Source organism: Anabrus simplex, chromosome 4 (genome assembly GCF_040414725.1).
Source record: "Anabrus simplex isolate iqAnaSimp1 chromosome 4, ASM4041472v1, whole genome shotgun sequence".
Taxonomy (NCBI): Eukaryota; Metazoa; Arthropoda; class Insecta; order Orthoptera; family Tettigoniidae; genus Anabrus; species Anabrus simplex.
The window spans coordinates 117,828,903-117,900,991 of record NC_090268.1 but is presented as its reverse complement, the minus strand read 5'-3'; the positions used below and the strand labels follow the sequence as shown (position 1 = coordinate 117,900,991).

The 72,089-nt window shown below is 43.3% G+C and overlaps 1 long non-coding RNA gene across 1 annotated transcript; it reads left to right on the top strand.

Annotated features, from left to right (window-relative positions):
- The first annotated feature begins 41,010 nt into the window (after nucleotides 1-41,010).
- LOC136872479 (uncharacterized) lies at nucleotides 41,011-65,908 on the top strand. The gene is made up of 2 exons (XR_010859922.2): nucleotides 41,011-41,127; nucleotides 65,633-65,908. It is a non-coding gene; the product is annotated as an uncharacterized lncRNA (long non-coding RNA).
- The last annotated feature ends 6,181 nt before the right edge of the window (nucleotides 65,909-72,089 follow it).

The following is a 72,089-nucleotide window of genomic DNA, read 5'->3' as shown; positions in this document are numbered from 1 at the left end:
TTTATGAGGGATAGTGGTCTGTTTTCTCGTGTGTGATTATGTCCTTTGTCCTAGTGTTTTTGTGTCAAGAGCGCTTTTATTCCATTGACTTCATTTTAGTTTGTGTCGCGCATTTTAATTTGTTCTTTTAAAGTCTAATGTGAAGTATGTATATATATCTGTCCTAGCAAGCAATGCCTTATTACTTTGTCTCCTGTATTTTCTCTTATTTTATTACAAAATAAGGCATTGCGAATCAGATCCACTGATTGTTTTAATCTCATACTCATTTTCCATCACCAATTTTTTAAAACTCTAGTCAGTGGATACGTTTTAAAATTTTAACTGTCATGTATCCTGTCGTCCATCTCATTCCATTAAGGGCCGATGACCTTCGATGTTAGGCCCCTTAAAACAACAAGCATCATCATCATCATCATCATGTATGACTATCACTTTACACACGCCAACACATTCACGTGGTTTTAGCCTAGGGTAAAATTATTGCAAGTCTTTATGATGACTTCATATAGTCTACGGGGAATTTACAAATCTTAAACTGCAATATTAATGATCCTCGTTATATTAGATCCAGTTTGTTGTAACCAAGGTTGAGATTTACAAAACACAACTTTATTATTCGCTTCAAATGCAAAATACACTATTTACACAAATAAAACTGAAATTTAACTTGAAGCAAAATGAATTAGGAATCTTGAGAAAGAGTCTATCTTCTGTACACTATATACAAGTTTACAGTATTTACATCCACTTCTATCTCGAAAAGATAGTCCTTGATATGAAAAGTCGATAGTCGAAAACTATCAGAAGTACTGACATAAATGTTTTGGAAAGTCCTTCCTTGCTGAGTTCATAAAAGCAAGTTCAATGTTGGAAGAATTCTTACTTGGCGAAACCAAGGGAGCTTGCATTAATTAGGGAAATATAACGGTATGTAATAGTATGACTGGATATGGGCAGCGGAATAAGAGGAGCGGTGACCAGAGGTGATACCTCGTACTGCCAGAAACTCAGTCCACCTGGTCGAAGCACATTTTCAAGAGGAGTAGCCTCCGTGCTCGACGTAGGGTGTATTCTGGAGCTGGACACCGGGGCAAGTGGGCATCTGGACAGGCTGGGAGTTCCTCTTTACAGTACACACACGATGGTTCAGGCACGCGCACTGAGGGCTGCGCGTCGAGGCTAGAAGAATGACACTTGGCGCGCGTGTAGCTGGCTGGCGGAGCGAGAAGGGAGCGCCGGACATACAACACCCTCCCCTCCTAAATACGCCTGTACGGCGTGAAACGGCGGCGGCGCTGGCGGCGGCTGCGATGCTGGGCCGGAGCTGCTGATGTCTCTGTTGGATTGTCCGGAGCTGGGACCGGGCGGAGTGGCGCTGTCTCGTCCTGAAAGGAACCCATTGTTATTAAATGGTCTAAAGCTCGTTCAGCAATAGATTTATCTGGCTGAGCAATAGAATCAATAGCTGGACATGGGCGGTAGCGCAGACGTATCTGGTCTTGATGGCGGCAGATACGTTTCTCCGTAGTCTGTATTTCGTAGAGACGATGACCCAAAGATCTGCAGATGACTCCAGGTATCCAGAGTGGGTTTGACCTGAATGTCCGGGTGTAGACCTTGTCGTGGACTGAGAACTTCGTTGGTGAGGTCTGAGACTGGGCCGGAAGAGGCTGCAACAGAGAAAGTAAAGTTCTGTGAGGTCGTCCATGGAGCTTCTGTGCAGGAGTGATATTATCAGCGCCGGGCAGAGTTCTGTAGTTGCTTAAGAGTTGGAGCAATGCTTGGTCTTTAGTTAAGCCTGAAGAGACAGCTTTTTTCATACTTCTCTTAAATGTTTGTACAAAGCGTTCAGCTTCACCATTAGATTGAGGGTGAAAAGGCGGTGCTAGGATATGACGAATGCCATTATATGTACAAAATTTCTTAAAAGCAGTAGCTGTAAATTGAGGTCCGTTGTCCGAAATGAGTACTTGAGGTAAGCCTTCTGTAGTAAATATTTTCTGTAGAGCACGAATGGTAGCTTCGGTCGTAGTAGTCGAATGCATATCCACTACATATGGAAAGTGCGATAGGGAATCGATGACTATTAACCACATGGAATTGAGGAAAGGACCTGCGAAATCGATGTGAACTCGTTCCCATGGGGTAGTAGCAGGAGGCCATGAAGCGAGATCAGAAGACGGGGCGTTCTGATTCAGTTGACATTGTTCACAATGACGGATGAGCTTTTCGATGGCGGCATCAATACCGGGCCAGTAGCAGTGTTGACGTGCTAGTTGCTTCGTTCGGGATATACCCCAATGGCTTTGGTGTAATAATTCGAGAACTTGTTTCTGTAGGCTAAGTGGGATAACCACTCGGAAGATGGTGCCTGCTTCTAGGAGTACGACTCCAGCACGAGTCGTGAGACGATGCTGCATACGATGATAAGGTGCAAGGTGGGCGGGAAGATTGCTCTGAAGAGGCCAACCGTTGCGGATGTAAGTACGCACAGTAGCAAGTGTACTGTCCTTATCCGTAGCTTTAGCTATGCAGGTAGCATCAATAGGAAAACTGGAGACAGTATCTTCAAGTTCTATGTCCAACTGAAGACATTCAGATTCTTGAGAATCGAAGGCAGTATCAGGACCAACTGGTAAGCGTGAGAGGGCATCAGCATTACAATGCTGGGATGTGGCTCGATAGACAATCTGATAGGAATAATCAGAAAGGAACATGGACCATCTTTGAAGCTTTCTGAGGGAATTCTCAGGGATCTTATTACCAGGATGGAATAAGTGTACGAGAGGCTTATGATCAGTAATGATCAGGAAATGGTTGCCATAGAGATATTCATTGAAACGGCGAATACCAAAGATGATGGCTAAAGCTTCTTTCTCTATCTGTGAGTATCGACGTTGATGGTCATTAAGTGTTTTCGAAGCGAAAGCGATGGGGCGTTCCCGTCCATGACGATCCTTCTGGGAGAGAACGGCACCGACACCGTAGTCTGAAGCGTCAGTAGCTAGCGTGATGAGCTTGTCGGGCTGAAAATGAGTGAGTTGTATAGCTTGAATTAAGGCGTTGTTGATGGTTTTCCATGCCTGTTGGCATTGCGGAGTCCATTGAAATTTAACACCTTTTTTACGTAGAGCGTTTAATGGAGCTGCCACTGTAGCAAAGCGGGGAATGAACTTATTATAGTAGTTCGCTTTGCCTATGAAGGACTGGAGCTGCTTGAGGTTCTGAGGTGCTGGCATGTTGACGATAGCGGAGACATTCTGTGCACTAGGGCGAATTCCAGTCTTATCAAGTATATGTCCTAGGTAGTGAACTTGAGGCTGAAAGAATGTACATTTAGCGAGATTCGCTCGTAGGCCATTGTCTTTCAATTTCTGGAGAAGGAGGCGTAGATTGTTTAGATGTTCCTGATGATCTTTTCCAGTAACAATAATATCATCCAGGTAGTTAGCACAACCGGGAATGGAGGCAGTGAGTTGAGCTAAATAGCGCTGAAAAATAGCCGCTGAGGATGAAACGCCGAATGGGAGCCGCTGGAGCTGGAGCAGTCCGAGAGGAGTGTTGAGTGTTAGAAATTTCTTAGAGTCTTCGTCTAAAAGTAGCTGGAGATATGCTTCTTTAAGATCAACTCGAGAGAAGAATTGTCCACCAGCGAGACGACGGAATAAGTCTTCTGGACGTGGAATAGGAAAGATATCTGTGTCGAGTTGTGCGTTGACTGTAGATCGAAAATCGCCACAAAGTCGAACATTACCATCAGGTTTCTTGATTACCACTAGTGGAGTAGCCCATTGACTAGAAGTAACGGGTACCACAATTCCAGTTTGTATCCATCTTTCTAATTCTTTCGTGACCGGGTCTTGAAGTGCTAGGGGTACTGGACGTGCTTTGAGGAAGCGAGGCTTAGCTCCGGATTTCAGTTGTATGTGAGCTGTATAGTCTTTTGCTGTTCCGAGCTGAGAGTCGAAGACTTCAGGAAACTGCTTTAGGAGATCGGTAACGTCAGAAGTAGGATGCAATGTAGATACAACGTTAATGTTGTCATGTATCTGGAAACCAAATAAGTTAAACAGATCCATGCCCATAATGTTGGATGCAGTGTAGTTGTTAACTACGAGAAGAGGAATGGCCTTCTGAATTCCTTTATAACTAGCCTGAAGCTGGATTTGACCTTTAATGTCAATTTTCCTTTTGTTAAACGTCACAAGCTGGATATCAGCTGGAGAGCATGAAGGGTAACCTAAGTCATGGTAGGTAGCTAGATTAATAATAGAGACAGGTGATCCAGTGTCTAATTGAAAATCGACAGATCGAGTAGAGAATGAGAGAGGAACGATGATCTTGTGAGAAGTCCTTGTGGGAAGAATAAGATTGATCTGATCAACTTCCATGTCTTGGCGGGGCTGTATATGCTTCGGGCGTGCTGCAGGAGTCTTAGCAGGGCGGAGCGAACTCCGACATACAGTCTTAATGTGTCCAAGTTTATTACATCGTTCACAAGTGGCTTTGAAAAAACGACAGTCACGACGTTCATGATGCCTGAAACAGCCTCGGCAGGAAGGCAGGAGTTTCGAGGTGCTTTTAGAAGTGGGCTTCCTTGTAACATTACGAGAGGGAACCGGGCGAGAATGCTTGGTAGAGAGCGCCTTATCTGGACGGTTCACTGTAGCAGAGGACTTGCGGGCCTGAGTCGAGACTTGAGCAACTTCATGTGGAGAAGCTATGGCTGCGGCAGTCTTGGTAGTAAGCTCATAAACCGTAGCAATACGCTGGACGTCTTCTAAAGAAGGGTTACTCTGCTTGACAGCGTCAAAACGTATCTTGTCCTCAGGAGTATGTAAAATTACCATGTCCCGAATGAGAGAATCAGTGTAGGGTGAACCACAACCGTCCTTGGAGCATATGAACTGGCAGGGTTTAGCTAGACCACGCAATTCAGTTATCCATTCAGTATGTGTCTGATGGGGTTGCTTTCTGGACTGAAAAAATTTATAGCGAGCAGCCACTATGTGAGGAGCTTTGGCATAATGTTCAGTGAGACGGACCAGGAGCTGTGCGAATGGTACCTCAGAAAGGTTTTCTTCTGGACCTAATTTACGTAGTAATTCACACGTAGCATTGCCAACCGCCACGAACCTGCTACGCAGGCGTAGCAGGGGGAGAGGTGATACTCCCACGTGGCGCGTCCCAGGTGGCGGATAGGGGGGTCCTAACCGGCATGCCGGCGGACTTGAGGGAAATAAAATACCTCTCGCGGACCAAACACACACCCCCTGTGGGTGGGGGAGGCAGACGAATAATACACCCACGGTATCCCCTGCCTGTCGTGAGAGGCGACTAAAAGGGGCGACCAAGGGATGTTTAAATTGGAACCATGAAACTGCTTTTGATTCGTGCCATCACGCGGGGAACACCAAGGGTTGCTTTTACTTGTGCGTAGTACCACTACATTAGGTACGAAATTGGTTTGTGATTAGTAGCACACAGGAGCACCGCGCGGTCGGCTTTTGCAGTACCTGTGAATAGTACCACCATATGAGCAGGACCATGGGATGATAGCTACCATGGTTCTGCCTTGCCTATGATTAGTACCCACTATATGAGGAACACCACGGGATAGGGAGAGGTCCCTGTGGTTAGTACTCTTCTGTGATGAACACCATAGGTTTGCGTTGCCTGTAAATGGCGTCGCAAAGTGGGAAAACATAGGTCTGTATTAAATGTCGAATTTCATAAGCTCTGAGTAGTACAATAATGTGTGGAATGCCGCAAGTCTCTGCTACTTTTGATTAGTACCGTAACAGGACAGCAACCATGGTTCTATTTTGATAGCGATCAGTACCGTTATGAGGGGCCGATAACTTCGATTTAGGACCCCCTTTTGACTGCACGCATAATCGATTCAGTGTTATGCTATAGCAGTAGTCCCTTGGTCAGTAATACGATATTGTCACGTCCGTTTATGTGCCTGTGCGACATTGCGGGTCGCAACCACTGATTGTTTTAAATTCATGTCCATCCATTCATTCTTCGTTGTCACATTTTTGAATTCTGGTCAGTGGAGAATTTTAGACTTTTAATATGTCAATTCATTTCGTCTCATTTCGTACCATTAGGGGCCGATGACCTAGATGTTAGGCCCCTTTAAACAACAATCATCATCATCATCATTGCCAACCGAACTAAGAAATAGTGCTCGGCGGCGTTGATCATCTGTGACAGAATGGCAGATGAAATGCTGTTGTAAGCGTGCTAAATAAACTGACCATTCTTCCTTAGCCGGATCAAAAGCAGAGAACGGAGGAATAGCTGATGGCTGTGTAGAGACAGAAATAGCTTGAATAGCCTGAATTAATGCTGCCTGTTGTTGTTACATAAACTGTTGTTGTTGCTGCTGTAAGGCTTGGAATACCGTAGCGAGTTGCTCAGCTGTAGCCATTGCGAGATGCGTGCAATAAAGAGCAAGGAGAGCTGTGTGTCAGAACTGGTTGTAGGCGCGACCTTGACCGGTATATGCTGGGAGTGAGAGAGAGAGCAAGCAAACACGCTGGAGCGTGCCACACAGGTGGAGCGCACGACAGAGAGCTGTGGAATGTCTGTTGAGTGGGCGACACACTGAGCACTGATTGACTTCGTCGCCAATGTCTAAGTGTATGAGGGCACTGAGTTTGCTGTACCTCGTTGTGAAGGAGTGGATGAATTGCAAGTTATTATCCTGTCGCCACAGAGTTGGTTGACTGGGGCCGATGAAGTGGAGTGTTTGTTGCGTACTGTTTTTTTTTTACCTCGTCGCCATAGAGTTGTGTTGTAACCAAGGTTGAGATTTACAAAACACAACTTTATTATTCGCTTCAAATGCAAAATACACTATTTACACAAATAAAACTGAAATTTAACTTGAAGCAAAATGAATTAGGAATCTTGAGAAAGAGTCTATCTTCTGTACACTATATACAAGTTTACAGTATTTACATCCACTTCTATCTCGAAAAGATAGTCCTTGATATGAAAAGTCGATAGTCGAAAACTATCAGAAGTACTGACATAAATGTTTTGGAAAGTCCTTCCTTGCTGAGTTCATAAAGGCAAGTTCAATGTCGGAAGAATTCTTACTTGGCGAAACCAAGGGAGCTTGCATTAATTAGGGAAATATAACGGTATGTAATAGTATGACTGGATATGGGCAGCGGAATAAGAGGAGCGGTGACCAGAGGTGATACCTCGTACTGCCAGAAATTCAGTCCACCTGGTCGAAGCACATTTTCAAGAGGAGTAGCCTCCGTGCTCGACGTAGGGTGTATTCTGGAGCTGGACACCGGGGCAAGTGGGCATCTGGACAGGCTGGGAGTTCCTCTTTATAGTACACACACGATGGTTCAGGCACGCGCACTGAGGGTTGCGCGTCGAGGCTAGAAGAATGACACTTGGCGCGCGTGTAGCTGGCTGGCGGAGCGAGAAGGGAGCGCCGGACATACAACACAGTTACCAGATAACCCATACATGGCATTACGTAAAGAGAACAGGCGTAACCTTGGTAATGAACTCGTGTCAGTCGTATACACACACATCGTATAGTAAGCAAAACAAAACTTGGGAAACTCCACGCTGCGACAGGTGTATATTATATAAGAGATAAGCGTGGCCTGGCTCACTGACCTATATTCCAGCACTATGGAAAATCCACCGGACTCGTAATATATTTACGTAAACTCCTGATGTTGTACGTACCCATTAAAATGCAATCGCCGTCAGATAATTTATAAGCACAAGGTCCTAGTTTCTTATGTATACGATAAGGTCCTTGATATAAAAGGAAAAACTTTTTTGTGACTATCTTCGCTGTTAGATAACATGGGAACTCTCAAAAGAACAAGGTCACTTACCTCAATTTCATCCAGTACCTTACGTTTTTGCTGCTTCTTTCGAAGGTTGCCAGCTTTTACTAGGTTTTCTCTGGCCAATCTAACATAAAATTCAGCATTACGCTGTGGCACCTCAGTAATACCCAATACTCTCACCAATTCATTTTGTGGCTTAGTACCGAAATGAACTTGCAAAGGTGTCAATCTAGTGCTTTCCTCGAACCTGCTACGCAGGCGTAGCAGGGGGAGAGGTGATACTCCCACGTGGCGCGTCCCAGGTGGCGGATAGGGGGGTCCTAACCGGCTTGCCGGCGGACTTGAGGGAAATAAAATACCTCTCGCGGACCAAACACACTACCCCCTGCGGGTGGGGGACGCACATGTAGAATACACCCGCGGTATCCCCTGCCTGTCGTACGAGGCGACTAAAAGGGGCGACCAAGGGCTGACTGAATTAGAACCATGAAACTAATTTTGAATCGTACCATCACGCGGGGAACAACATAGGTTGCCTGTACTTGCGATTAGTACCACTGAATTCGGTAGAAATAGGTTTGTGATTAGTAGCAGTTAAAGCCTGGCCTGGTGGATTCCAGTACCCTTGCGTCGTACCCATGTGTGCAACACCGCGGGTCTGGGCGTAACCTATGAGTTGTACCACTATATGAGCAGCACCATGGGTCTGCGTTGCCTGTGATTAGTATCCACTATGTGAGGAACACCACGGGAATACCGGCGCCCGTGTTTAGTACACCTAGGTGGGGAACCTTCTCGGTTTGCGTTCACTCTGAGTTGGGCCATTGTGTGAGACACACCATAGGTCTGCGTTACTTGTACGTATTGCAATACTTGTGAGTACTACCATCTTATGTGGAACACCGTGAGTCTTCGCTACTTCTGATTAATGCCCCAACATTACACATACCATGGTTCTATTTTACTCGCGACATGTACCATTCTGTGGGGCCTTAGAGATGGATTTTGCACCCCCTTTAGACACTAAGCAGCATTGTGCTTTATAAGTGGTTCCTTGGTCGGTAATAGTGTTATTTTCGTTCTCTGTTGAATCCGATCCACTGGTTTTTGTTTTTGTTTGTTTGTTTTGTGTTTTCTTGGGTTCCTGTCCATCCATTCATTCTTCATGAACTTTTTTTATTTTTATTTTGGTCAGTGGATGCCTTTGTAATTTTTGTTCTTTCATTTCGTACCATTAGGGCCCGATGACCTTCGATGTTAGGCCCCTTAAAACAACAAGCATCATCATCATCATTACTCGCGACATGTACCATTCTGTGGGGCCTTAGACGTGGATTTTGCACCCCCTTTAGACACCAAGCATATTGTGCTTTATAAGTGGTTCCTTGGTCGGTAATAATGTTATTTTCGATCTGTATTGAGTCCGATCCACTGGTTTTTGTTTGTTTGTTTTGTGTTTTGTTGAGTTCCTGTCCATCCATTCATTCTTCATGCCATATTTTATTTTTATTTTGGTCAGTGGATGCCTTTGCAATTTTTGTTCTTTCATTTCGTACCATTAGGGGCCGATGACCTTCGATGTTAGGCCCCTTAAAACAACAAGCATCATCATCATCATCAATCTAGTGCTTTCGTGTTGTACGGCATTGATCCATGTCTCAATAAGGGATGATTTCGCTACCCAAGCGGAATGCCTCTCGTGAACTAGCGACCTAAACATGCGCGCTAGTTCCTTCATCACCCGTTCACACATGTTCCCCTGAGGATTTCTGATGGATGAATGGACCTGAGTAATACCTAATTCACAAATTACGGCTTTCCATTTCTTCAATGTAAATTGTAGTCCACTGTCTGACAGTATTCTCTGAGGAGTACCTAATTCAGGGACATACTTCTCTTGGATTATACGACTACAGGATTTTCCTGTTGCTTTCCTCATAGGGTATAATCTGACCAATGTAGAAAAAACGTCTATCAAAACAAAAATATATTGAAAGGCGTATTGTCCTTTTACAATAGGACCGAAAAGGTCGATACACACCAAGTCACCAGATTTTTCTGCAATTACTACCTGACGAGGTCCCTCTAAATAACGGTTCGGTATCTTACTTCTCTGACATAGATCACAAGTGGCAAGAACCTTTCTGATTTCTCTTCCCATCTTGTCCCAGATAAAATTCTGTTGGATTTCAAACAGAACCTTATTAGCACCATAATGCCCTAATTCCCTGTGGATGAACCAAATTAACTCCACACGTAGCGATTTGGGTATACATATAGCCCATTTGTTTGCGCTACATTTTCTAGCTAGAAATCCGTCTAACAATTTAAAAACGTGTCTACCGCGAGTCACAGTAACCTGCTCACCTCCCTGAAGTACAGACAATGGTTCCCTACATTCTTCGTCCACAGATTGTTCCACCAACAGGTTGCGTAATCTGTTTAGCGCAGGCTTATTGTCCTTACTAAGGCATGCACAAATTAAAATGCCTTCCTGTGTTTTCAGGAAACTTCCTTCATCACACAATTTCTGATCTCTGGACAACAGATCAGCAAGGACATTGTCTTTTCCTTTTCTATGCACAACAGAAAAATCGTACTCCTGTAAGGCCTGTTTCCACCTACTAACCCTATTGGATGATAGCTTACATGTAGGTATAAACGAAAGAGCATGATGATCAGTCCTAGTCTCAAATTTTACACCTAAAACATACATTCTAAATTTACTTAAGGAATACACAATAGCTAAGAATTCAAGCTCCGTAATGGAATACCGTTTCTCCGGTCCACTTAAACCTCTAGACGCTAATGACACAATTCTTAAGTCTCCGTTGTCATCCTCTTGACATAATACTCCAGCCAGACCATAGTGAGATGCGTCAGTGAGTAACACATACTTCTTATTTGCCACGGGGTACTTAAGAACAACCGCTTGCCTGAAACCTTCCTTTAAATCATTAAAAGCTTTGTGGTGACCTGCTGTCCATTTCCACTTACTGCCGGCTTTTAACAAGTCTCTAAACGGCTCAAGTAAGTTTGCAAATCTTAGTACAAAGCGTCTAAAGAAATTGCATACTCCAATATACGACCTTAATTCCTTGATATTTCTAGGTGTACTGGTATTCAATATCTTCTCACTCCTTGTACTTTCAGGCGTAATCCCTATCGCAGATACACGGTGTCCCAAAAATGTTACCTCCTGTCTCCCAAAAACACACCTATCTAACTTCAAAGTAAAACCAGCACGCTCTAACTTAGTAAACACCTTCTCTAAGTGACACAAGTGCTCTTCAAAGGTCCTAGGCGCAATCACTAGATCATCAATATAAACCGTGGCGAAATCACTTGTATCATCACCTAATGCAATATTTAATGCCCTAATTAAGACTGCAGAGCTTGTTTTCGTCCCGTAGGGAACGCGCTGAAACTGATACAAGCTGTACTTATGACTAAAAGCTGTCTGAGGCCTATCCTCTACTCTCAAAGGAATCTGCCAAAAACTACTTCTTAAATCAATAGATGAAAACCATTTTTTACCCTGAAACCCCTGAATTAACTCTTCAATTGTCTGCGATTTTAACTGGTCAGCACAAATACGTCTATTCATATCCCTCCCATCAATGCATAGTCTGACGCTCCCATCACTCTTAGGCACAACGATTAAAGAATTTACATACTGGCTATTAGACACTTCAATAATCCCATCGGCTAACATAGCTTGTATCTTATCGTCAACTGCCTTGGCATATTTGTGTGGGATAGCATACCGTGGCCCGCTGAAAGGACTGTCAACCAGCACTGAAAAAGAATGTTCATAAACATGTGTTTTACCGGGTTTCTTAGAAAAAATCTCAGCGTGTTCACATAACACTGCCAACAATTCGTCCCTCTGGACTTCCTCTAATTTACTGTTACTCGCAGCTTCAAATAAGGCATCCTTCTGATCCTCTTTCAACCACAACTGGCATAAATTAAACCCCTCACAGGGTTTCTCCTTATATCTAGAAACCGCAATAACACTCCACATAGCACAAACATTCGTTTTCCTCTGAATTTCATTTCTCAGTTCGAGTTTGACATACTTATTATCCCACTTCAGATTTACTGTAGCATCATCGTAATCTAACTGAGCCGATTTTAAAGTCAGCCAGTCACATCCCAAGATGAGATCAAATACCAGGTGAGGAATATCCAAACATACCTGTACTGAAATAAAACCCTCTATACAAATCGGCACCGCAACCTGCTTGCATATTTGTTTCGACTTTTTACCAACAGCTGTAATAATGAATGTAGACTTAACAGGCATCTCTTCTATCATAATACCCTGTTTAACTAAAGAGTCATACCATTCTGAACTAATACATGATTTCTGACTTCCTGTATCAATTAACACATTAACATACGCCCCCCAAACTTCTAATTGAACCACAGGATTACCACGAACCTGCTACGCAGGCGTAGCAGGGGGAGAGGTGATACTCCCACGTGGCGCGTCCCAGGTGGCGGATAGGGGGGTCCTAACCGGCTTGCCGGCGGACTTGAGGGAAATAAAATACCTCTCGCGGACCAAACACCCCCCCCTGTGGGTGGGGGAGGCAGACGAATAATACACCCACGGTATCCCCTGCCTGTCGTGAGAGGCGACTAAAAGGGGCGACCAAGGGATGTTTAAATTGGAACCATGAAACTGCTTTTGATTCGTGCCATCACGCGGGGAACACCAAGGGTTGCTTTTACTTGTGCGTAGTACCACTACATTAGGTACGAAATTGGTTTGTGATTAGTAGCACACAGGAGCACCGCGCGGTCGGCTTTTGCAGTACCTGTGAATAGTACCACCATATGAGCAGGACCATGGGATGATAGCTACCATGGTTCTGCCTTGCCTATGATTAGTACCCACTATATGAGGAACACCACGGGATAGGGAGAGGTCCCTGTGGTTAGTACTCTTCTGTGATGAACACCATAGGTTTGCGTTGCCTGTAAATGGCGTCGCAAAGTGGGAAAACATAGGTCTGTATTAAATGTCGAATTTCATAAGCTCTGAGTAGTACAATAATGTGTGGAATGCCGCAAGTCTCTGCTACTTTTGATTAGTACCGTAACAGGACAGCTACCATGGTTCTATTTTGATAGCGATCAGTACCGTTATGAGGGGCCGATAACTTCGATTTAGGACCCCCTTTTGACTGCACGCATAATCGATTCAGTGTTATGCTATAGCAGTAGTCCCTTGGTCAGTAATACGATATTGTCACGTCCGTTTATGTGCCTGTGCGACATTGCGGGTCGCAACCACTGATTGTTTTAAATTCATGTCCATCCATTCATTCGTCGTTGTCACATTTTTGAATTCTGGTCAGTGGAGAATTTTAGACTTTTAATATGTCATTTCATTTCGTCTCATTTCGTACCATTAGGGGCCGATGACCTAGATGTTAGGCCCCTTTAAACAACAATCATCAATCATCACCACAGGATTAATCACTTCACCACCCGAATCTAAATAATTATTATCTGGTTCACACATAAGATCTTCTTTAACATCTAGGTCATATGGCAATAGTTTCATAACACAATTCCTAACTACTTCCTGGTAAGGCTGGAATTCTGACCTATCATTACAGCCTGCATTTAGTTTAAAGGTTGCGATCGTGTACCTACACTTGGCTCGTTAGTAACTTGTCCTCTGACTTGTTGGGCATTTCCCGTTCTATTTTCAGGTGCTCCACCCCTACCGTTATGCCTTGGCTGAAACTGATTACGATTCTCGTAGTTTGGCTGTCTCCTATTGTCCCTTGGTTCACTATGAGGAACAAAATTATGTGAGTTCCCTGTTCTTTGCCCAATGTTTCCTAGTGCATCAAAACTCCCTGATAACTGCTCCATTTCCTGAATAGTTTTAATACTTCGCATACACGCTGCTTCGCGTACCCTGTCTGGAAAATGTCGTAACAGTAATCTGACTACATCTGAATCAGCCGTGATTCCGTCTAAATTCTGGCAAATCATAACATGTGACAAAAAATACTCAGTCCTAGAGACGCCCTTATTACGTTTGAATTTCCCAAATACTACTCTTTCTCTTTCACGGCTTTGAACGTTTTCGTTCCAGTATTTGTCTGTGAACTTCGTCTTAAATTCCTTCAGACTTTTCATGTTACTTTTATAGACTGAAAACCAGGAACGTGTCTCTCCCACAAAAGCATGATCAATAATGTCGATCGCCTCTTCCCAGTCCATAAACCCTTCCTCAATCCGTTTCCCAAACCGTTTTTCTACTATTTTAAGAAATTCTAGTGGGTTAGTTTGTTTCCCATTGAACTTCGGTAATTCGATTTCCTTACTGTAAATCCCTCCATGACTTTGCCTCTCAGTGTTACCTTGCCTTTCTCTTACTTCTCGTCGTATGCGTGCTTCTGCCATCGCTATGCGGTTCTCTACATCTTTATCTCTTCTTTCAATTTCATTCACTACAGTGTTCTGTTTTTCTTTCAATAACTTAATTTCCACTGTATTGCCTTGCACTATAGCAAACTTTTCTCTTTGTTCCCTAGTGTTGTCTTCTATTATACACTTAACCGTATCGATATTGTTTTGTACCTGTTCCTTAAATTCTCTTATTTCTTCCCTTTGGGTCTCTACTTTATTATTAATACTTGTCACCTGTGTCTCTAACTCCTTTCTGGTGTTGTTGATTTCTTTTTCCATTAATCCTAACAACTCACTCCTCTGCTCTACAAATTTTTTTCTACCTCTTGTTTGTTTTGCTTAGTTGTCTCTTTCTGTTCCTCTATCTGCTTGTTAAATCTTTCATTTTGCTTGAATAATTCTTGTAACTGAGCCTCCGTGGCTCAGACGGCAGCGCGTCGGCCTCTCACCGCTGGATACCGTGGTTTAAATCCCGGTCACTCCATGAGAGTTTTGTGCTGGACAAAGCGGAGGCGGGACAGGTTTTTCTCCGGGTACTCCGCTTTTCCCTGTCATCTTTCATTCCAGCAACACTCTCCATTCTCATTTCATTGCATCTATCATTCATTAATAAATCACTTTGGGAGTGGCGACCCCATCGTACTAACAGCCTATATATGCTTCATTCATTACATCCCTGACCCGGTCAATGACTGGAAAACAGGTTTTGGTTTTTCATTTTCAATTCTTGTAACTATTTGCTATGTTCGTCCATCCTTTTATTAGCTTCGACCTTGTGTTCATTCAATGCCTTACTTAATTCTCGTTTAGTTTGTTCTACTTCATTTTTTATTTCTGATTTAGTTTGTTCCAATTCCTTTTTTAATTTTTTATTTCAAATTTATTTTGTTGCATTTCATTTTTTATTTCAAATTTACTCTCCTCTATCTTACTCAACATTAACTGCATCATTTCAAGTAACTGAGTATTATTACCCTCAATGTTAGGACTAACCTCCGCCTCGCCCGCCATCGTACTATCGTCTGAATCTAACGTAACTTCGTCATTCCTACTCTTATTCCCTTCGCTATCTTCGCTCCTAATATCAGTTTCCTCCTCTACACATTTATCTAACTCTTCCTTAGAATTACTTTAAGTACTACCCTTCAACACGTGCCCACTACGCAGCGTCATGTCTTTCTCCTCTTGCTCAGCCATGCTACCCCCACAATCAAACACACAAGAAAAATATACTGTGTATACACAACAGTTACCCCCAAACTACTGAATTTATCCTTCTATACCAGTACTTAATGATTTACGAGCCCCTCAGTTGTGGCGACAATATGTGACGTACCCACTTTGCCCACATATGTTAGACAAAATAATAACGTGGCGGGTCACTTTAATATTAAAATGAATAAATTATATCTCATTGTTTCTCCATAAACAATATCCCATGGGCGCCAGTCTTCAAGCTTAAGGCTTGAAAATAAAAGTTGAAAATTAATAATAATAATAGATAAAAATACGTAATGAGACTCAAAAAACTCCCAGGGGTGGGGTGACGGGACACAAATTCATTAAGTACACTAACTTGGAATTTAAGGATCATTAATAATCATTTCATAAAATACAAATTAAAACAGCTATTTATTAAGATGAAAAACGTGACGTAACGGCGTTTTAACGAAATCTGAACTTGCGGAAGCAAAAGAAAAATTGAATGAAATTAATTTTAAAAATGAACTGTTGCGCGAAGACTTGCAGTAACTTAAGCCTTTAGCTCACCAATTGTAGACTGTTGTCTTGAAGCTGAAGATGGGTGGATCTCTCGAGCTGGCTGCCTCATCTGTTGTTGGATTCCAGTCTTACTTCTTGTCTTTAACACATCCTACTGTACTCCTTACATAAAGTCGTAATGAGTCCTAATTTTAAATGCAAAACCACCATGGGTTATGTTCATGGAGAGTACACTCGTATTCTTCCGTATTACGGAACAGTAGCGTAGCTAAATTCATAATAAAAGCTCTCCTCCCCTAACTTAGTCAAAACCGGTCGCCCGTTGACTACCTCTCGTCATTGAGATAACAAGTCCCAATGAGAGTAACTTTTGAGTAGAATATACTCAGATGCGAAGTGAACTAAGTTAAAATCTTCTCCGACGTGCAGACGTAGAATCGTAGTAAGAGTCTCTTCCAAGAGTGAGAATCAGAATGTCCAATAAGAATGTCAGTGTGAAGACGTAAAACGGATGTATATATAACGAAACCCTCTGTACAAAACATAATTTTTCTATTGTGAGAATGTTCAGTATGAGTGGGAGGATGGATGAAAGTTATGGGGTCCCGAGTGATTGAGACGGTAAATATGTATGAGTGAGCCGGCCTAGCTAAAATATATGTGGGGTTTCTAGAGAGAGAGAATTGAATTGAATTGAATTGAATTTATTGATCATGATTTACATGCCACTGAGACTGAAAAGTCCCTTTATGCAGCGTCTTCTTATAATACAATGCAGAGAGAGAGAGAGAGAGAGAGAGAGACAGACTGTGTGTGTGTGTGTGTGTGTGTGTGTGTGTGTCGAATGACTTGAATGTTGAACAGGTCTTGCGAGTATTACTGTATGTAAATATGTCTATGTAAATATTTTAACTGTATATAAGAACATCGTGTAGAATGTAATTGTATATTTGTATATTATAATTTTAAGTGGTGAAGGAGGCACTTTTGTGTATATGGGGCTATGCCCTTTCTCCATTCACCATCCCTAAATTGTAACTACAATTAGTGGAAAATAAATAATAATAATAATAATAATCTCAATCTGAATGTGAATAAGAATGTCTTCTCCAGCTCTTGTCGGTGGTATATATCGGTTCAAAAGTCTCCTTCCATCAGCCATATCACATGGTCCAGTAAGATTCGAGGTCTCATCCCTTCTCCTCTGTATTGCTGTGAGCCCATCACGTTGCTTCATTACGTTCATTCACATAGGCTGAACTTTCCCGCTGAAATAAAGCGTCCCGAAGCGGAGTTTGAAAAGTCGGTGTTAATAATGTATCAACTGTCTCTTCATGAGGTAGAGAGGGTAAGGTCTCTCGTAACCTAGATGACATACTTTTCCTGGAATTGGGCTGAAATTAGCCTGCTGACTCTGGTCACCTCACAACGGCTATTGGAAAATTTACTGCAAGTTATAAATATGCATGATGTTGAAATACTCTACCCAATAATTTGTTCGTTCAGAATACGTTATAGCCGCGATACAAAGAAATGAAATGATGATTGAAATGGATGATACAAACCCTATATATATACATATTAATTTAAACATGACCTATCAGTGATTAAATATATACAGGAATAGAACCAGCTTTTGGGTGGTTAGGCCGTGTGCATAATGCAGAGTTTCGTCCAGACGTGCCATTTGGACTCATCAGCTGGAATGGCACGCCCCTCCAGGACTCTGCTTAGCAGTGGCAGACCAAACTGTGTGGCCCCGCCGTGTTAGCAAATCAAGTTTGCTAACCTGCTAAAGGGGAAAAGATTTCTCCGTTCAAAAAATCCTCCCCCATTGGAGATACAACATCAAAAAAGGCTTTCACGGCCGCAGATCTGCGGCCGTGAAAGCGTTTTTTGATGTAAATATATACATCTTTTCTATTAAACATAGCGTTCAATAATTAAAAACATGCAGTGATGTCCCAAACATCACACTATTTGGCATAAAAGCTGCCTGTGTAAGCTATTTGAGAGGATGGCAAATCGCCGACTTGCGTCGTGCCTGGAGAAACAAGGACTCGTGTCCAAGTACCAGTGTGGTTTTTCGAGCCGCTCGGTCCACCACTGACCACTTGGTACGGCTGGAGAGCACCATCCAGGATGCGTTTCTCGGCAAACAGCATTTGGTAGCTGTTTTCTTTGACTTAGAGAAGGCTTACGACACCTCATGGCGATATGGTATCCTTTCAGTCCTGCATCAATGGATATTCCGAGGTAACTTGTCGGTTTTTATTGCGAATTTTTTGTCCCTCCGTCTATTCCGTGTCCGAGTAGGGATAACATATTCGCAATACCACTTCAAGAAAATGGAGTCCCACTGGGATCCCTCCTTAGTGTCACTATGTACGCGATTGCTATAAATGGTGTTGTCGCTGCTGCTGGTTCAGCAGTAACTCCGTCGCGACATTTGGACGATTTTGCTCTGCACTATAGCTTGCGTAGTATGGCACTCGCAGAGCGACATTTACAGCAAGCTATTGGGAGGGCTGAGCAGGGTTTTCTGCCGCAAAGACCGCTGTTGTCCACTTTTGTCGTCAACGTATTCTTCACCCCATCCTGAACTTTCTCTAGGAAATGTCGCTCTTCCCGTTGTTGACACTTACCGATTTCTTGGGCTCCTTCTTGACAGTAAATTATCGTGGGAGCCACACGTGCGGGAACTAAAAGTGCAATGCACCAAGTTTCTTAGCAACACTAATTGGGGAGCTGACCGTGCGGTGCTCCTACGATTCTACAGGGCACACATTTTATCCAAGTGGACTACGGCAGTGCAGCATATGGCTCAGTAAGACCAAGCGTTCTTGCGAAGCTGAACAGCATCCACCACAGCGGGGTAGGTTGGCGACGGTAGCTTTTCGTACAAGCCCCATAGCTAGCCTGCTCGCTGAGTCTGTTGTGCCGCCTTTACATCTGAGGCGCCAGCAAATGCTTTTTTCGTATGCTGCTTATTTGTGACAGATGCCATTTCATTCAAGCTAGCCTTGCGTATTCAACAATGGCAATACTTTGCTGTAAGATGCTTGTCCTCGAGCAGCGCGGCCGGTTGGGTTACGCTTGGATAGCACATACAGGTTGTTTCAGGTATCTTCGGTTCCTTGCCTTGTCAGACAACCAAGTGGGGTACCTTCGTGGGTAGTATGGCGACCTGAAATAATCCTGGACCTGCACACTGGCCCGTAGGAAAACACGAACTTTTCGATTTATCGGAGGCTCATCCTGTCCATTGTTGGCCGCTATCCAGGTTCGGTCGTCACCTACACGGAAGGTTCAAGGACAGAAACGAAGGTGGGCTGTGCGTTCGTTGTCGACAATGATAGTTTCCTTTTTGCTCTCACGGAAACCTGTAGTGTGTAGACAGCAGAGCTCTATGCTATTTGTGAAGCTCTGCGGTACGCACTGTCCAATGGACGCCGACAATTTCTTCTGTGTACTGACTCATTGAGTTCGCTCCAGTCTATTGATACTTGTTTCCCTCGGCACCCTCTGGTGCATCGGATCCAGGACCTGCTGGCCAGGTGTTCGGATGCCGGCACCAGAAACACGTTTTAGTGGCTCCCAAGCCACATGGGTGTAGTGGGAAATGAATTAGCAGGTCAGGCTGCCAAGGAGGCAGTTACACTGACCCCGTTGCCTTTCAAGGTTCCAGCAAGTGATATTCGCACTCAGCTGAGATATCTGGTTATGTCCCATTGGGAGATGGAGTCCAGTCCATTCCACTTCTCCATAAGCTGAGAGCGATAAAAGGAACGACGAAGCTATGGAGGACTTCCCTTCGGGCTTCGCGGATGAATGCCGCGCTATTATGTCGTCTTCGGATCGGCCATGGTATCCTGACTCACTCGCATCTATTGAAAGGAGAACCCCCTTCGGTGTGTACCTGCGGCGACCGTCTTACCGTGGTACCCATCCTTACGGAGTGTATGGACCTGGTCGTTGTTCGCCGTAGTCTTAACCTCCGGGTACAATCTCCCTTACCTTGCGAGGTGACGAGCAGTCAGCAGACATCGTCATCCGCGTTAAACTCTTTTCCGTGGATACATTTTAAAATTTTAAATATCATATATCATTTCGTCCATCTAATTTCATTAGGGGCCGATGACCTTCGATGTTAGGCCCCTTAAACCAACAAGCATTATCATCATATTGTCCACACTATGGCTCTGTTACAGTGGAATTGTAACGGTGATGACAAACTTCAGAGGTGGGCATCATACGGTCTTGAGAAATTTCAGACTATACTCGACAGAACGATATTATGCCCCCCGGGTGTCTGGTGGCGTGGGTATTTTTGTCTATTCTGATACTGATAGCGACGAAGTTCCTCTAAGGACCCCACTGGAAGCAATTGCGGTGCGGGTACCTCTGCCTGTCATAGCAACAGTGTAACGTTTACTTTCCACCAGACCAGCCTCTTGACATAAATTATGTCACTGATCTTATAGATCAGCTTCCAGCTCCCTTCATCTTGTTGGGCGATTTTAACGCCCATCACCCCATATGGGTCTCTGAGACGCCTTGCCCCCTCGTACGAGAGCTGGAAAGAATAGTAACAGAGCTGGGTTTATGTATTTTGAACACAGGGGAACTAACTCGCTTCAGTGTACGTTACGGAACATATTCTAGCATAGACGTAAGTCTATGCAGCCGAACGTTGCTTCCGCTGTTTCGGTGGAATACACTGATGATCTCTGTGACAGTGACCATTTTGCCATAATCCTTACTGTGTTGAAACATAAATCCGTAAAGATTCTCCCTCGGTGGATTATTAACATGCTGATTGGCCAAAGTATACATCACTAGCTGTCCTTAAGGACGATATCAGGCGGACCGTCGGCGAGGAAATAACTTACATCACCCAAGTTATTCTTGCTGCTGCTGAGGAGTCCATTCCGTCATTCTCGGGGACTCCTTGTCGAAAACTCGTTCCTTGGTGGAAAGAAGCAATAGCGGCAGCTATCAAAGGACGCCGTCGAGCACATAAACGTTACCGTAGAAGCCTACTGTGACCAATCCCCCTGTGGGTGGTGGCGGTAGTATAACTCCAACGGTATCTCCTGCTTGTCGTAAGGAGCAACTGAGAGGGAGCGTGGGTTGGCGACCACGGGGCCCTCAGCTGAGTCCTGGCATTGCTTCCACTTACTTGTGCCAGGCTCCTCACTTTCATCTATCCTATCCGACCTTTCTTGGTCAACTCTTGTTCTTTTCCGACCCCAACGCTATTAGGTTTGCGAGGGCTAGGGAGTCTTTCGTTTTCACGCCCTTCGTGGCCCTTTCCTTTTTGATCGATATCTTCATTTTTCGAAGTGTCGGATCCCTTCCATTTTCCCCTCTGATTAGTGTTATATAGAGGGTGGTTGCCTAGTTGTACTTCCTCTTAAAACAATAATCACCACCACCACTTAATTGTGCGAGACTCCTCCCTTTCATCCACGAACCTACTACGCTGGCGCCACAAACCTGCTACGCTACGGGTTTTACGTCGCACCGACACAGATAGGTCTTACGGCGACGATGGGATAGGAAAGGCCTAGGAGTTGGAAGGAAGCGGCCGTGGCCTTAATTAAGGTACAGCCCCAGCATTTGCCTGGTGTGAAAATGGGAAAGCACGGAAAACCATCTTCAGGGCTGCCGATAGTGGGATTCGAACCTACTATCTCCCGGATGCAAGCTCACAGCCGCGCGCCTCTACGCGCACGGCCAACTCGCCCGGTAACCTGCTACGCAAGCGTGGCAGGGGGAGAGGTGATACTCCCACGTGGCGCGTCCCAGGTGGCGGATAGGGGATCCTAACCGGCTTGCCGGCGGTCTTGAGGGAAATAAAATACCTCTCGCGGACCAAACACACACCCCCTGTGGGTGGGGGAGGCTGACGAATAATACACCCACGGTATCCCCTGCCTGTCGTGAGAAGCGACGAAAAGGGGCGACCAAGGGATGCTTGGATTAGAACCATGAAACTACTTTTGATTCGTACCATCACGCGCGGAACACCATCGGTCGCTTTTACTTGCGATTAGTACCACTCTGTTAGGTACTCCTTATTTTTGTGATTCGTAGCACTCGAGGGGAGTTCAGTGTGGGTTTCTAGTGCCCGTGAGTCGTGCCCGTGTGTGCAACACCACAGGTCTGGGCGTTGCCTGTGAGTTGTACCCGTGTGAGCGACACCACGCGTCTGGGCGTAGCCTGCGAGTTGTACCACTATATGAGCGACACCGTGGGTCTGCGTTGCCAGTGATTAGTACCCACTATGTGAGGAACACCACGGGAATGCCGGCGCCCGTGCTTAGTACACCTAGGTTAGGAACCTCATCGGTTTGCGTTGGCTATGAGTGGCGCCATTGTGTGAGAAACACCATTGGTCTGCGTTACCTTTACGACGTACAATACTTGTGATTTGTAGCATAATGTTTGGAACATGGTGAGTTTACGCTACCTTTAATTAGTACCGCAACTTGAGAAATACCATGGTTCTCTTTAATAGATATAAGTGCCATTATGCGGGATCGTTGACATAGATATTGGCCCATTTAGACAAGCATCATCGATTCAGGATTGGGCTTTGGAAGCAGTTCCTTGGTCAGTAATATTAATTCTCGGAATGTGAGGCATTGCCCGTCTTATCAACTGATTGTTTTAAATTCATATTCATCAGTTCATTCCTCACCATCACGTTTTGAATTCTGGTCAGTGGATGAATTTTTTATTATTTTTAATTGTCATCGCATTTCGTCTCAGTTTCGTACTACAGGGGTCGATGATCTAGATGTTAGGCCCCTTAAAACTACAAGCATCATCATCATCATCACACAACCACCTGTGGTTGGGCCACGCAGACGAAGAATATACCCACGGTATTCCCTGTTTGTCATAAGAAGTTTCTAAAGGGGGCCACATGGGCTCTCAAATTGGGAGCATGGGTTGGCGACCACGGGACTATTGGCTGAGTGCCAGCATTGCTTCCACTTAATTGTGCCAGACTCCTCACTTTCATCTATCCTGTCCGACCTCCCTTGGCGAACTCCTGTCCTTTTCCGGCCCCGATGGTATTCGAGTATTCGAGACCAGGGAACCTTTCATTTTCATGCCCTTCGTGACCCTTGCATTTTTCGTCCGTTACTTCATTTTTCGAAGTGACGGATCCCTTTTATTTTCCTTTTTTCTCTCTGTCAGTCCCGTGTGGTTGGGGGACGCAGATGAATACACCCACGGTATCCCCTGCGTGTCATAACAGGTGGCCGCCTCTGTGGATCAGTGGTAGAGTGTCGGCCTCCGGATCCCAAGATAGCGGGTAGTCAGATTTTTGAAGGGCGGAAAAAAGTCTATTCGACACTCCATGTCGTACGTTGTCGGCATGTAAAAGATCTCTAGTGGCACATTAGGTGTTTACCCGACAAAATTCATTAAATCTTAGCCACAGTCGCCCAAGAGAGTTTCGGTTTACTCGGTCTGCCATCTAGTGGGCCTAGAGTAAAACGAAACGTCGAAATTGACGAGCAGACAGGCAGATGGCGTCAAATTGAGACGTCTGCACACGGTAGCTGAGGCCATACGATTATATATATGCGTTAGGCCCTCTAAGGAGCACGTAGAATCATTAGTTAGCATTCTTCTTCTTGTTTCTCTTATCCTCCGAAAACTTCTTCATCCTCGCACTGTGAGTCTGTCGTCTTTCTTGAGTCCATGCCTCCTGGAGTTTCAAGTTTCTTGTACATTGTCTGGCTGCAAAGCTGTGCAAGTTAATTTTGTGTCTAAATGTAGCCCGTGTAGTTGTCAGTGGGTCAACGCCAACTTCTGCGAGATCGTTTTGGGTGTCAGCAAGCCACCGTACTTTATTTTGTCGGGTTCCGCTGATAATGAGGAAGATTTTCTTGGTCAGTCGCGAGTCGTCCATTCGTGCTAGATGTCCGTAGAATTGCATACGTCATTTCCGAGCGATTGAAGTGAATCTTTCGGTCAGCGAGTAGAGTTCTTCCGAGCTTTTTCGCATCCATATTCCATCTTGGAACTTTGGTCCAAATATTTTCCTAAGTATTTGCCGTTCCATTTTCTCGATGTCATTGATATTGATGGTCAGTGTTGATGTCTCAATCGCGTAGAGTGCTTCAGGAAGAACTACTGTATGGTAGTGACGCAGCTTGGCTTGGATGGGAAGGGATTTCTTATTGTAGATATTCCAGGTGACTGTGTAGGCTTTACGTAATTTTTCGGCACGGGTTTTGTTGGCTATCCTGTCGTTACCAGTGCTTCCGATAATTTCACCTAAGTAACTGAAATGTTTAACTCGTGTGATATTGCCATATTTGGTCCCAAGTGATTCCACACTGGAGTTCTTGGAGTCCATGTATTGTGTTTTCTCATATGATATTTGGAGGCCAGTCTTAATAGCAATCTCATGCAGATTTTCAAGAGCGGTTCCGGCTTCCTCGGGAGTGCGGGCGATTATTGCTAGGTCGTCAGCAAAGGCAAGACACTTAATATTGATTCGTTTATCTCTCGTTCCCATACTTATCCCGTGTACTTCTTTCTCCCATGTTCTAACGATCTTATCTAGTACAAGATGGAACAGCAGTGGAAATAATCCATCACCCTGCCTCACGCCTGTTCCTATCTCAAATGATTCGTAGATTTAGCCCATGAATTTCACTTTAGAAGTTGTGTTAGTTAAAGTCTGTTGGATTAACTTCGTTGTTTTGTTGTCAACACCACATTCATGAAGTACATCTAATAGGCTGGCACGGTCAATCGAGTCGTAAGCTTTTTTAAAGTCAAAAAAAGTGACCACTGTTCGAATTGATTGGCGATGTTGGGGAATCATCTTGAGGTTCCAGATCTGTTCTGCACACGATCGGTGAGGTCTGAAGCCCGCCTGGTATTCTCCAATCTTCCATTCTATCTGTTGTTGTAATCTGATACGGAGAGCACGAGGTAATATTTTGTAAGCAATTGAGAGGAGAGAGATACCTCGGTAATTGTTCGGATCTGTCTTGTCACCCTTTTTGTGTAGAGGATGAATCAAAGCAGCCGTCCACTCTGCAGGTATGATTTCGCTCTCCCATATATCCGCAATGATGGCTTGTAATCGGTCAATAATGACTTCACCTCCGATCCTGAGCATCTCGGCAGTTACACCATCTTCCCCTGGTGCTTTGTTGTTTTTCAGATTTAATACAATATTCTGTATCTCATCATGTGTTGGTGGAAGTGAGTCATGTTTTGGGGTGGATATGCTGAATTGCAGTTTTTCGGCAGGAGGTTCACAGTTATGTAACGCCTCAAAGTACTGTTTTAAGATGTCACAGTTGGCTTTTCTATTCGGCTCAAGTGTTCCATCGGGGCGACGAAAACAAATACTAGGGGGTTTGTAGTCAAGCATCATTGTGCTTTATGAGTGGTTCCTTGGTCAGTAATCAATTATGTACGTTCTTTGTTTGAGTCTGATCCACTGTATTTTGTTTGTTTGTCTCCTTTTTTTTGTTGGGTTCATGTCCATCTATCCATTCCTCATGACATTATTTTCTTCTTGGTCAGTGGATGAATTTGACATTTTTGTTCTTTCATTTCGTACCATTAGGGGCCGATGACCTCGATGTTAGGCCCCTTTAAACAACAAGCATCATCATCATCATCATCACCTGTGCGACGTACAATAATGTGTACGTAGTAGTACCATAATGGAAAGTAGTACTTGTGAGTAGTACCATAATGTGTGGAACACCGTGAGCCTACGCTACTTTCGATTAGTAGCGCAACATCAGAACTACCATGGTTCTAATTTACTAGCGATAAGTACCATTATGAGGGGCCGTTAATCTGGATATTGGACCCCTTTAGCCAACAAGCATCATCGATTCAGGATTGTGTTTTAGAAGCAGTCCCTTGGTCAGTAATACTCTTGTTTTAAGATAGTTGCTGGGAAGATGGGGCATTGCGGGTCGGATCCACTGGTTGTTTTTGTTACCGTGGTTTGGTGGATTAGCAGAGGTGAAATAAGCTGCCGGGGTGAACGGGTCTAAGTACCAAAATCAAAGTTAATTTAAAACTGTAACATGGTTATATATATATTTTAACAACAAGAAACAATGCAATAGGTACAAGTAGCGAAAATTAACTCTAGGAAAGATAAGATTGGTGGTATAAACAGAACTTGGGCTTCAAGCCCTCTCTTTACATTTCCTGAGCTCTCAGCTCACAAACATATATTTACCAAAGGGCAGAAAACCCCTAGTACCTGGAGCACTTGCTCCCAACTTTTAACCTCAAGCCTCCCAGAGGCACTTTCATACACTGGAAAAGAGCTAACACATTCTCAGTTTTTCACGCCTATTAAAGGCCATACCAGGCTTTACCATCAATCGCCCTCAAGGCACAATTTACAAAATGAAACGGGGGTATCTTGTACCCAACCTACAGGGCCTTAGCAGAAAAAGAACAGGTTAAATAAATGGCCCGACATACAAAAGGAATGGAGGCGTGAATTTGCACTCCTACATGAAACTTCTTAAAACCTAGACGGCACTAGGCGAATGAAACAGGGGCTATTCCCAAACTATGGAGGTGACCCGTATAAGATAGAAATCTGAACGTAAAGGAAGTGAAGAAAATCCGTTACAAAAACGTAGTCACCTCAAATCAAAATGAAGGGGAGGTCGAGAGGGTAAGGCACTCTCCATCCCCGATTTATAGTTAAAGATATTTACATAAACCGGCAAAATTACATTACAGAAAAGTAGGTTACATGGTAAAGGTTTCGGACCTTTCCCGCGGGTTAAACTGCTGAGCTAGCAAGAAATAAAGATGTTTAAGCGGCCATTACCTTACTGAAGAACTGCTGCCTGATGGAAGAGGCGCTTCCCGCCTCCTGCTACACGTGCATACACTAGGTTAGATGTTGATGAAGTGGCCGAGAAGCAAGAAAATCAGCAGTTTTTATACCCTCGGAGAAGGTTCGAGTTCTTTCATGCCACGAACCTGCTACGCAGGCGTAGCAGGGGGAGAGGTGATACTCCCACGTGGCGCGTCCCAGGTGGCGGATAGGGGGGTCCTAACCGGCTTGCCGGCGGACTTGAGGGAAACAAAATACCTCTCGCGGACCAAACACACACCCCCTGTGGGTGGGGGAGGCTGACGAATAATACACCCACGGTATCCCCTGCCTGTCGTGAGAGGCGACTAAAAGGGGCGACCAAGGGATGATTGAATTAGAACCATGAAACTACTTTTGATTCTTATCATCACGCGGGGAACACCATGGGTTGCCTGTACTTGCGAGTTGTACCACTGTAACTGTTCCCTCTCGTCATAACACTTGGGGAGATGAAAGTTATTATCTTGGGACACATGAAATTCAAATAAACTATTTATGGCTTGCCCGCAAATTGCCACGCAAGTAGAAACAATTAACTTTCCATGGTTTCCCATTTCTCTATGTGATGTTTGGGCGCCAGGGTTACAATTTTAAACAAAACTGTAAACCAAAATTTATATTTACTAGCATAGAGACTTATATTTAAAACAGAGGGGTAGGATTTTAAATAATTAACCATTAAGTATCGCTTAAGAAAGAAACGCTATATAAAATACAAATGAATTTATTATACAAAAAAAAAATGAGATGAATCGGAAAAGTTTCCTTAAAGCGTGGAGGAATTTATAATTTACTGAATTTACTATTGCTTGCTTTATCTAATTGAAGCTCACCAATTGCAGCTTTCGTTGACGTCATCTGGTTTCCGTGGTTACTCGTTCTCTCCTTCTCGATGTAGAATTTCCTCCATGGACATCCTTCCTTCCTTCTCTGATATGGTACGGGCTATCTGGACAAGCACTCCCTGCTTGCCTAGTCTTTAGATTAGACCTTGGCCCTATACTTGTAATAACTGATCAGCGTTGATCGTATGAGGAGAAAATTCAGAGATATGAATTTTTCCATATTAGTAGGAATCTCAATCCAACTGAGCTATATTATGTATACGGTACAGACGTGTACCAAAATTACGTCGACTTGAACTAAACATAGTTCTTCGTCCACAATATTTACTGAAAATAACACAAGCCGTAAGCTTGTTTCGTTTCACGTAGATCCGATAACATAACCGCACCTAAGTACTGTATCGAAGCGATAATACAGTGTACAAAAAGAACTCTGTCGCGGAGCGACCACACACTGTATCAAAAATCAAATCACGTCGTACAAAGTAGATGTTCACAGTAGAAGTACTAGTGATGGAGTATCCGTAGTTAGGTTGTAAGCTTGTAAGGTTGGAAGGTCGTAAGGTCCCGTTCTCGTGTTGAGAATCAGTATATATCCGGGCTCACCCCCACTCTTGTTAACAGCTTAATCTCAAAACTCATATACAACGAAGTATCTGATTCGATAGATCGAAGCATCACCTCCCTTTCTCTTCTTCCTCGACAAGTCCAGAAGGCGTGGCGATGATATAGCTGACCAGCTTGCAAGCCTCGCACACGGGTCGCTGCTTACTAGCCTTGTTCATAAGATAAACCCATGACGCACGCAAAATCCCAAGCTTCAAGAATAACCCTTCGTATACACAAACATGAGATGAAATGAAAACAACTATGTCTCAACATATTGACCGTATTTACAACATAATGAATTCTTATCCTACATAATATAATAATTTAAATAATATAACGATGTTATCGTATATACAATATGATTCCAAAAAGCCTTGATTACAAATGATTGACGTTGAATAAATATGTTATTACAAATAATTGCCGATGGCGGATAAACTTGATATCAAATGATATCGCGTAAAATGATATTATATTAAATTAGTAGGGCTGGAGAAGCCTGGACGGTTACACCACTATGTTCGGTACGAAATGGGTTTGTGTTTAGTAGTAGTCATGAGCGTGGTTTGGGGGTTTCCAGTACCCGTGCGTCGTACCCATGTGAGCACCACCGCGGGTCTGGGCGTAGCCTGTGAGTTGTACCACTATATGAGCAACACCGTGGGTCTGCGTTGCCTTTGATTAGTAACCACTCTGTGAGGAACACCATGGGGCCCGTGGGACCGGCATCCGTGCCTAGTACACCTAGGTGAGGAAACTCATTGGTTTGCGTTGGCTATGAGTGGCGCCATTGTGTGAGAAACACCATAGGTCTGCGTTACCTGAACGAAGTACAATACTTGTGAGTAGTACCGTCTTGTGTGGAACACCGTGAGTTTCGCTACTTTTGATTAGTACCCCAACATGCCAATACCATGGTTCTACTTTACTCGCGACATGTACCATTCTGTGGGGCCTTAGACATGGATTTTGCACCCCTTTCGACATCAAGCATCATCGTGTTTTATGAGGTGTCCCTTGGTCAGTAATCAATTATGTATGATCTTTGAGTCTGATCCACTGTATTTTGGTTGTTTGTTTCCTTTTTTTGTTCTTTTTTGTTGGGTTCATGTCCATCCATTCATTCTTCATGACGACATTATTTTTTTTGGTCAGTGGATGAATTTGACATTTTTGTTCTTTCATTTCGTACCATTAGCCACGAACCTGCTACGCAGGCGTAGCAGGGGGAGAGGTGATACTCCCACGTGGCGCGTCCCAGGTGGCGGATAGGGGGGTCCTAACCGGCTTGCCGGCGGACTTGAGGGAAATAAAATACCTCTCGCGGACCAAACACACACCCCCTGTGGGTGGGGGAGGCAGACGAATAACACACCCACGGTATCCCCTGCCTGTCGTGAGAGGCGACTAAAAGGGGCGACCAAGGGATGTTTAAATTGGAACCATGAAACTGCTTTTGATTCGTGCCATCACGCGGGGAACACCAAGGGTTGCTTTTACTTGTGCGTAGTACCACTACATTAGGTACGAAATTGGTTTGTGATCAGTAGCACACAGGAGCACCGCGCGGTCGGCTTTTGCAGTACCTGTGATTAGTACCACCATATGAGCAGGACCATGGGATGATAGCTACCATGGTTCTGCCTTGCCTATGATTAGTACCCACTATATGAGGAACACCACGGGATAGGGAGAGGTCCCTGTGGTTAGTACTCTTATGTGATGAACACCATAGGTTTGCGTTGCCTGTAAATGGCGCCGCAAAGTGAGAAAAGCATAGGTCTGTATTAAATGTCGAATTTCATAAGCTCTGAGTAGTACAATAATGTGTGGAATGCCGCAAGTGTCTGCTACTTTTGATTAGTACCGCAACAGAACAAATACCATGGTTCTATTCTGATAGCGATCAGTACCGTTATGAGGGGCGGATAACTGCGATTTCGGTCCCCCATTTGACTGCACGCATAATCGATTCCGTGTTATGCTATAGCAGTAGTCCCTTGGTCAGTAATACGATATTGTCACGTCCGTTTATGTGAATATGAGACATTGCGGGTCGCAACCACTGATTGTTTTAAATTCATGTCCATCCATTCATTCTTCGTTGTCACATTTTTGAATTCTGGTCAGTGGAGAATTTTAGACTTTTAATGTCATTCCATTTCGTCTCATTTCGTACCATTAGGGGCCGATGACCTAGATGTTAGGCCCCTTTAAACAACAATCATCAATCAATCAATCGTACCATTAGGGGCCGATGACCTCGATGTTAGGCCCCTTTAAACAACAAGCATCATCACCATCGGTCCTTTCATGAATGATCAGGACACACCCACGGAGTTTTATTGGTTAACATCAAAAGGTCCACGAACCTGCTACGCAGGCGTAGCAGGGGGAGAGGTGATACTCCCACGTGGCGCGTCCCAGGTGGCGGATAGGGGGGTCCTAACCGGCTTGCCGGCGGACTTGAGGGAAATAAAATACCTCTCGCGGACCAAACACACACCCCCTGTGGGTGGGGGAGGCAGACGAATAATACACCCACGGTATCCCCTGCCTGTCGTGAGAGGCGACTAAAAGGGGCGACCAAGGGATGATTGAATTCGAACCATGAAACTACAAGTGCTTAGTACCACCACGCGGAGAACACCAAGGGTCGCTTTTACTTGTGCGTAGTACCACTACATTAGGTACGAAATTGGTTTGTGATTAGTAGCACACAGGAGCACCGCGCGGTCGGCTTTTGCAGTACTTGTGAATAGTCCCACCATATGAGCAGGACCATGGGATGATAGCTACCATGGTTCTGCCTTGCCTATGATTAGTACCCACTATATGAGGAACACCACGGGATAGGGAGAGGTCCCTGTGGTTAGTACTCTTCTGTGATGAACACCATAGGTTTGCGTTGCCTGTAAATGGCGCCGCAAAGTGGGAAAACATAGGTCTGTATTAAATGTCGAATTTCATAACCTCTGAGTAGTTCAATAATGTGTGGAATACCGCAAGTCTCTGCTACTTTTGATTAGTACCGCAACAGGACAGATACCATGGTTCTACATTACAAGCGATAAGTATCATTCTGAGGGGCCTTTGATCTGCATTTTGGACCCATTTAGACACCAAGCATTCTCGATTCAGGATTGTGCTTTGGAAGTGGTCCCTTGGTCTGTACTACTATTAACTATGATAGTTTTTTTTTTTGAGACAGATCCACTGATTGTTTTACATTCATGTTCATTCATTCATTCATTCATTCATTCATTCATTCTTCATGACATTTTTTATTTTGTTCAGTGGATGATTTTGAACTTTTACTTTGTCGTTTCATTTCGTGCCATTAGGGGCCGATGACCTCGATGTTAGGCCCCTTTAAACAACAAGCATCATCATCATCATCAAAAGGTACACACAAAATCGAAGAAGAAATACGGGATTGGCTGAAAATTAATTACAGAAATTAATGATTGGTTAAAATCAAAACCGGCGGAAAGACAGGATAAATATTGCCAACCCAAAAATGAATGCACTAAATTTAGTAAAGAACAAACTTGCTAATACAAAATTTCTTCAAATAAAGTTCCTTCACTTCGCACCAGGGTGCATGATCATTGTTTTTAGCAGAGATATCTATGAAAGAAAGTCCACACTTCTTGATAAATAGTAAACAAAAACAAGTCGAAATTCACTCAGTGACATCTTCAGAGGAAAAATTTAAGTTAGTATAGTTCCAAGTTCAGTGTTTCTCCAGTAGAGGAGTTCTACTTGGCGCAAGATTTAAACTTGCGGTGTAGAGGTGTACCACCCGGTACAAACCTCCCCCCTCCAAATGTCCTTCCCGGGGGGACACAGAAGAAATGATGAAAAAAAAAAAAGAATCATTTGTTGAAGAAAATTTCTAATTCCTTGCAGATGGATTTGTGGAAGAATATGGACGAGACATTAAGAATTTCCAAAGTCTTTTAACGTGGATTTGTAGAAGAATTTTGAAGAACGTTAAAAAATAATTTTCAAAGTCTCTTTTTGGTGTAGATGGGTAGGAGTTAGTTGAACTCCGGCTTGAGAGTGTCTTAGTTGCTGTATACGTTTGAAATATATGCTGTTCATTTTGACGGCAAATCCTGCCGCCGCCGCCGGTATCGTCGAGATCGCTCGGACCCCTCAAGTACCCTGAGATACACTTCTCCCGCTACTGTGAGAGGGGTAGTCGTGGAGAAGGGCGCCGCAGATCAAAGGTGTTCCGAGTTTATCTGTGGAACAGCAGAGGTGAAAAAAGGTGCGGGCTGGAATAGATCTCAACTGCAAGATTAAAGTTAATTTAAAACTTTAACAAAGGTTATATTTTCTTTTCAAAATCAACACTTAACAGAGTATAACAGGTACCAAGTAGCAGATCAACGAATTAACAATTTACAGTTGGTTACAAGATTTGGGCTTCGAGCCCCAAGTCACCGCTCACAACTACAACTACAATTGCTAAAGGGCAGAAAACCCCTAAGTACAAGGAGCACTTGCTCCTAATTACAATGTTAAGGAAAAGAGCAGACCCGCTCTCAATTTTACAAGCCTATCAAAGGCTACAACAAACTTCATTTCTATCTGCCCTTAAGGCACACAAGAAAACAGGGGTAATTAATACCCAACCTACGGGGCCTTCGCATGAAGAAAACAAAAATGGCCCAAAATACAAAATGACTGGAGGCGATAACTTGCACTCCTACACCAAGTTTTGTCTAAAACCTATGTGGCGCTAGGCCAATCATACAGGGGCTAATCCCAAGCTAGGGAGGTGACACGTATGAGAAAACTTTACTCTATTAAAGAAGAGAAGAACGGTTATGAAAACGTAGTCACCTCCTTTTTCAAAAATGAAGGGGAGTTCGAGAGGGTGAAGCACTCTCTATCCCCGCTTTACAGATTTGTAATTTATAGATAGACGGAAAAGAATTTACATTTTAAAAGGTAGGTTTCATACTATAGGTTTCGAACCCTCCCTGAGAGTTAAACTGCTGAGCTAGCAAGAAATGAAGATGTTAACAGGCCATTACCTTGTAGATAAACTGCTGCCCGAAGAAAGAGGCGCTTCCCGCCCCCTGCTACATAATCACACACTAAGCAAGTTGTCGATGGAGTGGCGACGAGCCATGAACCTCAGCAGTTTTATACCCACAAGGAAGTTTCGAGACCTTTCATGAAATAAAAGTGCCACACCCCTTCCCTTTATTGGCTAACACACAAAAGTTACACAGCATGAACAAGAAACCTAGGATTGGAGGAAAATTAATTAAGAAAATTCGGGATTGGCTGAATTCAAAACTGGCGGAAACAGAGATCAATATTGCCAACCGAAATAATGAAAGAAAGAAATTTCACAAAGAACAAACTTATGGATACAAAATTTTCTACAAAATCAGTTCGTTCACTTCGCACCAGGGTGCACAGTTATAGTTTTTATGTAGTGACATCTAGAAGAGAATGTCCACACTTCTTGCTACAGAGCAAACAAACACAAATCGAAATAGACACAGTTCAGAACACTTCAAAATTTACAGTAGTGACATCTTCTGAATAACCGTTGAATTAGTTCAGTGGTTAAAGTTCCAAGTTTCTCCAGTAGAGAAGTTTCAATTGGCGCAATATTTGATTTAGCGGTGTGGAGGTGTACCGCCCGGTACAAAAGGCATGTGTACAGTCCCCAGATGAGCTGGCGGTCGGTGCGCCGCAATTCCGCCTTTGCCGGGAGATGGACTCCGGCGCGTCGTACACAGAAAGATATCACGGGAGTGGAGTGGGCGCGTACCCCACCTCGGTAGTTGTACTGCGACGAACGGTTGCGGGGCACTGAAACAGTTAGATCTCGGCGGCAGAATTTGTTGGTAACTTATGGTTTTAGGGTACGATCCTTGTTGGTAAGGCTGAGGGGCCAGCGGAGTGGAAGATTTTAGCCACAGGAGGTGGTTTTGCAGGAGGCGGGGGCTTGGTAACGGCCGCAAGGGAAAGGACAGCAGAATAACCAGAGGGTAAGATTGTACATAAGTATACAGTGTAGAAAAGAGAACAAGGTGCAGAAAGCCTAAGATTTAGAAAAATATAACCTTCAGTGTTCCAGCAAAGTTTAGTGGCTAAGTTAAAAAAGGTATTACACGTGCTTAATCTGCGAAATATAGACCCTAAAGATCCTGTTGGTGGCTGGATTGCTCACCAACAACGTTACTGGCGTTAGGAAATCCAAAATGGTGCACGGCCCATGAAATCTGGGGGCAAGCTTGCCCGCGGGAACAAAGTTTTTTACCATGACTTGATCTCCTACTTTTAGATTGGTGGGCCTCCGTCCACGATCATATCTTTCTCTAACCTTTTCATAAGAAACTAAAATTGGCCTTAGCCTTCTTCCAAAGATCTCTAATACACTGACTGACAGGGACAATGCATCACCAAGGAGGAGTGGTTCGAAAGGGATGAAAGTTGGGGAAAAAAACAGAGACGGCACGGACGAATAATTGATGTTTATTTCAAACCGATATGCAGGTTACACAATGCGCACGGCATCGACTCAGTAGGATGTAGGACCACCGCGAGCGGCGATGCACGCAGAAACACGTCGAGGTACAGAGCCAATAAGAGTGCGGATGGTGTCCTGAGGGATGGTTCTCCATTGTCTGTCAACCATTTGCCACAGTTGGTCGTCCGTACGAGGCTGGGGCAGAGTTTGCAAACGGCGTCCAATGAGATCCCACACGTGTTCGATTGGTGAGAGATCCGGAGAGTACGCTGGCCACGGAAGCATCTGTACACCTCGTAGAGCCTGTTGGGAGATGCGAGCAGTGTGTGGGCGGTCATTATCCTGCTGAAACAGAGCATTGGGCAGCCCCTGAAGGTACGGGAGTGCCACCGGCCGCAGCACATGCTGCACGTAGCGGTGGGCATTTAACGTGCCTTGAATACGCACTAGAGGTGACGTGGAATCATACGCAATAGCGCCCCAAACCATGATGCCGCGTTGTCTAGCGGTAGGGCGCTCCACAGTTACTGACGGATTTGACCTTTCTCCACGCCGACGCCACACTCGTCTGCGGTGACTATCACTGACAGAACAGAAGCGTGACTCATCGGAGAACACGACGTTCCGCCATTCCCTCATCCAAGTCGCTCTAGCCCGGCACCATGCCAGGCGTGCACGTCTATGCTGTGGAGTCAATGGTAGTCTTCTGAGCGGACGCCGGGAGTGCAGGCCTCCTTCAACCAATCGACGGGAAATTGTTCTGGTCGATATTGGAACAGCCAGGGTGTCTTGCACATGTTGAAGAATGGCGGTTGACGTGGCGTGCGGGGCTGCCACCGCTTGGCGGCGGATGCGCCGATCCTCGCGTGCTGACGTCACTCGGGCTGCGCCTGGACCCCTCGCACGTGCCGCATGTCCCTGCGCCAACCATCTTCGCCACAGGCGCTGCACCGTGGACACATCCCTATGGGTATCGGCTGCGATTTGACGAAGCGACCAACCTGCCCTTCTCAGCCCGATCACCATACCCCTCGTAAAATCGTCTGTCTGCTGGAAATGCCTCCGTTGACGGCGGCCTGGCATTCTTAGCTATACACATGTCCTGTGGCACACGACAACACGTTCTACAATGACTGTCGGCTGAGAAATCACGGTACGAAGTGGGCCATTCGCCAACGCCGTGTCCCATTTATCGTTCGCTACGTGCGCAGCACAGCGGCGCATTTCACATCATGAGCATACCTCAGTGACGTCATTCTACCCTGCAATTGGCATAAAGTTCTGACCACTCCTTCTTGGTGTTGCATTTGCTCTGTCAGTCAGTGTATTCTCGGGATCTATTGTCTCAGGTAGAATATCACTAAGAGACCAAAGGTTAGAGAGCGGCGTGTAGGGTACAAATTTAAACATCAACGAAGCTGGAGTGATCTTAAGGGACTGATGAACCGCCGAATTTAAAGCAAAGGCTAACCTATGCAGAGACGTATCCCACCTAGAATGATTATGATGATGATAAGCAATTAGAGCCGACCTGAGGTTACGATTGACCCGTTCAGCCAGAGATGGTTGAGGATAGTACGCCGAAGTAGTTACATGAAAGATGGACAGATCAAAACAGAATTTACGGAAGAGATTGGAGGTAAAGGCTTTAGCATTATCAGAAACAATGTATTGACATGGACCAAAAGAAGCAAAGATGGTATTTAAATAAGCAATGGTGGACTGAGCGGTAGCCAGCTTAGTCGGAAATATCCAGGGAAATCTAGTGAAACCATCTACACACACAAGGATGAATTTGTTGGCATTCCCCTTTGATTGGGGGAAGGGTCCTACGTAGTCGATGTACAGACATTGCATCTTGATGAGAAGATAGAGGACCTAGCTTAGTGGACAATGCGGGTTTACTGAGCAAACATGATTTACAAGCTTTTACTAATTCTCGAATTTTACCGTCCATACCTTTCCAAATGAACATCTCCCGGATCTTTTCTCGAGTTTTGAAGATGCCTAAATGCCACCCTAATGGGGTCTCATGGTAGTACTTGAAGATCATAGGTACAAGAACAGCTGGAACCACAGCTTTCATCTTCTGATCATGCCTCGACGGGAAACATAAAACCCCATTCCTCAACACATAAGGGACGACATGTTCCCCAGAAGGGTTTCCATAATAGGAGCCAGCACTGGATCTTCGCGTTGATATTTTTCAATGTCCCTAAACAACATGGGGGCATCAGTTAGAATGGCATTTACACAAGGAGGTATGGACTCGGGCAGCGAAGAACTGTCTTCCTGTTCAGTGTTCTCCACATCATGAGCGAACATGCTTTTTAATCCATCCGCAACGACATTTTTCCGATCCTCGAATGTGCCTAACGTCAAACTGGAAGGCTGAAATTCTAATGGCCCAGCGGGCTATACGACCAGTACGACGCGGCCTAGCTAAGACCCAACTTAAGGTTTGGTTATCTGTTTCCAAGTCGAACTTGACGTGTTCCAGATAGAGGTGGATCTTCTCTAGTGAAAATAAGACTGCCAAACCTTCAAGTTCTTAGATGGAATACTTGGCTTCTTGAGCCGATAGGGTCCTAGATGCATATGCGATGGGTCGCCTCCCTAGTTCAGTCTCTTGAAGAAGGACTGCATACACCGCCGACGACGACGCGTCGGTTTGGACGATGAATTTCTTCGAAAAATCAGGCATAGCAAGGACAGGGGCGTTACAAAGAGCTAATTTGAGGTCTTCAAAAGCGGCTTGTTGAGAAGGCCCCCACTCGAATTTGACGCCTTTCCTACGGAGTAAGTTCAAGGGCGCCGCTCTGTTAGCGAAGTTAGAAATAAATTTCCTGAAGAAATTCACCATGCCGATGAACCTGGCAATACCTTTGATGTCCTTAGGAGGTTTAAAATCACGGATAGCCTGTGTTCTGGAATGATCGATCGAAACGCCATCGGGCGACACAATATGCCCTAGAAATGATATGGAGGGCTTAGCGAAAGCAACCTTAGATAACTTCACAGTTAACCCTGCCTTACGAACGCGATTGACGACGTCTTTCATATGATCTAGATGTTCTTCAAAGGTCTGAGAAAATACGACGACATCATCAAAATAATGTTATAAGTACTCGAATTTGATGTCGGAGAAGACCCTATCTAGCAGTCTCGTAAGCAAGGCTGCTCCCCGTGGTTTGGTGGAACAGGACAGGGGAAAGAAGGTGCCGGGGTGAACGGGTCTAACTACCAAAATCAAAATTAATTTAAAATTGTAACATGGTTATATATATATATATATTGAACAACAAGATACAATGCAATATGTACAAGTAGCAAAAATTAACTCTAGGAAAGATAAGATTGGTGGTATAAACAGAACCTGGGCTCAAGCCCTCCCTTTACATTTTCTGAGCTCTCAGCTCACAAACACATATTTACCAAGGGGCAGAAAACCCCTAATACCTGGAGCACTTGCTCCCAAGCTGCCTCTGTGGATCAGCGGTAGAGTGTCGGCCTCCGGATCCCAAGATAGCGGGTTCAAACCCGGCAGAGGTAGTCGGATTTTTGAAGGGCGGGAAAAAGTCCATTCGACACTCCATGTCGTACGAAGTCGGCATGTAAAAGATCTCGGGTGACACATTTGGTGTTTACCCGACAAAATTAATTAAATCTCAGCCAAAGACGCCCAAGAGAGTTTCGGTTTACTCGGTCCGCCATCTAATGGGGGCCTAGAGTAAAACGGAACGTTGAAATTGACGAGCAGACAGCCAGATGGCGTCAAATTGAAATGTCTGCACACGGTAGCTGAGGCCATACGATTATTATTATTTTACTTGCTCCCAATTTTAACCTCAAGCCTCCCAGAGGCACTTTTATACACTGGAAAAGAGCTAACACGCTCTCAGTTTTTCACGCCTATTAAAGGCCATACAAGGCACAACTTACAAAGTGAAACGGGGGTATCTTGTACCCAACCTACAGGGCCTTAGCAGAAAAAGAACAGGTTAAGTAAATGGCCCGACATCCAAAAGGAATGGAGGCGTGAATTTACACTCCTACATGAAACTTCTTAAAACCTAGACGGCACTAGGCCAATGAAACAGAGACTATTCACAAACTATGGAGGTGACCCGTATAAGAAAGAAATCAGAACATAAAGGAAGATAAGAAAATCTGTTACCAAAACGTAGTCACCTCAAATCAAAATGAAGGGTAGGTCGAGAGGGTAAGGCACTCTCCATCCCCGATTTATAGTTAAAGATATTTACATAAGCCGGAAAAATTACATTACAGAAAAGTAGGTTACATGGTAAAGTTTTCGGACCTTTCCCGCGGGTTAAACTGCTGAGCTAGCAAGAAATAAAGATGTTTAAGCGGCCAGTACCTTACTGAAGAACTGCTGCCTGATGGAAGAGGCGATTCCCGCCTCCTGCTACACGTCCATACACTAGGTTAGATGTTGATAAAGTGGCCGAGAGGCAAGAAAATCAGCAGTTTTTATACCCTCGGGGAAGGTTCGAGACGTTTCATGAATGATCAAGACACACCCACGGAGTTTTATTGGTTAACATCAAAAGGTACACACAAAATCGAAGAAGAAATACGGGATTGGCTGAAAATTAATTACAGAAATTATTGATTGGTTAAAATCAAAACCGGCGGAAAGACAGGGTAAATATTGCCAACCCAAAAATAAATGCATTAAATTTAGTAAAGAACAAACTTGCGAATACAAAATTTCTTCAAAAAAGTTCCTTCACTTCCCACCAGGGTGCATGATCATAGTTTTTTAGTAGAGACATCTATGGGAGAGTGCCCGCATTTCTTGATAAATAGTAGACAAAGACAAGTCGAAATTCACACAGTGACATCTTCAGAGGAAAAATTTAAGTTGGTCTATTCCAAGTTCAGTGTTTCTCCAGTAGAGGAGTTCTACTTGGCGCAAAATTTAACTTGCGGCGTAGAGGTGTACCACCCGGTACAAAATTCATATTCATCCATTAATTCTTCATCTTCACGTTTTGACTTCCGATCATTGGAGGATTTTGATATTTTTTCAATGTCATTACATTTCGTCTCATTTCGTACCATTAGAGGCCAATGGCCTAGATGTTAGGCCCTTTAAACAACAAACATCATCATCATCAGCAGCTTCCTTCCCACTCCTTGCCTCTTCCCTCCCGTCGTCTCCATAAGACCTGTTTGTGTGGTAAGGACGTAATTTTTTTTTAAAATGTATCAGCGGCAACATTTCCTTTCATCAGTCGTTTATCTTACTTTCCATAGAAGTTCGGAGTTGGGGTATGTACTTGTAAAATATACAATTTAGTAACAGACTACCGAGTGAACTGTCCACGCGATGTGGGTCACGTAGCTCTGAGCTTGTATTCGGGAGATGGTGGGTTAGAACTCCCACTGTCTGCAGCCCGGTAGACGGTTTTCCGTGTTTTGCCATTTTCACGCCAGGGCTGTAAATTAAGGCCACGGTCGCTTCCTTCACAATGCTTACCCAGCGTCGCCAAGACACTTGTCTGTGCTGGTGCGACGTAAAACAAATAGCAAAAGGAAAGTAACGGGCTATTAACATTCTCTATTACTTTACCATTACCATTTCCGTATGTACTTCCTTGGTTACGTCTTTAATTTTAGGACTATCCTACGGCTACGATGTCTTTTAATGTTTCTGCATTTCGTACATATAGGCCTACTCTTTTCTTAACTGGCTCCCTTAAGTTTTGAATGGTTAGAATTTAAATTTCCAAGTTCTTGCCCTGCTAGTTTTTGAAGGGACGTGAAGTACATTTTACATATAATTCAAACATTCTCTTATAAAACCTTTGTTTGGGTAATGGTTAGGCTTTATAAAAGCCGCATTGTCTGCTTTTATTACGGGTGGTCCAAAATGTAATGTCTCATCTGTGCAGTTAATTTTCATCGACCAGAGGAATCGCCTCTTGGCAGTTCTAAGAAAATGAGATAATAAACAGAAACGTTATATAAGTCAACTTCTTCAAGCGAATGGAATTTAATGACCTTTCTCTCCTTTTCACGGCCGTAGTATGTGGCATAAAAACGGAAGCGTAGCTGATTAATAATGCAAATTATGGTTGCATGAATAGCTGAAGTGGAAAATTTTCACAGCTTCACCTTCGTCGATGACAGAATTATATGCTATATAAAGAGGCACTTGGATAAAATCCCAGAACATCTCCAGTTCTTCCTGAAGGTATCCAAGTCAAGAGTGAATACACCATGAATTGCAAGCTGGTAAGTGTAGAGTCTAATTTAAGTCAGTTTTACCTGGTGACTAGGAGATGCCTGGCCGAGGCGGTAAAGGTGTGCTCGGTTCACCCGAAATGATGTGGGTTCAGTTCCCCGTCAGGAAATAATAAAATTTAAGAAACGAGATTTCCACTTCTGGAGATGCACATAGCATGAGGTTCATTCAGCCTGCACCAAAAATGAGTACCAGGTTTATTCCTGGGGGCAAAGGCGGCCGGGCGTATAGCTAACCACTCTACCCCACCAAGTACGGAGATTACGGATGGTGGAAAACTTTACCTTCCACCCCTTCAGGAGCCTTCAGGAGCCTTCATGGCCCGTACGGACATGACTGCTTCTTTGCTTTGCTTTTTAAGTGGTAACTGAGTTTTGCGGTTTGATCCAACGTCTCTTAAATTTTGATTGTTTTTATATGGTCGGTAAATACATTTTACATTACAATTAACGTTTCAGTCTTTCTTTTACAAAATTTACAAGTAATCCTATGGAAACTGCTTTGGGAATCTCCATGTATACTGTACTTATTCTAAAGGACACACAACTTGGGAGGAGTTGTCGACCCCATTTCCATCAGCTTTGTAGTAGCTTGATCTCCAGACGGATTTAACGATTTCGTTGCTTCAGTTGTTCATGTTTTAAACCAAATTTTTTATCTGTGTTAAGCCCTCTGGGGGTGGGGCAGTAGAATAACGCCCACGGTATCCCCTGCCTGTCGTAAGAGACGACTGAAAGGGGCCCCGGGGGCTCTGAAATTTTCAGCGTGAGTTGGAGGCTACGGAGTCCTTAGCTGAGTCTTGGCATTGCTTCCATTTACTTATGCCAGGCTCCTCACTTTCGTCTATCCTGTCCGACCTCCCTTGGTCAACTCTTGTTCTTTTCCGACCCCGACAGTATTAGAGCATTCGAGGCCTAGGGAGTCTTTCATTTTCGCGCCCTTCGTGGCCCTTGCCTTTTTTCGTCCGTTACTTCATTTTTTGAAGTGACGGATCCCTTCATTCTTCTTCTTTTTTCTCTCTCTTTACCCCCTGTGGGTGGGGGGCGCGGACGAATAATACACCCACGGTATCCCCTGTCTGTCGTGAGAGGCGACTAAAAGGGGCGACCAAGTGATGATTGAATTAGAACCATGAAACTACTTTTGATTCATACCATCACGTGGGGAACACCATGGGTTGCCTGTACTTGTGAGTAGTACAATATATTAGGTACGAAATAGTTTTGTGATTAGTAGCAGCAAAGAGTGGGTTCTCCTGTGGGTTTCCAGTACCCGTGTGTCGTACCCATGTGAGCAACACCGCGGGTCTGGTCGTTGCCTGTGTGTTGTACCACTTTATGAGCGACACCGTGGGTCTGCTTTGCCTGTGATTAGTACCCACTATGTGAGGAACACCACGGGATATTACGAGTCCCTGTGGTTAGTACACCTAGGTGAGGAACGTCATAGGTTTGCGTTTGCTATGAGTGGCGCCATAGTGTGGGAAACACCATAGGTCTGCGTTACCTGTACGACGTCCAATACTTCTGAGTAGTACCATCATATGTGGAACACCGTGAGTCTACGCTACTTTTGAATAGTACCCCAACATGAAAAATACCATGGTTCTGTTTTACTAGCGATAAGTACCATTCTGAGGGGCCTTTGACCTGGATTTTCGACCCCTTTAGACATCAAGCATCCTCGATTCAGAATTGTGCTTTATAAGTGGTCCCTTGGTCAGTAATACCATTCTTTATGACCTTTTTTTGAGTCGGATCCACTGTTCTTTTTGGGTCCGTCCGTCCGTCCGTCCGTCCGTCCGTCCGTCCATCCATCCATCCATCCATCCATCCATCCATCCATCCATCCATCCATCCATCCATCCATCCATCCATCCATCCATCCATCCATCAGGGGCGATGACCTCGATGTTAGGCCCCTTTAAACAACAAGCATCATCGTCATCACCTCACTTTCTTCTACCCTATCCTACGTGGAGGACACGTGTAGGGTACTTTAAGGTTAAAACCTACGGACGTTGAGCAACGCGAAATCACTGCGAACAACTGCTTTAGCACTAGTATATTCTTCAGCTGAATACTGTTCTGCTGTATGGCTGAATAGTTCCCATACTCGTCTGGTCGATGTCCAGCTGCGCCATACAGTGAGAATCATAATCTGGCACCCTGCACTCCACTCCTTACAGTGGTTACCCGTACTGAGCCACATTCAACCTCCTCACATCAGATGATAAAATGCCCTTGTCAGATTATGGACTAAGGTAATGATGAACAGCTCACTTCCCTTCCACCAGGATACAGAAGAAAACGCCGTTGCGAGACTGAAATCCCGGAAACCTGCGTGGAAGACGGCCAGGGAACTAACTGACATAACTTTTAGACCTGACGAAGCGTGGATGCAAGAATGGGCCAGATTACACCCACATGGTCTAATCAACATTGATGACCCAACAGCAAAACTTCCTGGGTTCAACCTCCCACGCACCATATGGACTAGATTAAACAGGATACGCTGCGGCGTTGGAAGTACTGATTCTGCACTACACTAATGGGGGTGGTTGGAGTCTCCTTCCTGCAACTGTGGTGCTGGAGTGCAAACCATCAGCCACATCGTGAAAGAATGTCCTCTACGAGCATTCACTGGGCTTATGGAGGAGCTACATCAACTAACCCCTACGGCACTCACTTGGCTGGAAGGACTTGACATCAGCTTGTGATGAAATCTCAGACCCTGCAGTTGTGTGTGTGTGTGTGTGTGTGTGTGTGTGTGTGTATATCTCCTAGTTAGTCTGTTAATACTCTATATCCATATATATAAATATGTTTATATTTTTCTAATCCGGCCGCGGGTTCAGTACCGCCAAGGCACCCAAGACGACACCACGCCGGATCTCCTGAAGGATTTGATCCCTATTAAAAATGCTTATAGGAAAAGATGGCACATATTTTGGGACCCAACTGACTGGGTGGAATACCTGGACCTAGCCCGGGAAGTACGAAATCGATTGCTGGGAAGAAAGATTGAAAAATGGGAGGAAATTTGCCGTAATCTATTAGAAAACGAGTCAGATCGCGAATTTTGGCGGATTTTCGCAGAAAACGTGTCACATCGCGAACTTCGGCGGATTATGTATCTAAAACAATAAGCATTCAATTATAAATTTCGGTATAATACCGTAGCGAAGCACGGGTATCTTGCTAGTCTATATATATAAAGTAACTTGTCCTGACTGATTCATCATCGCCGAGCCAAAACTACTAGACATATAGAAATGAAATTTTGGGGATACATTCATATTAACATGTAGGTGCTCGCTAAGAGAGGATGTTTGGATATTCCGTCGCTAACGGGGTGAAAAGGGGGAGTGAAATTTTAAAATTAGTGTATCTATATCTCAAAATTTTGAGAGTTTACAGATGTAAAAATTGGTATTTAGTATCTTCATTAAAAATAAAGAAACACGAATTTTTTGTTTTCGGATAACCCCAATAGGAGGGATGAAAAGGGGTGAAAAACGGGTTGAATGCCTTTAATGAGGATACATATATCTCAGAAACTGAAGATATTACAGACCTCAAAATTGGTGTTTGGAATCTTCTTTAAAAATAAAGAAACACGTGTTTTTTGTTTTTGGAAAATCCAATTAATGGCGGTTAAACAGGAGTGACAAATTGGGGTGATTTTTTTGAAAGATTATATCTACAGAATACCTGAGAAACGTAAAATGTTACAGACATAAAAAGTGGTATTTGGAATCTCCTGTAAATGTAAAGAAACATAGGTGATTTGTTTTTGGAAACCCCACTTAAGGGGAACTAAAAAGGGGGTGAAATTTTAAAATGAGAATTTGTACAGTATATCTAAAAAAACTTAACATGTTACAGAAGTGAAAAATGGTATTTTTTATCTCTATTAAAAATCAAGAAACGTGTATTTTTAGTTTTCCGAAATACCACTTTGGTGGAAGGGGGGGTAAAAGTGTCTGAAAATGGTGTTGAATTATTTTAATTAGGCTACTGATATCTCAAGAATGAAGATGTTACAGACGTGAAATTTAGTATTTGGAATCTGCTTTAAAAGTAAAGAAACACGTATTCTCGGAAAATCCAATGAAGTGGGGGGGGGGTGTTTGAAAGAATTGAAAAATTAATTGACTTAATTATATAGGAATATAAGAATATAAGAATATGAGAATTATATGAGAATGGTCTCATGTTTGTGGGTTACTGTAGTCACGTCCTAGTTCGTGAACCATGGGCAACGGCTGAGTGGCCTAGTAAGTGGTCCTGAGAGTCGGGATACCAGTTGCTATGGAAAGGGAGTGGGCATCTCGGACATATTCTGAGTCGTGGCCCTCCTTGTGCTCAGGCGGCTAGGACTACACAATTCACCGGTGGTCCATAACCCGTTAGAGGAGAGATCCTCACTTGGACTATGTGCAAGTAGGGCAGCATCCTGCTTCATGAATTTACCGAGCTCAGAACACTTTAAGCAAGCCTCGGACCTATGGGAGTAATGGAGTTCCACTCCCATTTGACAGGCGAGGGACTCCTTGGAAACAACTTGGCGAACGAAATGGAATTCGATGGGGAGCTATCAATATTAATGGGGCTTATGGAAGAAAGAAGGTAGAAATGGCTGAGTCAGCAAAGAGGATGTATCTGGATGTGCTAGGAGTAAGTGATATTCGGGTAAGGGGAGATAATGAGGAAGAGATAGGAGATTATAAAGTGTACTTGACGGGTGTTAGAAAGGGAAGGGCAGAGTCTGGGGTAGGGCTCTTTATCAGGAATACAATTGCACGCAACATAGTTTCTGTTAGGCACGTAAATGAGCGAATGATGTGGGTAGATTTGTCAGTGGGAGGAATTAGGACAAGAATTGTGTCCGTGTATTCACCATGTGAGGGTGCAGATGAGGATGAAGTTGACAAGTTTTATGAAGCATTGAGTGACATCGTGGTCAGGGTCAACAGCAAGGATAGAATAGTGCTAACGGGCGATTTCAATGCGAGAGTTGGGAATAGAACTGAAGGATACGAAAGGGTGATTGGTAAATGTGGGGAAGATATGGAAGCTAATGGGAATGGGAAGCGTTTGCTGGACTTCTGTGCTAGTATGGGTTTAGCTGCTACGAATACATTCTCAAGCATAAGGCTATTCACCGCTACACATGGGAGGCTAGGGGTACCAGATCCATAATAGACTATATCTTAACATACTTTGAATTCAGGAAATCTGTTAGGAATGTACGAGTTTTTCGCGGATTCTTCGATGATACAGACCACTATCTGATCTGTAGTGAACTAAGTATCTGTAGGCCTAAGGTAGAGAAAGTGAAATCTGTCTGCAAACGAATAAGGGTAGAAAATCTCCAGGACGAGGAAATTAGGCAGAAGTACATGGATATGATTAGTGAGAAGTTTCGAACAGTAGACAGTAAGCAGGTTCAGGATATAGAAAGTGAATGGGTGGCATACAGGAATGCTGTAGTAGAAACAGCAAGGGAATGCCTAGGAACAACTGTGTGTAAAGATGGGAAAAGGCGAACATCTTGGTGGAATGATGAAGTGAGAGCAGCCTGTAAACGTAAAAAGAAGGCTTATCAGAAATGGCTCCAAACAAGGGCCGAGGCAGACAGGGATTTGTACGTAGATGAAAGAAACAGAGCGAAACAAATAGTTGTTGAATCCAAAAAGAAGTCATGGGAAGATTTTGGTAATAACCTGGAAAGGCTAGGTCAAGCAGCAGGGAAACCTTTCTGGACAGTAATAAAGAATCTTAGGAAGGGAGGGAAAAAGGAAATGAACAGTGTTTTGAGTAATTCAGGTGAACTCATAATATATCCCAGGGAATCACAGGAGAGGTGGAGGGAATATTTTGAACATCTTCTCAATGTAAAAGGAAATCATCATGATGGTGTTCAAACAGCCAAGGTCATGGTGAGGAGGAAAATGATGTTGGTGAAATTATGCTTGAGGAAGTGGAAAGGATAGTAAATAAACTCCATTGTCATAAGGCAGCAGGAATAGATGAAATTAGACCTGAAATGGTGAAGTATAGTGGGAAGGCAGGGACGAAATGGCTTCATAGAGTAGTAAAATTAGCATGGAGTGTTGGTAAGGTACCTTCAGATTGGACAAAAGCAGTAATTGCACCTATCTATAAGCAAGAGAACAGGAAGGATTACAACAATTATCGAGGTATCTCATTGATTAGTATACCAGGCAAAGTATTCACTGGCATCTTGGAAGGGAGGGTGCGATCAGTCGTTGAGAGGAAGTTGGATGAAAACCAGTGTGGTTTCAGACCACAGAGAGGCTGTCAGGATCAGATTTTCAGTATGCGCCAGGTAATTGAAAAATGCCACGAGAGGAATAGGCAGATGTGTTTATGTTTCGTAGAGCTAGAGAAAGCATACGACAGGGTACCGAGGAAGAAGATGTTGGCTATACTGGAGGACTATGGATTTCAAGGTAGATTATCACAATCAATCAAAGGAATTTATGTTGACAATTGGGCTTCAGTGAGAATTGATGGTAGAATGAGTTCTTGGTTCAGGGTACTTACAGGGGTTAGACAAGGCTGTAATCTTTCACCTTTGCTGTTCGTAGTTTACATGGATCATCTGCTGAAAGGTATAAAATGGCGGGGAGGGATTCAGTTAGGTGGAAATGTAGTAAGCAGTTTGGCCTATGTTGACGACTTGGTCTTAATGGCAGACTGTGCCGAAAGCCTGCAGTCTAATACCTTGGAACGTGAAAATAGGTGCAATGAGTATGGTATGAAAATTAGCCTCTCGAAGACTAAATTGATGTCAGTAGGTAAGAAATTGAACAGAATTGAATGTCAGATTGGTGATACAAATGTAGAACAGGTCGATAATTTCAAGTATTTAGGTTGTGTGTTCTCCCAGAATGGTAATATACACTGACTGACAGAGCAAATGCAACACCAAGAAGGAGTGGTCAGAACTTTATGCCAATTGCAGGGTAGAATGACATCACTGAGGTATGCTCATGATGTGAAATGCGCCGCTGTGCTGCGCGCGTAGCGAACGATAAATGGGACACGGCGTTGGCGAATGGCCCACTTCGTACCGTGATTTCTCAGCCGACAGTCATTGTAGAACGTGTTGTCGTGTGCCACAGGACACGTGTATAGCCAAGAATGCCAGGCCGCCGTCAACGGAGGCATTTCCAGCAGACAGACGACTTTACGAGGGGTATGGTGATCGGGCTGAGAAGGGCAGGTTGGTCGCTTCGTCAAATCGCAGCCGATACCCATAGGGATGTGTCCACGGTGCAGCGCCTGTGGCGAAGATGGTTGGCGCAGGGACATGTGGCACGTGCGAGGGGTCCAGGCGCAGCCCGAGTGACGTCAGCACGCGAGGATCGGCGCATCCGCCGCCAAGCGGTGGCAGCCCCGCACGCCACGTCAACCGCCATTCTTCAGCATGTGCAAGACACCCTGGCTGTTCCAATATCGACCAGAACAATTTCCCGTCGATTGGTTGAAGGAGGCCTGCACTCCCGGCGTCCGCTCAGAAGACTACCATTGACTCCACAGCATAGACGTGCACGCCTGGCATGGTGCCGGGCTAGAGCGACTTGGATGAGGGAATGGCGGAACGTCGTGTTCTCCGATGAGTCACGCTTCTGTTCTGTCAGTGATAGTCACCGCAGACGAGTGTGGCGTCGGCGTGGAGAAAGGTCAAATCCGTCAGTAACTGTGGAGCGGCCTACCGCTAGACATCGCGGCATCATGGTTTGGGGCGCTATTGCGTATGATTCCACGTCACCTCTAGTGCGTATTCAAGGCACGTTAAATGCCCACCGCTACGTGCAGCATGTGCTGCGGCCGGTGGCACTCCCGTACCTTCAGGGGCTGCCCAATGCTCTGTTTCAGCAGGATAATGCCCGCCCACACACTGCTCGCATCTCCCAACAGGCTCTACGAGGTGTACAGATGCTTCCGTGGCCAGCGTACTCTTCGGATCTCTCACCAATCGAACACGTGTGGGATCTCATTGGACGCCGTTTGCAAACTCTGTCCCAGCCTCGTACGGACGACCAACTGTGGCAAATGGTTGACAGAGAATGGAGAACCATCCCTCAGGACACCATCCGCACTCTTATTGACTCTGTACCTCGACGTGTTTCTGCGTGCATCGCCGCTCGCGGTGGTCCTACATCCTACTGAGTCGATGCCGTGCGCATTGTGTAACCTGCATATCGGTTTGAAATAAACATCAATTATTCGTCCGTGCCGTCTCTGTTTTTTCCCCAACTTTCATCCCTTTCGAACCACTCCTTCTTGGTGTTGCATTTGCTCTGTCAGTCAGTGTAATAAGTGAGATTGAATCAAGGTGTAGTAAAACTAATGCAGTGAGCTCGCAGTTGCGATCAGCAGTATTCTGTAAGAAGGAAGTCAGCTCCCAGACGAAACTATCTTTACATCGGTCTGTTTTCAGACCAACTTTGCTTTACGGGAGCGAAAGCTGGGTGGACTCAGGATACCATATTCATAAGTTAGAAGTAACAGACATGAAAGTAGCAAGAATGATTGCTGGTACAAACAGGTGGAAACAATGGCAGGAGGGTACTCGGAATGAGGAGATAAAGGCTAATTTAGGAATGAACTCGATGGATGAAGCTGTACGCATAAACCGGCTTCGGTGGTGGGGTCTTGTGAGGCGAATGGAGGAGGATAGGTTACCTAGGAGAATAATGGACTCTGTTATGGAGGGTAAGAGAAGTAGAGGGAGACCAAGACGACGATGGTTAGACTCGGTTTCTAACGATTTAAAGATAAGAGGTATAAAACTAAATGAGGCCACAACACTAGTTGCAAATCGAGGATTGTGGCGACGTTTAGTAAATTCTCAGAGGCTTGCAGACTGAACGCTGAAAGGCATAACAGTCTATAATGATAATGTATGTATGTATGTATGTATGTATGTATGTATGTATGTATGTATGTATGTATGTATGTATGTATGTATGTATGTACTTTCATCTAATAAAAACTAAAGTTGTTACAGACGTGAAAATTGGTATTTGTATCTCCTTTCAAAACAAAGAAAGACGCGTTTTTGGGGGGAAATCATCTTGGGGGGCGGGAGTAAAATGGAGTTGAATTCCTTTCATGAGGACACAGAAATCAAAAACTGAAGAAACTAGAGTCGTGATAATTGGTATTTAGAAGATCCTTTACTATTAAAGAAACAAGGTTTTTTGCCGGAAAATTCACATGGGGGGGGGGGGAGGAGTGTGAAAATGAGTGAAATAAAGTGAATTATTTTTATGGGGATACTTATATCCCAAAGCTGAAGGTAATAGACATGAACATTGGTGTTTGGAATCTCCTTTAAACATAAAGAAACATGCCTTCTTTTAATTTTTGTGGGTGGGGGGGGGGTGTAAATAAACTTGACGGCGGTGGAGTGTAAAAGGAGGTGAGTCCAGTTGATTTTACTGTTCATAATGTACTTATAAGGAGCCTCCGTTGCTCAGGTGGCAGCGCGCCTGCCTCTCACAGCTCGGTTCCGTGGTTCAAATCCCGGTCACTCCACGTGACATTAGTGCTGGACAAAACGGAGGCGAGACAGATTTTCTCCGGATACTCCGGTTTTTCCTGACATCATTCATTCCAGCACACTGTCCAATATCATTTCATTTCATTTGTCATTCATTATCCATTGCCCCAGAGGAGTGCGACTGGCTTCGGCAGCCGGCACAATTCCAATTGTCGCCGCTAGAGGGGGCTTCATTCATTCCATTCCTGACCCTGTCCAATGACTGGAAACAGGCTGTAGATTTTCGATGTACTTATTCTGATCATAAACCGATCATTTTTAATATTTCCTGGGTTCGTTTTCAAGAGCCATCTTTTTCTTCGGAGAACGTTCTTAGATTACAGTAGATTCTCCTGGCATATAAATAAAAATGTAAACACCTTTGAAATGAACGATAGGAATGAGATTAACCGTCCAATTGTTCACCTCTATAATAAGGTCAATAATACACGGAAGTATGTCATTCGTATCGCCAGAAATCCCGCACACTTGCCTACGCGCGACAATGGTGCTGGTCACAATGTCAACAATGACAATGGCAGCAGATGTAATTTACCGCCAAGTAGCGGTCTTGCATCTTGCTATGGGGTCCAGAACATCTATAATAATAATAATAATAATAATAATAATAATAATAATAATAATAATAATAATAATAATAATGTTCTGGACCGTCGCCAAATGTGCGGACCGCGCTGGAAACGGGTCCTGGACGGATAATGACTAAGAATGCAGTCCGGCCGCGGGTTCAGTACCGCCAAGGCACCCAAGACGAAACCACGCCGGATCTCCTCAAGGATTTGATCCATACTAAAAATGCTTATAAGGTGAAATACCTGGACCTAGTCCGGGAAGTACGAAATCGATTCCTGGAAAGAAAGATTGAAAAATGGGAGGAAACTTGCCGTAATCTATTAGAAAACGAGTCAGATCGCGAAATTTGGCGGATTCTCTCAGAAAACCAGTCAGATCGCGAATTTCGGCTGATTGTATATAAAACAATAATCATTCAGTTATAAATTTCAGTATAATACCGTAGCGAAGCACGGGTATCTTGCTAGTAACACTTATATGTAAAATACATTTCAAACGATTGTGAAATGAAGCATCATTCGCTAAATAAATAAGGGAGCCTTTCATTTTCACGCCCTTCGTGGACCTTGCCTTTTTATGGCCGGTATCTTCGTTTTTCGAAGTATCGCACCCATTCCTTTTTTCTCTTTGTTCAGTGTTATATAGAGAATGGTTGCCTAGTCAAGTTTTTTGTTTGTATTAAGAGTGCTCTGGAGATGTTAAGTTCATGTATACACATTTCCCCTCATAACCCTTGAATATACGCAGTCCAACTAATACTGCTTAGTTTTAGGATTGATATTGCACTGTTTAATACTTGTACGTGAGCAACGTAAAACGAGCATTACCTGCACGGGAAAAGCGGTGATATGTTTTCCTGTCACCGTAAGAAACAGACCATTCAAAATTAAAAATATACTCAGTTTTAAGTACCTGAAGCTTATACAGAATTGGATACGTCACAAAAACTGTGCTTAGGTATATACATCAAATGTTAAATTGTCGTACAATAGCCTACTTAAAAGATATTACCATTGTGGGAGTGACGCCACATTTTATACATTTCAGCTCATTGGTAGTGCTCTTCACTCGAGATGTATGTAAAATGTCGAACGATTCTGTTATTTTGCTGCATGAAAGTAATTATATTTCTGGGAGAGTTTCGTGTGTCCTTAACTTTGGCAACGAATACATCTCTCTGTCTTGCATGTTATACGAGGTAAGATTTCTAATATTCACATTCCTAAATTGTGCCGTTCGTGCTGAGGGGAAATTTTACCCCAACTTTATGCTCATAAACGTTACCTTAAGAAAAGAAAAGGTCATTTCCAAACTAAATTTAACACCGAAGAGTAACCATTATATTTCGGCTCTAAAATAATAATTTAAAGATCCCTACCACCGTGAAATGCTCAGTGGGATATTGACCTATGATGAGGAAATGGGAACTTACCTCAAACCTAGGGGGCAAAAGATCTCTACAGGTCGACACCCCGAACAAATAGCATTTTTTTTTGACCTCAAACCTGAAATCAGTTGCATATTCAGTCGGTCTTACGTGGGGAAGTATTAGTCCGGGTACCGTTCAGAATTTGTTGAAGAAAGCATATCCCTCATGCCGCTAAACCCCTGATGTGTCCTGGCCTACCAAACGAGCTCTGCTTGAAGGCCTACAGTTTACGAGATGACGCGCGGTCACCGTGACGAATGCCCTCGGCCGTTATTAATGGTCCGGGGCCGCTATCTGACCGTCAAATTACTCCTCAGTTGTTTTCACGTAAGCTGAATGATCCTCAGACCAGCCCGTAGATCCCGTGGGTTGGCGACAACGGGCCGTAGCGTTCTTTTCACTTACTTGTCCCAGGCTCCTCACGTTCATCTTTCCAATCCGCCCTCCCATGGTCGACTATTGTTATTTTCCAATCTCGAGAGTATAGGTTTGCGCATCCTAGGGAGTCTTGATTTTCAATCCCTTCGTGGCGCTTTCTTTGGCCGATAACTTCATTTTTCGAAGTGTCGGACCTCTTCCATATTTTCTCTCAGATTAATGTTAATGGACGAATGGTTGCCCACTTGCAATTCCTCTTAAATCAGTTGTCACCACCACCACCACCCCACCCCACACCACCACATTAGATCCAGATAAAAAAAACCCTGTCTTGCCCGGGAATAGAAGAGTCATACTCGCTACCCTTAGATCACCGCCCTGGCGAAGATGATCGAATCAGATTGCTCTGTTGACGTATTCGGTATAACGACGAACGTTGCGCGCGTAATTTTCTGCATTGCCACGAACCTACTACGCTGGCGTAGCAAGGGAAGAGGTGATACTCCCACGTGGCGCGTCCCAGATGGCGGATAGGGGGTCCTAACCGGCTTGCCGGCGGACTTGAGGGAAATAAAATACCTCTCGCGGACCAAACACACACACCCCCCCCCCCCTGTTGGTGGGGGACGCAGACGAAGAATTCACCCATGCTATCCCCTGCCTCTCCTAAGAGGCGACTAAAAGGGGCGACAAGGGATGATTGAATCAGAACCATGAAACTACTTTTGATTCGTACCATCACGCGGGGAACACCTTGGGTTGCCAGTACTTGCGAGTAGTACCACTATATTAGGTACGAAATAGGTTTGTGATTAGTAGCAGCAAAAGGGGGTTCTTCTGTGGGTTTCCAGTACCCGTGCGTCGTACCCATGTGAGCAACACCGCGGGTCTGGGCGTAGCCTGTGAGTTGTGCCACTATATGAGCGACACCGTGGGTCTGCGTTGCCAGTGATTAGTACCCACTATGTGAGGAACACCACGGGAATGCCGGCTCCCGTGATTAGTACACCTAGGTGAGGAACCTCATCGGTTTGCGTTGGCTATGAGTGGCGCCATTTTGTGAGAAACACCATAGGTCTGCGTTACCTTTACGACGTACAATACTTGTGAGTAGTACCTTAATGTTTGGAACACCGTGAGTTTACGCTACCTTTGATTAGTACCGCAGCTTGAGAAATACCACGGTTCTACTTTACTCGCGACATGTACCATTGTGAGGGGCCTTAGATCTGGATTTTGGACTCCTTTAGACATCAAGCATCCTCGATTCGGGATTGTGCTTCATGAGTGTGCCCTTGGTCTGCAATGAATTATCTATAATCTTTTTTGAGCTGGATCCACTCCTTTTTTTTTGCCCGTTTTTTGTTTTTTGATTCATGTCCATCCATTCCTTCTTCATGACGATTTTTAAAATTATTTTTGTGAGTGGATGATTCTGAATTTTTTGTTGTCATTTCATTTCGTACCATTAGGGGCCGATGACCTCGATGTTAGGCCCCTTTCAACAACAAGCATCATCATCATCATCATCATCATCATCATCATTAGTATGTATAGGAGATGAAGATATATCATCGGTGATGTCCGAAGTAAAAATAGCGAAGAAGAATAATACGACGATTGAAATGAAATTGGAATGGAAGTGAAAGACGCTATTCCAAATACACATAAACATATAAACAAAGTAATTTCGTTGATGGAAGCGTGAAGTGCATCATATCATGTTCATCTGCTGCACCCCGCGAGTATAAAATAATACGTGGAAATAATTAAAATAATTCCTGCGCACTAACCTTACAAATAATACTAGTGGACTTAAAAAATAAGTAAATCGATTGGGGTGATCAGAGTGTAACTAGTGTACTTGATACTCCATTGGATTGAGGGGGATAGCTGGTACGTTTCTTTCATTATTCTCACAGCGCAGGTTATGTCCCGACATACTGCGGTTAATCTACCCCACGCGGGGAGTAGTATAATACAGGGATTCTGCCGCCGCCTCCTCCTCCGGGCTCCCAGGGGCCCCTCCGCCTCCTGCGGGAAATTTGAATTTTGGCGGGAAATTTGAATTTTGGCGCGAGATTTGAATTTGTAAACAAAGCCACGTTCTTTTTGACAGCTGTCATCGACAACAACGCATCACTAACCTCACTGCTGCCATCTTGACGGGCCTAAACCTCAGTGGTACCAACTTAACCTAACTAGTGCGAGGTAAACAAAGGCACGTGTTTTTTGACAGCCACGTGCTTTTTTGACAGCTGTCATCCGCCATCTTTAAACTACAGAGCACCGTGCTGCCCTCTTTATCGCAGTAGCTGCAAATTCGTCACCTGTCATCGGCAGTGCTGCCATCTTGGCGGGCCTAAACCTTAGTGCTACCAACTTAACCTAACTAGCGCGAGATAAACAAAGCCACGTGCCTTTTTGACAGCTGTCATCCGCCATCTTTAAACTACAGAGCACCGTGCTGCCCTCTTTATCGCAGTAGCTGCAAATTCGTCACCTGTCATCGGCAGTGCTGCCATCTTGGCGGGCCTAAACCTTAGTGCTACCAACTTAACCTCACTAGCGCGAGATAAACAAATCCACGTGCAGCTGTCATCCACCATCTTTAATCTATAGAACACAGTTCTGCCCTCTTTAGCTAGATACCTGTGGTGGCAGGCAGTTCTACGTGACAACAGCCATCTTTGAGCACCGTGCTGCCCTCTATGTGGTGGCGGCAAATTCTACATGCTCTTGTTTGGAAACAAACCCACGTGCTTTTTTTGACAGCCATCATCCTCCATCTTTAAGCAACAGAGTACAGTGCTGCCCTCTATGTGGTGGTGGCAAATTCCACGTGCTCTTGTTTGGAAACAAAGCCACATGCTTTTTGACAGCTGTCACCCGCCATCTTTAACCAACAGAGCACTATGCTACTATCATGCGGGCAATTTCGTTAGCTGTCATCCGCCATCTTTAATGAACAGAGCACCGTGCTGCCCTCATGCGGGGCAATTTCGTTAGCTGTCATCCACCATCTTTAATGAACAGAGCACCGTGCTGCCCTCATGCGGGGCAATTTCGTTAGCTGTCATCCGCTCGCATACCCGCAGTGATGCATGTTTAGACTTGAACACACATACTACTGTTCAAAACTTATTACAACTTGAACTGCATACTAGTGTTCGATGTTGTTGAACACTGCATTGTATGACTAGAATCGAGCACTGTTTAGAAAGAAAAAAATATTTTCTCAACATACTTAATAAGCTGCTCTTCTTCCTCTGTCAAGGTACATCTCTATCGAACATGCATTGCAAAAGCAAGAGTGTGCAAGTTTAGACTTGAACACATACTACCGTTTAGAGTTCGATGTTGTTGAACACTGCATTGCAATCAAACACTGTTTAGAAAAAGAAAAAAAAATTCTCTTCTCAACATGAGCTAGACAATAACATACTTACGAATCTGCTCATCACCTTCTTTCTTGCTTTTCTTCTTTGAGTAATAAACGAAACTCTATCTTGCAAATAAGGAGCGGGAGGAAGGTAATACCTAACCTAAAATAAAAGAATATGCCAATTCTACATTATTTATTTACATCTTGTATGTACAAGTTTTATCTCGAATCATTTTACCCTAGTGATATTTGCGTACTTCTCCCATTCTCGACGCAATTCTTGTATGTACAAGTTTAAACTTGCCGTACTACGCTCTCAGCGTACCTCTCCCTATCTTTATACAATATGTACAGTGAATTGTGATGTAAGACAGCGTAACGTATATATTACAAAGTACACACCTCTAGCATAATGTTTACACACATCTGCTTTATGTAAAGTAGTACCGATCAATACTACTATGCCCCCAGGCTAGAGTGTTGGTAGAATTTGGAATGACAAACCGTTTGCAATCAACATTATTAAGGGCTACCTTACTAATTAAATGAGTGTACAACTGGTGCTTCTTGCTTCTAATGACATACATTTGCTTATGCAAAACAGGTGGATTACTTTTAATGCAATTGTTATAGTTTTCAAAACTTAGCTGATTCTGAACGACATTCTTTTTAACCCCCTTCAATCTCTTTATTTGTAATTCATTTAAGAGTTTTATGCTATATGACTTGGATTTAGTACCTAAAAATGAATCGATAATATTTCCAGCACATTCATCTTTCATTTAACCTAGAACCTTTTTGTTCACTAGCGGTAGATGATATTGATTATTTGCAGGATAGTTACTTGTATCAAACCTACCCAAGTCTGGCTTTATATCATGGTAATAGTTATCAGTTTTGATTTGATAAATAAACGAATCGGTATCTGTGTAGAGCAATTGTGCATTATGCGCGTACTTCTTCATCATATAATCGTAATGGAATTCATACATGAGTGTTTTAGCCAATTCAAGTACTGCAAAGCCGACGCAGGTAGGTTTGTCATACTTAACCTTAACACGATTCTTCTGTATAATAACTAAATTCTCATGTATGATGCTGCAGCTGTGGAAATTTGGTTTACTTATTAAATAGTTAGCACCATACCTTTTCTTAATATTTTCCCAGTTTGTAATCAGTTTTACATCAACGCGTTTGTCAACATTTTCCATAGTCTTACCAAACACACTGTTATTCATGAGCTTGTAGAAATCTTTTTCAAACTCGTTAACCGCATTCGTTCTTAAATTATTGTTCAGATCGATATATGGCTTTAGCCACGGTGACTGATTAAATTCTAGTACGCGATGAATTTTGGATAACTTCAAACCATGCTGCAAACACTGTTTTAAATTTCGGTAATGAATGATAGATTTATCACACAAATTAGCAATTAGCATTTTCGTCGTTCATGCGATGTACGGAGGCTTCATATTTTCAGGGCAGAACGGCAAGTCATTATGAGAAGTGTGTAACTCTTTAGGATACTGTAAGTCAACTTCGAGGAAATAGCCTTTATCAGCTTCATCGCCTAGGGCGTGCAGCTGTAAAGCATCAATTTCGCACTGCGTTAGCCAGCGGAAACCACTCACCGGTAGATGCTGACTCATCGCCCACCCATACTGATTATTAGCATCGAGATAAACAATACACTGAGATTCCTGACTAGAATCGAAACTCGGCATGTACTTATTATTTGCTTTAGAATACCGCTCACTGCACTGACTTAGACCGCCTCGAATAGATGATTTTATAAAGTGCACCATATCAATATCAGTTAGCAGTTCCAAATTCACCTGCGTGTATTTTAACATCGCATCCCAACTAAACCCAGGCGCAGTAAAATACTGACATGGGTCAAGGCTGTAGGTTTTCTTGCAAACACAGCGAAAATTTTCAAAAACATCAGCTAACAAAAGTACATCCGTCTTTAAATATAAGTCGGAGTATTCACCTAGCGTTTGAATGTGGAACTGCTCCCAGATATGTTGTGCATGTAAATAGTCATCATCACTAATATCCGCTGAATTCAGCGAGCTGTAAAAGGATTGTTTCGATGGTAAAGCACGTTCTTCGAGGCGTTCTAAGCAGTCAAGATATTCATAACAAAAAACACCCTTACGCCGAAGTAAATTAAACTGCGCTTCTTCAGGAAAAACGCGTCGAATTTCCGTAAATTGTTCTGGCTGTAAATGACTAGAAAGTTTATCGAGGCTACTCGCCATAAAGCGAAACGAGTCAAGGAATCTCAGTTTTATAGAATGCTCCGCATCTACTTTTACAGACTTTGCAAACGCAATGTACCGCTCTTTATTCTGAGGGATTATATCTACTTTTTCATCTGAAGCTCCAAATAGTGAAATGATGTACTGAAGATTACAGCTATAATGAGCGGCACATCTGTAGAAACCAGTTAAATGATCATGATCAAAAACTTTAGGGTCATTTTCGGAAAATTCCCCATCACAAATGCTACACTTTGTAGCACGTTCATGATCATTTAACTGAATTTCGGTGAGTGGCTTCATAGGAATATTACTATTTAGAATACGACCAAGACGAACTGCATCAGTTTCAAGTCTTTCTAAAATACTTTAGCAGCATCAGGTCCTCGATACAGCTCTAACTTGTTAAGCGTACTATCATAAATACACTGATGTAATACGCGAAGCTATACGGGGCATGCATGTGCGTAGTATTAGTGAAAGAGTTGTCAGGATTAGGTAAGCATGTGTTGCTTGGCGTGAGGATGGCTTCAAAGTCTGCATAAATCACGAAAGGTACCCACATCTGCTTGTGAAAATTTGTAAATTTTAAAACATCATTGCCTGTAGTAGGTATCTCTGTACGTACATGATTGCAGTCATTCTTGGAATGCTTCGTTAACTGATCTTCAGTTCTAAAATACTGCAAGCATCCATCACATAGCCACTTTTTACACCTTTCTTTAGACAACTGACTACCAACAAGTCTACTCAGATTTTTAATCCAGCAAAAGTGGCTATTCTCACTGTTTTCGATATAGAGTAAGTTAACATGAGTACTCTTCTTATGACATGTATAATACAGAGGGCCTACTACAGACTTTTTCTGTACACTATACACATTAATGCTAATGTTATTTAGTTCTTCAAAGCGCTTAATATCTTTTAACTGCACAGGAAATTCTATACTATCGAAATTTAGCTGCGTTGAATAGTGTGGATACGATGATGTTCTATTCGCTACATTCGATTTAGCAGGATTTAAAGCCGACATCACCGCCCATGCAAAACATGCTTCGTCATTGTTTTGGATGTTTACAACAGCTTTTCTTTGCTGAATCCATGTCGGCAGCTCGATGTGCGAAGATCCTCGCATAGGATTGTACTTATTGATGTTAACTTCTAGATACATTATTTCAACTAAAGCCCACCCTGATTCCTTTTCCTGAAATTCCTCGCTCTTAGTTGAAATAATGTTAGAGACATCCCTAAGTACATCACCAAAATTAGTCGACTCACTTATGATAACATTCTTCGTATTAAATGATTTAATGTCCGTTATTTCGGATTCATCCGTGCTTTTAATGTACAAGGCGAAACGTTCAAAATTAACTTTAAATAAATTATGATTGGACAAAGATTTAGCAAGAAGCTGTTGTACATCCGGTTGAACACAATTTAAAAAGTTTGAAGTGCTCTGAAACTTTTGACTGGTGCGAATTCTGTAACTAGTAATCCTACCTTTAAATGCTGTATTAATTTCCTCGATGTTTGCGTTACTACCACTTCTACACGCATTATTTTTATGCGCATTACTCCGTAAGTGTCCCTGAAAATGTGAAGATGGTACATCAGTATTACAGTGCTCGCAGTGAATAGTTTGAAGTTCATGATTTTTTCTAGGTTTTTTACTACTAGTACTTTCTACAGCTACATCCGTTTTTTTACGCTTTTCTCCTATTACCTGAGGGCAAGTAGATACCTGATGCGCTTCTACTAAGTGAGCCTCGTATCGCTCTACGTTAGCGAAATACACACTACAAACTTTACATAAAGCAGATGTTATGATAGGGTGTTTTGATTTCATATGGCGCATGAAGTTATCTCGCCTTGTAAACGTTACATTGCATTCCTCACAGCAGGGGAACATCTGAAAAGAGAACAACCAATAGAGATTAGGCGAAAGTTGCTATGTTTGAAAGAAACCAAGTTTCAACCTATAGAAGTCAGACATTGCTGAAAGTTTGAAATTATAAGATTAACCTCTTCTACAGCATGCTGACTGAAGAGAATAACTATTTATCATTAGACTAAAGTTGTGATGTTCGGAAGAAACCAAGTTTCAACGTATAGAGGTCGGACATGGCTGTGAGTTTGAAATTATAAGATTAACCTCTTCTATGACATGCAGATTAAAGAAAATAACTATTTATCAATAGACTAAAGTTACGATGTTCGGAAGAAACCAAGTTTCAACGTATAGAGGTCGGACATTGCTGTGAGTTTGAAATTATAAGATTAACCTCTGCTATGACATGCAGATTAAAGAAAATAACTATTTATCAATAGACTAAAGTTACGATATTTTAGAAGAAACCAAGTTTCAGCCTGTTGAGGTCAGACATAGCTATGTGTGTTTGAATTTGTAAGATTAACCTCGTCTATAGCATGAGGATTGAAGAGAACAACTATTTATCAATAGACTAAAGTTACGATGTTCGGAAGAAACCAAGTTTCAATGTATAGAGGTCAGACATACCTTAAAATCTTCGCGCTGCAAACTGTTACTCGGATGAATAAAATGCGTACTTTCAAGCCTGAAACTCGTATGATAATATTCTGGTCGTACCTAAAAAAGAAGAAACATATGAATGTAGTGTAGGGTACGTCAGCTAGCCTAGCTATCTTTACAACTCAAAGTTCGAAACATACCTTAAAAATGCACCTGCTGCAGACTGTTACTCGGATGAATAAAATGCGTGCGTTCAAGCCTGAAACTCGAATGATAATATTCTGGTCGTACCTAAAAAAAAGAAGAAACATATATGAATGTAGTGTAGGGTACGTCAGCTAGCCTAGCTATCTTTACAACTCAAAGTTCGAAACATACCTTAAAATGTTCGCGCTGCAGATTGTTACTCGGATGAATAAAATGCGTACTTTCAAGCCTGTAACTCGAACGGTACCTAAAAAAGAAAAGAACAAACATATATGAATGTAGATGTTTATTACCTAGCGTAGAAGTTGCTTTGCAAACAGTAACTAACAGTTCAGGCTTACCTTAAGTTGAAGGCTGAAGAATAATATTCACAGCGGACAGTACTTAGACGGGAGATGTGCACGTAATAGATATACACAAAGAACTGTGAGCGCTTCACGCAGACTGCAGCGAGTAAATATGCTCCTTGTTACCAAGCGGATATCAAGAATTGCAGACGTTTGCAGTACAGTTGGAACGAAATGTTTATGCAACAAGAGCTCTCCTGAGGGTCTTACGCTGAGTTCTGCAGGCTGACGTATTTAAGCCGGGGTCGAACCTGCTGTTGATGCCGAGGTGTCAGAATTTAAGAGTTCTGCAGCGGATCGAGCCTTGGAAAGTTAGCGCGCGATCCTCGACCTCTGAACTTAAGCGGGAGGGTACTAATCTACATCCGCGGTATTCCTTACCTGTCGGCACTTAAAGGTATTGAGCTAAAACCACATCTAGCTAGATCATGTAATTACACGTTATGACGATCGCGCAGGTCCCTCGCCTAGCATTTGCTTTTTTTACGGCTTCCGACGGTAGGGGTTCGAACCCGCTATCTCTCGAAGTAGCGAGAATGATTGCGGGCACACGAGTGTTGAGGGTGATTCATTTGTCGGGTGGAGGCGATCCTACTGTTGCATATTACATTCTCAGGTAGTTTCGAGGGCGTGCAAAAAGCCAGCATTAAGTAAGGGCTGTTGATGGGGACGTTAAACCTTGTACAGGCTCCTTCGAAAATGATTGTGAGTATAAGATGTTGATGGTGATTCATCTGTCGGATGGAGGTGGTAAGCTGTGTGCAGGCTCTTTCGGCAGGAGTAGGCTATGTGCCGGCACCGGGTTTTACCCTCTCCCTACTATTGTATATTACATTCTTAAGTAGTTTCGAGGTCATGCAAAAAGCCAGCATTAGGTAAGGGCTGTTGATGGGGACGTTAAACCTTGTGCAGGCTTCCCCGAAACTGATTGTGAGTACAAGATGTTGAGGGTGATTCATCCGTCGGATGGAGGCGATAAACCTTGTGCAGGCTCTTTCAGCAGGAGTAGGCTATGTGCCGGCAATGGGTTTTACCCTCTCCCTACTGTTGTATATTACATTCTTAGGTAGTTTCTAGGGCGTGCAAAAAAGCCAGCATTAAGTAAGGGCTGTTGATGGGGACGTTAAACCTTGTGCAGACTCCTTCGAAACTGATTGTGAGTATAAGATGTTGATGGCGATTCATGTGTCGGGTGGAGGCGATAAGCCTTGTGCAGGCTCTTTCAGCAGGAGTAGGCTATGTGCCGGCACTGGGTTTTACCCTCTCCCTACTGTTGTATATTACATTCTTAGGTAGTTTCGAGGGCGTGCAAAAAAGCCAGCATTAAGTAAGGGCTGTTGATGGGGACGTTAAACCTTGTGCAGACTCCTTCGAAAATGATTGTGAGTACAAGATGTTGATGGCGATTCATCTGTCGGATGGAGGTGATAAGCTGTGTGCAGGCTTCTTCGGTAGGAGTAGGCTATGTGCCGGCACTGGGTTTTACCCTCTCCCTACTGTAGTATATTACATTCTTAGGTAGTTTCGAGGGCGTGCAAAAAGCCAGCATTAAGTAAGGGCTGTTGATGGGGACGTTAAACATTGTGCAGACTCCTTCGAAAATGATTGTGAGTATAAGATGTTGATGGTGATTCATCTGTCGGATGGAGGTGATAAGCTGTGTGCAGGCTTCATCGGTAGGAGTAGGCTATATGCCGGCACTGGGTTTTACCCTCTCCCTACTGTAGTATATTACATTCTTAGGTAGTTTCGAGGGCGTGCAAAAAGCCAGCATTAAGTAAGGGCTGTTGATGGGGGCGTTAAACCTTGCGCAGACTCCTTCAACAGGAGTAGCCTATATGCCGGCACCGTGCGGGCTCTTTCGATAGGGGTAGGCTATGTGCTGGTACTGTGTTTTAACTTCTCCGTACAATAATAATATTTTATGTTAGGAACTTACACCAGTTAAATGCTACACGGCTAAGAAAACGTTCCGTGAGTTACAAGTGGCTTATCAGCACGCAGTGTCCTCGTTCAAGGTTAGTACAGCCGGAAGCCGAGTGTACAATTTCAGTCAACGCATGCATTCCTCACGTCGCTCTGACTGACTGCGCTGATATAACTTCAAAGACAGTGGAACAAAAAATGTAACCCATAGCCTGTTCCTAAAGCTTAACACTGTAAATGTTTGGAGCTCCTGTTTTTACAGCTAGATGTGGTTCCTAACGTGGCAGGGCCGGGATTAAAAATATATTTTACAGCCGAGTGCCCCCTCCTGACGCAAGAGTATAAATCACAAGAATCTGTTTTACAGCCGATTGCCCTTCCAGACGCTGAAAGACCAGGATTTAGCCAGTTACCCTTCCTGATGTAACAAGACTAGGATTTATTTTTAGACTGCACTTGGCTAGAAATAGCCACACGAAATTATTATATAGAAAGAGAATTGCCGGCTCCTACGGTTTGGTTTAGTGTGCCTGCCTCTCACCCGGCAGTCTCGGGTTCGATTCTCTTGGGATTAAAAATATGTTTTACAGCCGATTGCCCTTCCTGACGCTGAAAGACCAGGATTTAGCCAGTTACCCTTCCTGATGTAACAAGACTAGGATTTATTTTTAGACTGCACTTGGCTAGAAATAGCCACACGAAATTATTATATAGAAAGAGAATTGCCGGCTCCTACGGTTTGGTTTAGTGTGCCTGCTTCTCACCCGGCGGTCTCGGGTTCGATTCTCTTAGAACGAAGGTGCACTCCAAACACATCATTCAATGTTCTGATCATATGTTGTATCGATTATATTCTTAATCACTTCTTTTGTAATATAATCTTCAAGTATTCGATAAAGATATGCCTTAACAGAGCAGGGAAAAGGAGGTTATAACAATCGCTATCTTTCGCAACCCGTTCAGAACCGTAGTCTTGTTTTCTTTTAGAACGAAGGTATTCCTTGACATGTTCTTTTTAAATTGTCCGCCACAACGAAGAGTACGTCACGGTGCTCTCAGATTGTGGGTGTAGAATTTGCCGCCACCACATGTCAAAGAATAAAGATGCCAACACAAAGATGGCAGCACGGTGCTCTGTAGTTTAAAGATGGCGGATGACAGCTGTCAAAAAGGCACGTGGCTTTGTTTATCTCGCGCTAGTTAGGTTAAGTTGGTAGCACTAAGGTTTAGGCCCGCCAAGATGGCAGCACTGCCGATGACAGGTGACGAATTTGCAGCTACTGCGATAAAGAGGGCAGCACGGTGCTCTGTAGTTTAAAGATGGCGGATGACAGCTGTCAAAAAAGCACGTGGCTGTCAAAAAGCACGTGGCTTTGTTTATCTCGCGCTTGTGAGGTTAAGTTGGTACTACTGAGGTTTAGATCCGTCAAGATGGCAGCAGTGAGGTTAGCGATGCGTTGTTGTCTGTCAAAAAGCACGTGGCTGTCAAAAAACACGTAGCTTTGTTTACCTCGCACTAGTTAGGTTAAGTTGGTACCACTGAGGTTTAGGCCCGTCAAGATGGCAGCAGTGAGGTTAGCGATGCGTTGTTGTCGATGACAGCTGTCAAAAAGCACGTGGCTTTGTTTACAAATTCAAATCTCGCGCCAAAATTCAAATTTCCCGCGGGAGGCGGAGGGGCCCCTGGGAGCCCGGAGGAGGAGGCGGCGGCAGAATCCCTGTATTATACTACTGCGGGGGCGAAGTGCAGTGTCCTTCGACAACCGCAGTACATAGGGCTCGTACTGTACATTAAATATCTCCTTTCGCCACACTGTGGCTACACCATGTGTGTCTCATAATGTTGAAAAATAACCCTTTTTAATTACTGTCGTTTCTTTTGTGTTTTTTTTCAGTTGCTGCTGGTAATGCTGGTGTTCTTGGTGACAATGGTGTCCTTTGCGGCCGCTTCTCCTCAAGGAGGTAGAGGAAGAATGAGCAGAGGGGGAATGGGCAGAGGGAGAGTATTGGGAGGAGGAACACTTGGTGTGTTTGAGGAAAAGGAACTTGATGGCTGAATGGGCATAACTATGTAATCTTTTGTTGTATAGTATTCACTTGTAGTCACTTGTGGCCATGTAAATAAATAAGTTTGGTCTCTAATAAATGATGAGGTTACAAATTGTTGAAAATTATTGAGTGTTGAATGTATCGGAATATATTCAGAATATATTTACCATTCCCTTCAAATTCCCTTGAAAAATTCATTGTGGCTGTAGAAGAGACAGAGCACACCATGTAATGTTATTGTTGATCAATTTTATGGGCTTTCGGTATTTTTAGGTTTCTTCCGGCTCTGTGATATTAGCGCATCTATTGTAAAGGGAGTCTTTCTTCCTCCTTTCATTATTCCTTCCGCTTGTCTTATTCTTGAAGCGATCGATCCTTTAGGATTTTTTCTCACGTTGATAATCATCTTCACAGATTTTCCTTGTCGATGTTTGCAGTTTATCATCTAAAGACATTCACGACATAACCGCCATCATTGCCAGTTGACACGACTGAGCAGTATTTCCATGTTAGCGATGCTTGGCGTTGATATGACTAAGCAACGAAACTCTAAATTCGTGAATTCTATTATAGTCGGTACGGTAAATCTGTATGAAACGTAAGTGATAGGGTATTGTTTGAGAATAAAATTTTAGGCTTTCCACTAAACCACCATTACACCCAGCGCGAATAAAATAATTTTCAGCCTATACTGAGGTATTTATGTCCCGACTTTACCTACCGATTTTCTTTTTCATTCTATTTACCCATTTTCTCATGGCTCGGACATTATTATTGTGCCCTTTTCAAGGCATGTGTGGCGGTGCTCCTCTTGACAAATTGATGCTGCAGCTGCTACTGAAAAATAAAAACAGAAATACTCACCGCACACGTAGACTCTCTCTCCTTGGGTGTGGAAACGTCCCTCAGCTTTCCTCGTGATTGTAGGGCTGCAACAAAATGGGGGTGAGGAAATAAAAATAACAATGGGTCTAACTAACTACAAATAAATTTACCCAAGACTGAATCGAATTTAAATGAACGTAATTTATTAACAAAGGTTGCAAAAACAAAAATATAGTAAAATTAAAACGTGGTGAAACGAAATGGATTAAACAAAGTGAATAACCGAAATAAATAAAAACTCAAAAATCTACCTACAAGAATCTGCCTCAAATAAATTTGAATGTAGGTCAAAATTAAAATAATGAACACCATGAATAAACAAATTCTGCGCCGACAGGCGCTTATATAAAAGAAACCTGTGGTCTACCAAACGAGACTCACCATTCGTACAAAAGTCTCAGATTTACAAACAAAACTGAAAATTGTAAATAATGGAATTATGTAAATAATCAATTAGTTAATTAATTAAAATAGTCCGAGACAACTCATGGGTATCTTAGACTGACTATTCTTGACTTATTAATCTTACAAGTTACCAACTGTTAACAATAATGTTTAAATAAAAGAAAGAAAGAAAGAAAGAACCATGAGCACACTTTCCGTTGAATAATACTATCACTTTTAATTTCTTCACCTTGCCACGTGATTAATCTAGTGGTTGAAACAAAATCACAAAAGCTGTGTTTCAATAAAATGAAATTGACTCTCAGAAATTAATTATTCTGCCATGATACACCTTAAATTAACTTACTGTGATAGTTCCGGACAGTCAATACAAAAATAATAGTAGCTAAATGCCTCAGTATTTACATTAACCAAATGAACTCGCCTTTTAACATCATTTGATTTTGCCGCTTTTTACACTTTACTAAAAATAAACAAATTGTGTTATATTATTGTTGATGGCGGCAGATTCCATCTCATTAAATCAACTTGTGGCATTATTCACACAACCTATTACCAAAGGTCGGTTCATTTGCATAAATTAAATTTGTAGTGGCACATAATTTATTTACTGTGCCTTCATGTCTGCGTAAGGAACCTGCTGTAATTTATTTGACTGTGAATACCAGGTGGTCCTACTAAACTAACATTTGAAATTCTAATTTACAAAATATACACAGCACTGTCCACATAGTGCCCGAAACAAAAGACAAAAGTCAAAATAAAAAATTAATCTAAGCTACACCTACACTGAATTTACAAAATAAAACAGATATCCACGTACCTTCAACGTCTACGCTTAAAACACGGTAAATCAAATCATCAATAAATGAAAATAAAAAGAAAAACGAAAATCTCAGAAATAAACGTGATCGACGCCTACATATTTTTTTAAAAAATACGCAATTAACCCAATCCAAAATCCGCTGTCACAACAAACTTTTTAAAAGCTGAGGTGCACTTTGGTGGCAATCACATAACACAAGACAAAATGTCTAAGGCTTATATTCCAAATGTCAAAAATGGAAATACACATCACAACGATCACAACATAATTTACAAAAATATTCATTGCTAGCCCGCTCAGTTTCCATGCTTCAAACTCGGCCCCGTATTTGGAATATCTCCGAGCATTACATCATCCCTGGTAGTATTTGCGTACTTAACACTTCCGCACATAATTATCATACGTATTCTACCGTAGACTTAAAACTCATATCTCTTGAGCTGATTATTTTCAATTCCTATTTTTATCTCATTTTTATCAACGTAGCATTTTATATCAACGTATATCATCGTTCTATTCCACACGAGCTCAATAACTGCACAAGTTCATTCTGTCGTTCTCACAAGCACAATACGACATTCACTGGATATGCACGACATGGTCCTCAAGACTCTACTTTCCATCTCATAATTATTATCATCAGGGATATTATTGCATATTTGTTTACATACTTCGATCCTTCATTCCTATTCCATAACTCGCCATATATTTCAACATATCAAAACTAGAGCTGGTCAGCAACGATTCCTCACGTTAACCTGAATATAGAAACATGATTGCCTGCCAACATTCTACTATCAAAATTTTAACTATGCACCCAAAATAAATCGTGCATTCAAATCATGCACCAGCACGACAAGAAAAATCCAAAAACTCGTCGTCTGACTGTGCTCACAACTTGGCTAAAATCTGAATACAATTCAATAAAACATCACGATACATAACGGATTTCTGAATAAAACCGCCTCAGCTGAATTTAAATGACTTGAAAAACCTTACAATAACAAAATATTTATTATATTATTATTATTGTTACCGTGTTTTTGTGGTAGGTAGAGGTGAAAGAAGGTGCGGGGGGTGAACAGGTCTCAGGCTACGAAATTAAAGTGAATTTAAAATTTAACAAGGTTATATTTTCTTTTCAAAATTAAGAAATAACAAGCATGGCAGGTACAGAGTAGCAAGGCAACAAAGGTGCAATTACAGTATTTACAGGATTTGGGCTTCGAGCCCCGAATTCACACTTCTAGGGCAATTAGCCCAACTTTACTCCAAAATAAGTTTTCCACAGAGGGGCAGAAAACCCCATTCATGCCCAGGAGCACTTGCTCCAAAATTACGCCATAAAGCCTCCACGAGGCATACAACCATCAATTTTCAAGAAAAGAGCCACTCGCTCTCAACTTTAAGCCTATCAAAGGCTACAACAAACTCCACCTTCAAGTTGTCCTCTAAGGACATAGACACAGGGGCAAAATACCCAACCTACTGAGGCCTATTAAGTGAGAAAAAGGTTAATTACATGACCTCAAAAATAACCAATTGAGAGGAGGCGACCTGCACTCCTAATACATTTGTTTAAAACCTACTTGGCACTAGGCCATTAATGCAAGGGCTAATCCCATACTAAAGAGGTGACTTTAGAAAGGAACAATTTACATTACGTTAAAGAAGAATAGGTTGAGAAAAAATAAGTTCACCTCAAAACAATATGAGTGGGAGCTCGAGAGGGTTAAGCACTCTCTATCCCGATATGCAGTTTGAAAGATAGAATAGATACTAAGTGTCTTTACATTTTAAGGAAGGTTACATTATGGAAAAACTTCGGACCCGCCCCGAGAGTTAAACTGCTGAGCTAGCAAGGAAAGAAGTTATTAATCGGCCATTACCTTGTTGTTGACTGCTGCCGAAGAAAGAGGCGCTTCCCGCCCCCTGCTATGTACTTTACACACTAAAAGATGGAACAGAAGTGGCGCAGAGACCCTAAAATCAGCAGTTTATATACTCTCGCGGAAAGTTCGAGGCGTTTTTGGAATGAGAACACCCTCCCACCAAAACTTTATTGGTTAGGGATAAGCAGCATATTCAAGTTGGGGGAAGATACATCAGATTGGTCAGAAATTAAATAAAGAAATTCGGGATTGGCTAAATACAAAACAAGGGGAAAGAGAGGGGTATACAGCCAACTGAAACAATAACAGAAAGAAATTTGACAAGAAACAAACTTTCGAAATAAAAATTTCTCCAAAAAACAGTTCTTTCACTTCGCACTAGGGTGCACCATTGTAGTTTTTCAGTAGTGTCCTCTAGAAGAGAAAGTTCACACTTCTTACTACAGGTAAAACAAAAATACATCAAAAATGACACAGTTCAAAAACTCCAAAATTTCCAAGTAGTGACATCTTCTGAGAAACTTGAAAATTAATACCGTAGATAAAGTTCAGACTTCCTCCAGCAGAGGAGTTTCAACTGGCGCAAATTTTAAATTAGCGGCGTGGAGGTGTACCGCCCGGTAATGACCTCCCCCCCCCCAAAAGTTCCTCCAGGGGTGACACATGAAATTTGTTTGAAAACCAGGTCCAAGTTATGATGTTGATATGGAGATTAATTGCAGAAGCATTTATAAAATTTTCTTAATTTGGTTTGATTCAGTTTCAAAATTTTTGTAGTAACTGGTGAAGTAATGTCTTTATGTTTTGTAGAAGTTGAATTCAGAAGGAAAACTTTAGTTTTTAAAGTTGAGGAAAAATTTTCTAAGTCCACCAGGTATTGCAGAAAAATCCAAGAAAAGGTAGTAATGTTGAACTGGAATGTCCATATAGCTGGATATGTACTTCAAACGTTGATGATTTTAACGGCCAGACCAGCCGCCTCTGCTTGCGTTCAGAGGAGGCCGCCCGGGCCCCTCAAGTACCCTGAGATACCGCTCGCCCGCACTATGAGAGGAGCAGTGGTGTTGAAGCACGCCGCGCCCGCGGCGAACATATACAGGCTGCGGGCAAGTAGCAGGTCGTGCGCCGCACATCAGCCTTGGCCGGGAGGAGGGCTCCGGCTCGCCGTACACATGTCGTCCTCGCTGGGGTAGAGGGGGCCCTTCCTCTATCCCAGTCGCGGCACAGCGCCGCGCGGCTGCGGGGGCACTGAAACATTAAAGCTAGACGGCAGAATTTTTGTTGGACCAGAATAATAGTAGGGTACATTCATTGTGGAGAGGTTGAGGGTCCAGCGGCGTGCAGAAATTCATTTCAGGTGCGAGCCACTGTGTGTAGTGGAGCAGGAGACGGGAGCGTGGTAATGGCCGTGGCAACGACAGGATGGCAGTTTAACGGTTCGGGGAAGGTTTTACAAAAAGCTTACATATATAAAACAAAATATTATAGCAGGGGCAGAATGCCTTAAAAGTGAAAACCCAAAAAAATATAACCTTCATATTCCTTTCAAGATTATATGAAGCAAGTTAACACAGAAATTACACCGGTTTCACCTGTGACAGGTGAACCCTAAATATCCTCTCGGTGGCTGGATTGCTTAATAATAATGTGACCGGCGTAAGGAAATCAAGAATAATACACGGCCCATGAAATCTGGGGGCAAGCTTGCCCGCGGGAACAAAATTCTTGACCATCACCTGGTCACCTACCTTCAAATGGGTGGGTCTCCGTCCACGATCATATCTTTCCCTAACCTTTTCATGAGAGACTTTAAGATTGGCTTTAGCCTTCTTCCAAAGATCTTTAATATTATCCGGATCTATTGTCTCGGGTAGAATGTCACTCAGAGACCAGAGGTTAGAGAGCGGCGTGTTGGGAACGAACTTGAACATCAAAGAAGCTGGAGTAAACTTGTGAGATTCATGAACCGCCGAATTCAAAGCAAAAGCTAACCAATGCAGGGACGTGTCCCACCTGGAATGATCTTCATGATGATAGGCAATAAGCGCGGACCTGAGATTACGATTAACCCGTTCAGCCAGAGATGGTTGAGGGTAATAAGCCGAAGTCGTCACATGAGAGATGGACAAGTCAAAACAGAATTTACGACAAAGATTTGATGTAAACGCCTTAGCATTATCAGACACAATGTATTGGCATGGACCAAAAGAAGCAAAAATAGAATTTAAGCAAGTAATGGTGGACTGAGCGGTAGCCAGCTTAGTCGGAAATAACCAGGAAAATCTTGTAAAACCA